Source organism: Dendropsophus ebraccatus, chromosome 3 (assembly GCF_027789765.1).
Source record: "Dendropsophus ebraccatus isolate aDenEbr1 chromosome 3, aDenEbr1.pat, whole genome shotgun sequence".
NCBI lineage: Eukaryota > Metazoa > Chordata > Amphibia > Anura > Hylidae > Dendropsophus > Dendropsophus ebraccatus.
In genome coordinates this window covers 192,249,371-192,319,236 of record NC_091456.1, presented here as the reverse complement: position 1 = coordinate 192,319,236, position 69,866 = coordinate 192,249,371, and the positions used below count along the sequence as shown (strand labels likewise).

Below are 69,866 nucleotides of genomic sequence, written 5' to 3'. Positions count from 1 at the left end.
ATACAGTCACATATATACACACACATACATACATACAGTCACATATATACACACATACATACAGTCACATATATACACACACATACATACAGTCACATATATACACACACACACACATACAGTCACATATATACACACATATATACAGTCACATATATACACACACATACATACAGTCACATATATACACACACACACATACAGTCACATATATACACACATACATACAGTCACATATATATACACACACACACATACATAGTCACATATATACACACATACATACATACAGTCACATATACACACACATACATACATACAGTCACATATATACACACACATACATACAGTCACATATATACACATACATACATACAGTCACATATATACACACACATACATACATACAGTCACATATATACACACACATACATACATACATACATACAGTCACATATATACACACACACATACATAGTCACATATATACACACACATACATACAGTCACATATATACATACATACATACAGTCACATATATACACACACATACATACAGTCACATGTATACACACACATACACATAGTCACATATATACACACACACATACATACAGTCACATATATACGCACACACATACAGTCACATATATATATATACAGTCACATATATACACACATACAGTCACATATATACACACACAGATACATACAGTCACATATATACACACACACATACATACAGTCACATATATATATACACACACACACATACAGTCACATATATACACACACACACACATACAGTCACATGTACACTCACCGGCCACCATGGTACACCATGCTAGTAACGGGTTGGACCCCCTTTTGCCTTCAGAACTGCCTCAATTCTTGGTGGCATAGATACAACAAGGTGCTGGAAGCTTCCTCAGAGATTTTGGTCCATATTGACCTGATGGCATCACACAGTTGCCGCAGATTTGTCGGCTGCACATCCATGATGCGAATCTCCCGTTCCACCACATCCCAAAGATGCTCTATTGGATTGAGATCTGGTGACTGTGGAGGCCATTTGAGTACAGTGAACTCATTGTCATGTTCAAGCAGAAATCGAGACTCATCAGACCAGGCAACGTTTTTCCAATCTTCTACTGTCCAATTTCGATGAGCTTGTGCAAATTGTAGCCTCAGTTTCCTGTTCTTAGCTGAGCGGATCGGCACCCGGTGTGGTCTTCTGCTGCTGTAGCCCATCTCTGTACTGTGCGGTCAGAGATGCTCTTCTGCCTACCTTGGTTGTAACGGTTGGCTATTTGAGTCACTGTTGCCTTTCTATCAGCTCGTACCAGTCTGCCCATTCTCCTCTGACCTCTGGCATCAACAAGGCATTTCCGCGCACAGAACTGCCGCTCACCGGATGTTTTTTCTTTTTCCCACCATTCTCTGTAAACCCTAGAGATGGTTGTGCGTGAAAATCCTAGTAGATCAGCAGTTTCTGAAATACTCAGACCAGCCCTTCTGGCACCAACAACCATGCCACGTTCAAAGGCCTCACATCACCTTTCTTCCCCATACTGATGCTCGGTTTGAACTGCAGGAGATTGTCTTGACCATGTCTACATGCCTAAATGCACTGAGTTGCCGCCATGTGATTGGTTGATTAGAAATTAAGTGGTAACGTGTAGTTGGACAGGTGTACCTAATAAAGTGGCCGGTGAGTGTATACACACACACACACATACAGTCACATATATACACACAGATACATACAGTCACATATATACACACACACACACATACAGTCACATATATACACACACATACATACATACATACATACAGTCACATATATATACACACACATACACGCAGTCACATATATATATATATATATATATATATATATATATATACACACACACACACACACATACAAACGCAGTCACATATATACTCACACACACATACACGCAGTCACATTTATACACACACACATACATACAGTCACATATATACACACACACATACATACAGTCACATATATACACACATACATACAGTCACATATATACACACACATACATACAGTCACATATATACACACACACACATACATACAGTCACATATATACACACACACATACATACAGTCACATATATACACACTAGGGATGGGCGAACTTTTGAAAAGTTCGGTTCAGTTCGATCCGGCGAACTTACGTGAATTTCGGATCGGTCCGAACTAAACCGAAAACGAACCTTGCTCTAACGGCTGAATAATTGCAGCTACAATAGTGGGAGTGTGATAGGGTTTAGTTTCGTTTAGTTGCAGTTGATATTACAATGAAAAAGTAGGGGGAAAAAAGTGCAAAAATAGTGAGAAAAAAAATTAATTATAGAAATAATAATAAAATATAGTAAATAAAAGTGCCAAAATACTGACAAAAAATATTGAAAAAAAAAGCTTACAAGGAGGATGCGGCAGCACGTGATTGCACCCAGGCCAGTATTGTTGAGAAGAGACAAGTTGATCAGCAGGAGGAGGCGGCAGTTGATTGGTTCCAGTCCAGTATTATTGAGGAGAGGCTACTTGAGGAGGAGGCAGCAGTTGATTGATTCCAGTCCAGTATTATGGAGGAGAGGCTAATTGAGGAGGATGAGGCAACAGTTGATCGATTCCAGGCCAGTATTGCGGGGTGATAGACGGGTGTGACGGCAACCAGCAGAGCACAAACGGACAGCTTTTGTGGGGTGCTGACTTAGCGTCACCTAGAACAGCTGATCACAAACAAACTTTTTTTTATTTATTTTTTTGAAGTTTTTTTAAACTTTTTTGCTTGCGGCTATACGCGGTTAACGGCACCCAGCAGAGCAGCAACGTCTAGCGTCTCCTCTCAGTCACGGAACAGTAGCTGGTACAATGCTACGTGTCCTGAGTGACTCTTCTCACTTTTCTCTCCCTATTTCTTTTTTTTATCTCCCTATCTCTCCCTAGATATCACAATTTTTGAGTTAGATGCCTCTCTCTCCCTCTCTCTACCTAACTCTTGATTTCTCAGCCTCTTTCACTATGTATGAGCTTATCAAGCCTTCCCTGGATCTTACGTTTTTTTTTTTAATCTTCCTCTCTCCGGCTTCTCTCACAAACAATATATACTCCTTCTCTATCTCTCCCTGTACTTATCCAGTTGTTTGGATATGTAATCTATGTGTTTTCCCTCTCTGCCTAACGTACACCTCCTCTCTCTCTGCAGTCTAGACACACAATGAGACAGAGCATGGACGCTCAGGCACTTCCTGTTCCTGGAGTGACGTCACACACCTTGATATTCACATAATAACAGGATACAAAGGATTAAAGGAGTAATAATTCCTTATATCCTCTTCCATTCTGGGAAAACAATACAGTTTTGCGACGCCGTTGCGATTTTAACGAACTTCGTAACAAACTTTTTGAAAGTTCGGTTCGGTACCGAACCGAACTTTTTGCAAAGTTCGTAACGAATCTGGTTCGTAACGGTTCGGTTCGCTCATCCCTAATACACACACATACATACAGTCACATATATACACACACACATACAGACATACAGTCACATATATACACACACATACATACAGTCACATATATACATACATACAGTCACATATATACACACACATACAGTCACATATATACACACACACATACAGTCACATATATACACACACATACATACAGTGACATATATATACACACACACACATACAGTCACATATATACACACACATACACGCAGTCACATATATACACACACATACATACAGTCACATAAATACACACACATATATACAGTCACATATATACACACACACACATACAGTCACATATATACACACACATACATACAGTCACATATATATATACACACACACATACATACAGTCACATATATACACACACACACACATACAGTCACACACACACTCACCGGCCACTTTATTAGGTACACCATGCTAGTAACGGGTTGGACCCCCTTTTGCCTTCAGAACTGCCTCAATTCTTTGTGGCATAGATACAACAAGGTGCTGAAAGCTTCCTCAGAGATTTTGGTCCATATTGACCTGATGGCATCACACAGTTGCCGCAGATTTGTCGGCTGCACATCCATAATGCGAATCTCCCGTTCCACCACATCCCAAAGATTCTCTATTGGATTGAGATCTGGTGACTGTGGAGGCCATTTGAGTACAGTGAACTCATTGTCATGTTCAAGCAGAAATCGAGACTCATCAGACCAGGCAACGTTTTTCCAATCTTCTACTGTCCAATTTCGATGAGCTTGTGCAAATTGTAGCCTCAGTTTCCTGTTCTTAGCTGAGCGGATCGGCACCCGGTGTGGTCTTCTGCTGCTGTAGCCCATCTCTGTACTGTGCGGTCAGAGATGCTCTTCTGCCTACCTTGGTTGTAACGGTTGGCTATTTGAGTCACTGTTGCCTTTCTATCAGCTCGTACCAGTCTGCCCATTCTCCTCTGACCTCTGGCATCAACAAGGCATTTCCGCCCACAGAACGGCCGCTCACTGGATGTTTTTTCTTTTTCGGACCATTCTCTGTAAACCCTAGAGATGGTTGTGCGTGAAAATCCCAGTAGATCAGCAGTTTCTGAAATACTCAGACCAGCCCTTCTGGCACCAACAACCATGCCACGTTCAAAGGCCTCACATCACCTTTCTTCCCCATACTGATTCTCGGTTTGAACTGCAGGAGATTGTCTTGACCATGTCTACATGACTAAATGCACTGAGTTGCCGCCATGTGATTGGCTGATTAGAAATTAAGTGGTAACGTGCAGTTGGACAGGTGTACCTAATAAAGTGGCCGGTGAGTGTATACACACACACACATACAGTCACATATATACACACAGATACATACAGTCACATATATACACACACACACACATACAGTCACATATATACACACACATACATACATACAGTCACATATATATATATACACACATACACGCAGTCACATATATATATATATATATATATATATATATATATACACACACACACACACATACACGCAGTCACATATATACACACACACACATACACACAGTCACATTTATACACACACACATACATACAGTCACATATATACACACACACATACATACAGTCACATATATACACACTAGGGATGAGCGAACTTTTGAAAAGTTCAGTTCAGTTCGATCCGGCGAACTTACGTGAATTTCGGATCGGTCCGAACTGAACCGAAAACGAACCTTGCTCTAACGGCTGAATAATTGCAGCTACAATAGTGGGAGTGTGATAGGGTTTAGTTTAGTTTAGTTGCAGTTGATATTACAATGAAAAAATGGGGGGGGGGGAAGTGCAAAAATAATGAGAAAAAAAAAATTAATTATAGAAATAATAATAAAATATAGTAAATAAAAGTGCCAAAATACTGACAAAAAATATTGAAAAAAAAAGCTTACAAGGAGGATGCGGCAGCACGTGATTGCACCCAGGCCAGTATTGTTGAGAAGAGACAAGTTGATCAGCAGGAGGAGGCAGCAGTTGATTGATTCCAGTCCAGTATTATTGAGGAGAGGCTACTTGAGGAGGAGGCAGCAGTTGATTGATTCCAGGCCAGTATTATGGAGGAGAGGCTAATTGAGGAGGATGAGGCAACAGTTGATCGATTCCAGGCCAGTATTGCGGGGTAATAGACGGACTTGACGGCAACCAGCAGAGCACAAACGGACAGCTTTTGTGGGGTGCTGACTTAGCGTCACCTAGAACAGCTGATCACAAACAAACAAACTTTTTTTTATTTATTTTTTTGAAGTTTTTTTAAACTTTTTTGCTTGCGGCTATACGCGGTTAACAGCACCCAGCAGAGCAGCAACGTCTAGCGTCTCTTCTCAGTCACGGAACAGTAGCTGGTACAATGCTACGTGTACTGAGTGACTCTTCTCACTTTTCTCTCCCTATTTCTTTTTTTTATCTCCCTATCTCTCCCTAGATATCACAATTTTTGAGTTAGATGCCTCTCTCTCCCTCTCTCTACCTAACTCTTGATTTCTCAGCCTCTTTCACTATGTATGAGCTTATCAAGCCTTCCCTGGATCTTACGTTTTTTTTTTATCTTCCTCTCTCCTGCTTCTCTCACAAACAATATATACTCCTTCTCTATCTCTCCCTGTACTTATCCAGTTGTTTGGATATGTAACCTATGTGTTTTCCCTCTCTGCCTAACGTACACCTCCTCTCTCTCTGCAGTCTAGACACACAATGAGAAAGAGCATGGACGCTCAGGCACTTCCTGTTCCTGGAGTGACGTCACACACCTTGATATTCAAATAATAACAGGATACAAAGGATTATAGGAGTAATAATTCCTTATATCCTCTTCCATTCTGGGAAAACAATACAGTTTTGCGACGCCGTTGCGATTTTAATGAACTTCGTAACAAACTTTTTGAAAGTTCGGTTCGGTACCGAACCGAACTTTTTGCAAAGTTCGTAACGAATCTGGTTCGTAACGGTTCGGTTCGCTCATCCCTAATACACACACATACATACAGTCACATATATACACACACATACAGACATACAGTCACATATATACACACACATACATACAGTCACATATATACATACATACAGTCACATATATACACACACACATACAGTCACATATATACACACACACATACATACATACATACAGTCACATATACACACACACATACAGTCACATATATACACACACACATACAGTCACATATATACACACACATACATACAGTCACATATATACACAAACACACACATACAGTCACATATATACACACACATACATACAGTCACATATATACACACACACACATACAGACATACAGTCACATATATACACACACACACACATATACAGTCACATATATACACACACACATACATACAGTCACATATATACACACACATACAGACGTAGAGTCACATATATACACACACACGCACACATACAGTCACACATATATATAAATATATATACACACATACATACAGTCAAGAGAGTGTACGGTAAAGCTGTTATATTTTTATATCACTGGGACTCAGTCATCCTTTCCTCTGCACCAGCACCTATACACAATAGCCGCACATCTTGGGTTATTTTTTTCCCCTTTCTGTGGGTGTCGGTACCGATACTCCGGGTGGGTCAATTGCCACTCAAGACTACTGTGACAAGAGCCCAAGGGGCCCACTACAACCCGGCAGGTCACCCACCATTTTGGGGAGTACAGCCAGCCACATAACAAAGCAGGTAGCAACCCCACACCTGTGTGCTGGACTAGCACTGGCGTCACCACTGTCCCATCACTGGCTGAGCTGTACAACAAAGCTGATAACATCCACCAATCACCACATCGGCATCACAGTGATACATGATGCCGGGAACTCTGATCTCGGTTCTGTAGCACATCATCCTTATTTACAGACTGTGCATGGAAGGTGGGAATAAGCCCGGAGTGTTACAGCTTCATTGTTGGGACATGTATAATACTGCGGCCGCCATGTTTGTGTCTCTTACATCTATCTCACTCGGAGGCTTCATCCTCCTTCTCCTCCTATCTACATAGACTTCTATGGAAAGCATGTAACGTGACCCCTAAGTGAGCTTGTCTTGTCTTTTAAGGTATATTTGGCGGTCTATTTCTCCATGGAGGAGTGGGAGTATGTAGAAGGACACAAGGATCAGTACAAGGATGTGATGCTGGAGGATCAGCAGCCCCTCCCATCAGCAGGTAATACCAGGGCGCCCCCCCCCCCCCTTACACACACACACTCACACACACACACACTCAGTTCAGCCCTGGGGAAGGAAGGGGGGCTTTTATCAGGATTCGGGTTATTAGGAAGAAGCAGGGTGTGTATTATGGCATAGATAATAAGAGATAATAAGAGATAATAAGAGATAATAAGAGATAATAAGAGATAATGTTCAACCGAATACAAAATAATCATTCAGTGACTCACAGGTGCTGTTTTCTTTGATCTACGGCACCGTTTTCCTTTTCGTCTCCATGCGGCCCGGACCACCAGGATGATTTCTTGCAGCTACAATTCGTCTCCTCAGAACCTGCCAGACAGACATCTCAGCCTCCGCACTTATCCAGCAACTTCCTTCCCTTTTCCCTCCTATAGGCTCCTAAACTATAGTAATTCTGCTGCTGGGTGCAGTAAAGTCTGCAAGGTGAGACCTCCACTACACTGACATACAGGATGCTGGGAAAGCTGGGTGACCTCCATCACACTGACATACAGGATACTCGGAAAGCTGGGTGACCTCCATCACACTGACATACAGGATACTGGGAAAGCTGGGTGACCTCCATTATACTGACATACAGGATACTGGGAAAGCTGTGTGACCTCCATTACACTGACATACAGGATACTGGGAGAGCTGTGTGACCTCCATTATACATTGACATAAAGGATGCTGGGAGAGCTGTGTGACCTCCATTACACTCTGACATACAGGTTACTGGGAAAGCTGTGTGACCTCCATTACACTGACATACAGGATACTGGGAAAGCTGTGTGACCTCCATTATACTGACATAAAGGATGCTGGAAAAGCTGGGTGACCTCCATTACACTAACATACAGGATGCTGGGAAAGCTGGGTGACCTCCATTACACACTGACATACAGGATACTTTGAAAGCTGGGTGACCTCCATTACACACTGACATACAGGATACTGGAAAAGATGGGTGACCTCCATTACACTGACATACAGGATACTGGGAAAGCTGTGTGACCTTCATTACACTGACATACAGGATACTGGGAGAGCTGTGGGACCTCTACTACACTGACATACAGGATGCTGGGAAAGCTGGGTGACCTCCATTATACTAAGTACCAGATGCTCGGAAAATTGTGTGACCTCCATTATACACTGCTATACAGGATGCTGGGAAAGCTGTGTGACCTCCATTACACTGACATACAGGATACTGGGAAAGCTGGGTGACCTCCATTATACACTGGCATACAGGATGCTGAGAAAGCTGGGTGACCTCCATTACACTGACATACAGGATGCTGGGAAAGCTGTGTGACCTCCACTACACTGACATACAGGATACTGGGAAAGCTGGGTGACCTCCATTATACTGACATACAGGATACTGGGAAAGCTGTGTGACCTCCATTACACTGACATACAGGATACTGGGAGAGCTGTGTGACCTCCATTATACATTGACATAAAGGATGCTGGGAGAGCTGTGTGACCTCCATTACACTGACATACAGGTTACTGGGAAAGCTGTGTGACCTCCATTACACTGACATACAGGATACTGGGAAAGCTGTGTGACCTCCATTACACTGACATACAGGATGCTGGGAAAGCTGTGTGACCTCTATTATACACTGGCATACAGGATACTGGGAAAGTTGTGTGACCTCCATTACACTGACATACAGGATGCTGGGAAAGCTGTGTGACCTCCATTACACTGACATACAGGATACTGGGAAAGCTGTGTGACCTCCATTATACTGACATGCAGGATACTGGGAGAGCTAGGTAACCTCAATTACACTGACATACAGGATACTGGGAAAGCTGTGTGACCTCCACTACACTGACATACAACATGCTGGGAGAGCTGAGTGACCTCCATTACACTGACATACAGGATGCTGGGAAAGCTGGGTGACCTCCATTACACACTGACATACAGGATACTGGGAAAGCTGGGTGACCTCCATTACACACTGACATACAGGATGCTGGGAAAGCTGTGTGACCTCCATTATACTGACATGCAGAATGCTGGGAAAGCTGTGTGACCTCCATTATACGGACATACAGGATGCTGGGAAAGCTGGGTGACCTCCATTTTACTGACATACATGATGCTGGGAAAGCTGGGTATCCCCCCCCCCCCTGTAATCCCCCCTGTGCTGTCCCCATTGCCCCCCCTCCCCCCCAATAGTAATAATCCCCTCTGCTCCCCCTGCATTGCCAAACACACACACACAAAAAAAAAACATTATACTCACCTTATTCTGGCATAGGAGTCCCTCTCTCCTCTTCTTCTCTAGCCTGTGAGGAGCAGGCCGCTGCCGCCCCTGCACACATCTCTCTCCAACAAACGCAGTGAAATGACGTCATTGCGCTGCTGGAGGGAGAAGATGTCTGCAGGTGCAGAGTGCTCGGCTGGGTCGGAGCGGTCCACGGGCGGAGCTACGGGTGGTCCCGGGGCGGAGCTACGAGCGGTCCGGAGGCAGAGGTCAAGGCAGTCCGGGGGCGGAGCTACGGGAGATCCGGGGCGGAGGGCAGTCTTGCCAGGTGATGGGGCGAGCTAGCTAGCAGGCGGGCGGCCGGGGGTGCGCGCAGCTAAGTGGAGTCTGGGGGGTGCCACCAGTGCCCCCTAGCCGTCGGCGCCCCGTGCGGTCACCTGGCCTGTCCTCCTCTAGAAACGGCCCTGGGTAATACACATCACTATATACACACGTGCGGCACTTGATAAGTTCTGTGGACACTTATCTGAGATTAGAGATGAATAAAAAGCCGCTCTTAAGGCCGTATTAGATGGCCGACTCTCACTGTCTCTCGGCTAGATCGGCGATCGCTTACAGAGCCTATTAGATGGATCAGTCGTGTGGGCGGGGCAGAACAGACATTGTTAGTGATGTCCGTGCAGACTTTGCTTTAAAGAAATAAAATAATAAAGATAATACTTACCTCTCCTCGCTCCCCTGGTGTCCTCCTGCCTTGTCTCTGTGTCCCCTACTGACTGCAGCCACAGCTGACACTCCTAAACCCATCTCTGCAATGACAGCTGCTCAGCCAGGGGCGGAGCTAATGTCTCATGGGCCCTGGTGCAAGAGGTCAACTTGCCCCCCCAAGCAATGCCACCACTTCAAACGCCAACGTGCTTGTCATGGCAGCCAGAGGCCTATTGAAGGCTTCCAGGCCTGCTGTGACTGAATCTATGCTGTGTACAGCGCCAGAAGCAGATAGCGCCATTCACTGCATAGTGGCCATGCTGAGTTACTGCAGTGTACATATACCATCATACCGGGGGTAACTATCCTCACTGTACATATACCATCATACCAGGGGGGGGCATCTATCCTCACTGTACATATACCATCATACCGGGGGGTAACTATCCTCACTGTACATATACCGTCATACCGGGGGGGGGGGGGGGGGTAACTATCCTCACTGTACATATACCATCATACCGGGGGTATCTATCCTCACTGTACATATACCATCATACCGGGGGGTAACTATCCTCACTGTACATATACCATCATACCGGGGGTATCTATCCTCACTGTATACAGTATATACCATCATACCGGGGGGAGCTATCCTCACTGTATATATACCATCATACCGGGGGGTATCTATCCTCACTGTACATATACCATCATACCGGGGGCATCTATCCTCACTGTACATATACCATCATACCGGGGGGGCATCTATCCTCACTGTACATATACCATCATACCGGGGGGTAACTATCCTCACTGTACATATACCATCATACCGGGGGGTAACTATCCTCACAGTACATATACCATCATACCGGGGGGCATCTATCCTCACTGTACATATACCATCATACCAGGGGGGTAACTATCCTCACTGTACATATACCATCATACCGGGGGGGAACTATCCTCACTGTACATATACCATCATACCGGGGGGGTAACTATCCTCACTGTACATATACCATCATACCGGGGGTATCTATCCTAACTGTACATATACCATCATACCGGGGGTATCTATCCTAACTGTACATATACCATCATACCGGGGGTAACTATCCTCACTATACATATACCATCATACCAGGGGGCATCTATCCTCACTGTATATATACCATCATACCGGGGAGTAACTATCCTCACTGTACATATACCATCATACCGGGGGGTAACTATCCTCACTGTACATATACCATCATACCGGGGGGGTAACTATCCTCACTGTACATATACCATCATACCGGGGGGGGGGGGGTAACTATCCTCACTGTACATAGACCATCATACGGGGGGTAACTATCCTCACTGTACATGTACCATCATACCGGGGGCATCTATCCTCACTGTACATATACCACCATACCGGGGGGCATCCATCCTCACTGTACATATACCATCATACCGGGGGGGGTAACTATCCTCACTGTACATATACCATCATACCGGGGGGTAACTATCCTCACTGTACATATACCATCATACCGGGGGGCATCTATCCTCACTGTACATATACCATCATACCGGGGAGAGCTATCCTCACTATACATATACCATCATACCGGGGGGTAACTATCCTCACTGTACATATACCATCATACCGGGGGGGGGCTCTCTCCTCACTGTATATATACCATTATACTGGGGGCATCTATCCTCACTGTACATATACCATCATACGGGGGGGGATCTATCCTCACTGTACATATACCATCATACCGGGGGTAACTATCCTCACTGTACATATACCATCATACCGGGGCATCTATCCTCACTGTACATATACCATTATACCGGGGGGCATCTATTCTCACTGTACATATACCATCATACCGGGGGGTAACTATCCTCACTCTACATATACTATCATACCGGGGGCATCTATCCTCACTGTACATATACCATCATAGCGGGGGCATCTATCCTCACTGTACATATACCATCATACCGGGGGGTAACTATCCTCACTGTACATATACCATCATACCGGGGGCATCTATCCTCACTGTACATATACCATCATAACGGGGGGCATCTATCCTCACTGTACATATACCATCATACCGGGGGCATCTATCCTCACTGTACATATACCATCATACTGGGGGGTAACTATCCTCACTGTACATATACCATCATACCGGGGGGCATCTATCCTCACTGTACATATACCATCATACTGGGGGGTAACTATCCTCACTGTACATATACCATCATACCGGGGGCATCTATCCTCACTGTACACATACCATCATACCGGGGGCTTCTATCCTCACTGTACATATACCATCATACCGGGGGGTAACTATCCTCACTGTACATATACCATCATACCGGGGGGGATCTATCCTCACTGTATATATATACACCATCATACCGGGGGGCATCTATCCTAACTGTGCACATACCATCATACCGGGGGCATCTATCCTCACTGTACATATACCATCATACCGGGGGGTAACTATCCTCACTGTACATATACCATCATACCGGGGGGTAACTATCCTCACTGTGCATATACCATCATACCAGGGGGTAACTATCCTCACTGTACATATACCATCATACCGGGGGGGATCTATCCTCACTGTACATATACCATCATACCGGGGGGGATTTATCCTCACTGTACATATACCATCATACCGGGGAGTAACTATCCTAAGTGTACATATACCATCATACCGGGGGCATCTATCCTCACTGTACATATACCATCATACGGGGGGGGGGGGGCATCTATCCTCACTGTGTACAGTATATACCATCATACCGGGGGGCATCTATCCTCACTGTACATATACCATCATACCGGGGGGCATCTATCCTCACTGTAGATATACCATCATACCGGGGGGTAACTATCCTCACTGTACATATACCATCATACCGGGGGGTAACTATCCTCACTGTACATATACCATCATACCGGGGGGGGGTAACTATCCTCACTGTACATGTACCATCATACCGGGGGGTAACTATCCTCACTGTACATATACCATCATACCGGTGGGTAACTATCCTCACTGTACATATACCATCATACCGGGGGCATCTATCCTCACTGTACATATACCATCATACCGGGGGCATCTATCCTCACTGTACATATACCATCATACCGGGGGTATCTATCCTAACTGTACATATACCATCATACCGGGGGCATCTATCCTCACTGTACATATACCATCATACCGGGGGGTATCTATCCTCACTATACATATACCATCATACCGGGGGGTAACTATCCTCACTGTACATATACCATCATACCGGGGGGATCTATCCTCACTATACATATACCATCATACCGGAGGGTTAATATCCTCACTATACATATACCATCATACCGGGGGTATCTATCCTAACTGTACATATACCATCATACCGGGGGCATCTATCCTCACTGTACATATACCATCATACCGGGGGGTATCTATCCTCACTGTACATATACCATCATACCGGGGGGTAACTATCCTCACTGTACATATACCATCATACCGGGGGGATCTATCCTCACTATACATATACCATCATACCGGAGGGTTAATATCCTCACTATACATATACCATCATACCGGAGGGTTAATATCCTCACTGTACATATACCATCATACCGGGGGGAACTATCCTCACTGTACATATATCATCATACCAGGGGGTAACTATCCTCACTGTACATATACCATCATACCGGGGGGATCTATCCTCACTATACATATACCATCATACCGGAGGGTTAATATCCTCACTATACATATACCATCATACCGGAGGGTTAATATCCTCACTGTACATATACCATCATACCGGGGGGAACTATCCTCACTGTACATATATCATCATACCAGGGGGTAACTATCCTCACTCTACATATACCATCATACCGGGAGGGCATTTATCCTCACTGTACATATACAATCATACCGGGGGGCATCTATTCTCACTGTACATATACCATCATACCGGGGGGATCTATCCTCACTGTACATATACCACCATATGGGGGGGCATCTATCCTCACTGTACATATACCATCATACCGGGGGGTAACTATCCTCACTGTACATATACCATCATACCGGGGGGGTAACTATCCTCACTGTACATATACCATCATACTGGGGGGATCTATCCTCACTATACATATACCATCATACCGGGGGGGATCTATCCTCACTGTATATATACCATCATACCGGGGGGTATCTATTCTCACTGTACATATACCATCATACCGGGGGGGCATCTATCCTCACTGTACATATACCATCATACCGGGGGGAGCTATCCTCACTATACATATACCATCATACCGGGGGGTAACTATCCTCACTCTACATATACCATCATACCGGGAGTAACTATCCTCACTGTACATTTACCATCATGCCAGGGGGTAACTATCCTCACTGTACATATACCATCATACCGGGGGGAGCTATCCTCACTGTAAATATACCATCATATCGGGGGGATCTATCCTCACTGTACATATACCATCATACCAGGGGGTAACTATCCTCACTGTACATATACCATCATACCGGGGGGTAACTATCCTCACTGTACATATACCATCATACCAGGGGGTAACTATCCTCACTCTACATATACCATCATACCGGGGGGGAACTATCCTCACTGTACATATACCATCATACCGGGGGCATCTATCCTCACTGTACATATACCATCATACCGGGGGGTAACTATCCTCACTGTACATATACCATCATACCGGGGGGTATCTATCCTCACTGTACATATACCATCATACCGGGGGGTATCTATCCTCACTGTACATATACCATCATACCGGGGGGGGTAACTATCCTCACTGTACATATACCATCATACCGGGGGGTATCTATCCTCACTGTACATATACCATCATACCGGGGGGGGGGTAACTATCCTCACTGTACATATACCATCATACCAGGGGTAACTATCCTCACTGTACATATACCATCATACCAGGGGGCATCTATCCTCACTGTACATATACCATCATACCGGGGGGTAACTATCCTCACTGTACATATACCATCATACCGGGGGTATCTATCCTCACTGTATATATACCATCATACCGGGGGTATCTATCTTCACTGTACATATACCATCCTACTGGGGGGATCTATCCTCACTGTATATATACCATCATACCGGGGGGTAACTATCCTCACTGTACATATACCATCATACCGGGGGGTAACTATCCTCACTGTACATATACCATCATACCGGGGGGATCTATCCTCACTGTACATATACCATCATACCGGGGGGTAACTATCCTCACTGTATATATACCATCATACCGGGGTATCTATCCTCACTGTACATATACCATCATACCGGGGGGTAACTATCCTCACTGTACATATACCATCATACCGGGGGGTAACTATCCTCACTGTACATATACCATCATACCGGGGGCATCTATCCTCACTGTACATATAGCATCATACCGGGGGCATCTATCCTCACTGTACATATACCATCATACCGGAGGTAACTATCCTTACTGTACATATACCATCATACCGGGGGGTAACTATCCTCACTGTACATATACCATCATACCGGGGGGTAACTATCCTCACTGTACATATACCATCATACCGGGGGGAGCTATCCTCACTGTACATATACCATCATACCGGGGGCATCTATCCTCACTGTACATATACCATCATACCGGGGGTAACTATCCTCACTGTACATATACCATCATACCGGGGGGTAACTATCCTCACTGTACATATACTATCATACCGGGGGTAACTATCCTCACTGTACATATACCATCATACCGGGGGTAACTATCCTCACTGTATATATACCATCATACCAGTACACTCACCTGCTGTCACTGATGACTCTCCGGCTTCAGAAGAAATGCTCAGCCTGCGCCCCCTGGAGGCCGGGAGGAACCATCTGCGTCAAAGCTCTCACTTCCCTCATGTGTGGAGCCAGGGACACACACAACCCCCTACTGCATAACTGTACGGCCTGGGGGAGGGGCCTGGGCCCTGCAGAGCATCCTGGGAGAGGGGAGATCAGTACACAGAGCGGGCAGGAACTGGGTGACTGCAGCATAGGAATAGTGAGGAGGTAAGGGGGGAATCACCACCTAGGGGGGCCACTCTGGCCATGGCGACCACGGTAGCTACGCCACTGTGCTCAGCCAATCACTGACCAAGACAGGACAGCACCAAGGCCAATGATTGGCTGAGCAGCTGTGACTGCAGAGACAGGTTCAGAAGTGTCAGCAGCGGCTGCAGTCAGGGGGAGACACAGAGACAAGGCAGGAGGACACCGGGGGGGAGCGTGGAGAGGTAAGTATCATCTTTATTCCCCTGGCAGCATAACATATGGGGTACCCCCTCCCCTTATAAAGCTCCCAAGACGAAAGGAATATTTTAATTTAAACCAATAAAGTTTAGAACTCCTCCCCTAGAAGGTATATAACAGAGACTATGATCTGGGCCCAACAAACATTACTAACATTATCTTATTAAATAATAATAACCCATCTTTCTTCTTGGCAGCTGAGTGTCCCCGGAGATCAGAGGGACATCAGATATCTCCAGATATTACAGCAGATGGTCAGATCACACAAGATACATATGAAGAACCTTCTATTCCCCCAGATATACCCCCAGCCCCTCACAGCAAAGATCTGCCATCTCATCCTTCTATACACGTCCTGGCTACTGATTCACCAGAGATTAAGCAGAATAAGAAGAAGAGATTTTCATGTTCAGAATGTGGGAAATGCTTTGCTCGCAAATCAGATCTTGTCAAACATAAAAAATTTCACCCAGCGAAGAAGCCATTTTCATGCCAAGAATGTGAAAGATGTTTTATACTTAAATCACAACTCATGCAACATCAAAAAACGCACAAAAAAAAAGAACCCATTTTCATGCTCAGAGTGTGGGAAATATTTTACCAAGAAATCATGTCTCACTATACATGAAAGAATTCACACAGGGGAGAAGCCATTTTCATGTTCAGAATGTGGGAAATGTTTTCCTTTTAAATCAGCGCTCACTATACATGAAAGAACTCACACAAGAAAGAACCCATTTTCATGCTCAGAGTGTGGAAAACATTGTACTACGAAATCACAGCTGACTATACATGAAAGAATTCACACAGGGGAGAAGCCATTTTCATGTTCAGAATGTGGCAAATGTTTTGCTCAGAAACACCATCTCACCGTACATGAAAGGACTCATACAGGAGAAAAGCCATTTTCATGTTCAGAATGTAAAGAATGTTTTGCTGTGAAAGCAACGCTCACTATACATGAAAGAACTCATACGGGAGAGAAGCCATTTTCATGTTCAGAATGTGGAAAATGTTTTGCTGTTAAATCAGAGCTCACTTTACATGAAAGAACTCACACAAGAAAGAACCCATTTTCATGCTCAGAGTGTGGAAAACATTGTACTACGAAATCACAGCTGACTATACATGAAAGAATTCACACAGGGGAGAAGCCATTTTCATGTTCAGAATGTGGCAAATGTTTTGCTCAGAAAAACCATCTCACCGTACATGAAAGGACTCATACAGGAGAAAAGCCATTTTCATGTTCAGAATGTAAAAAATGTTTTGCTGTGAAAGCAACGCTCACTGTACATGAAAGAACTCATACGGGAGAGAAGCCATTTTCATGTTCAGAATGTGGAAAATGTTTTGCTTTTAAATCACAGCTCACTTTACATAAAATAATTCACACTAGAAAGAACCCATTTTCATGCTCAGAGTGTGGGAAACATTGTACTACGAAATCACAGCTGACTATGCATGAAAGAATTCACACAGGGGAGAAGCCATTTTCATGTTCAGAATGTGGTAAATGTTTTGCTCGGAAACACCATCTCACCGTACATGAAAGGACTCATACAGGAGAAAAGCCCTTTTCATGTTCAGAATGTGGAGAATGTTTTGCTTTGAAAGCAACGCTCACATTACATGAAAGAACTCATACGGGAGAGAAGCCATTTTCATGTTCAGAATGTGGAAAATGTTTTGCTTCGAAACCAATGCTCACATTACATGAAAGAACTCATACGGGAGAGAAGCCATTTTCATGTTCAGAATGTGGAAAACGTTTTTCTACTAAATCAAATGTTTATAGCCATCAAAGAATTCACACAGGGGAGAAGCCATTTTCATGTTCAGAATGTGAGAAATGTTTTGCTTTTAAATCAATGCTCACTATACATGGAAGAACTCATTCGAGAGAGAAGCCATTTTCATGTTCAGAATGTGGAAAATATTTTGCTTTTAAATCAATGCTCACTATACATGGAAGAACTCATACGAGAGAGAAGCCATTTTCATGTTCAGAATGTGGAAAATATTTTGCTTTTAAATCATTGCTCACTTCACATGAAAGAACTCATACAGGAGAGAAGCCATTTTCATGTTCAGAATGTGGAAAGCGTTTTGCTTTGAAATCAATGCTCACTTCACATGAAAGAACTCATACAGGAGAGAAGCCATTTTCATGTTCAGAATGTGGAAAGCGTTTTGCTTTGAAATCAACGCTCACTTCACATGAAAGAACTCATACTGGAGAGAAGCCATTTTCATGTTCGGAATGTGGAAAAAGTTTCCTTTTTAAATCAGCGCTCACGTTACATTACAGAACCCATACAGGAGAGAAGCCATTTTCATGTTCACAATGTGGGAAATGTTTTCCTTTTAAATCAGCGCTCACTATACATGAAAGAACTCACACGGGAGAGAAGCCATTTTCATGTTCAGAATGTGGAAAATGTTTTGCTGTTAAATCACAGCTCACTTTACATGAAAGAACTCACACAGGACGTAACCCATTTTCATGCTCAGAGTGTGGGAAACATTGTACTAAGAAATCACAGCTGACTATACATGAAAGAATTCACACAGGGGAGAAGCCATTTTCATGTTCAGAATGTGGCAAATGTTTTGCTCAAAAAAACCAACTCACCGTACATGTAAGGACTCATACAGGAGAAAAGCCATTTTCATGTTCAGAATGTGGAGAATGTTTTGCTTTGAAAGCAAAGCTCACTGTACATGAAAGAACTCATACAGGAGAGAACCCATTTTCATGTTCAGAATGTGAAAAATGTTTTGCTTTGAAACCAATGCTCACATTACATAAAAGAACTCATACGGGAGAGAAGCCATTTTCATGTTCAGAATGTGGAAAACGTTTTTCTAATAAATCAAATGTTTATAGCCATCAAAGAATTCACACAGAGGAGAAGCCATTTTCATGTTCAGAATGTGGGAAATGTTTTGCTTTAAAATCAGGGCTCACTATACACGAAATAACTCATACGGGAGAGAAGCCATTTTCATGTTCAGAATGTGGAAAAATGTATTCTTTTAAATCAGCACTCACTTTACATGAAAGAACTCATACAGGAGAGAAGCCATTTTCATGTTCAGAATGTGGAAAAAAATTTTCTTTTAAATCAGCGCTCACTTTACATGAAAGAACTCATACAGGAGAGAAGCCATTTTCATGTTCAGAATGTGGAAAGCGTTTTGCTTTGAAATCAATGCTCACTTTACATGAAGTAACTCATACAGGAGAGAAGCCATTTTCATGTTCAGAATGTGGAAAGCATTTTGCTTTGAAATCAACGCTCACTTCACATGAAAGAACTCATAAAGCAGAGAAGCCATTTTCATGTTCAGAATGTGGAAAATGTTTCCTTTTTAAATCAATGCTTTCTGTACATGAAAGAACTCATACGGGAGAGAAGCCATTTTCATGTTCAGAATGTGGAAAATGTTTTACTAAGAAATGTAATCTTATTACTCATAAAAAGATTCACTCCAGGGAGAAGCCAGTTCATAGCGCTCAATGATCACTCACACGTCTGTTATCCAAAGAGCAAATCTAATCCAGATACCACAGCTATGTATTCCCCATGTGTATAGGAGATCTGGCGGTAATACAGATGTCATATACCACAGCTCCAAACTTATATACGAGTAGTCACAGTGCAGCCAGGAGGTCACGGATGAGGAGGTGACTTTATGATACGACGGTTCAGCAGGTATTATCTCCTTTATCGAGCAGAAGTGAATGACGCACAATGCTGGCTTATATATATATATACAGAGATACAAAATCATTGGTGCGGACAGAGCTGATCCTAGTATACAGATCACTGCATATACCTCCCAGAAGACACCAGTGATACAGCAGCTCTCCGCACCCAGCTACATCTGTTACTACAGCAACTCAATGCCGGCTTATGTTAAAGGGGTACTCCGACAAAAATCCTTTTCTTTCAAGTGTTGTTGTTTCAGAAAACTTTTGACATATCATAGAGACGTCAGAGAGATATGTCAGAAGTTTTGATCGGTCCGGGTCCGAGTGTTTATACCGATCGGGTGATAGAGTGGGGAGAAGACCGCGCTAAGCGTAATCCTCTCGCGGCTCTGTCACGTGATCAGTCGGAATGATAATGGAGCTCTATGGAGCCTGACTGATCACACTGACAGAGCGGGGAGAGGACGTGCTGCAGCGTGGTCCTCTCCCCGCTCCTTCTGCCAGTCGGTACAGGTATGAACATATCTCTATGACGTCTCTATGTCGTGTCATAAGTTTTCTGAAACGATAGTGAAACTTTCAAATCAACCGGTTTCAGAAAGTTCTATAGATTTGTAATTTACTTCTATCTAAAAATCTCCAGTCTTCAGGTACTTATCAGCTGCTGTATGTCCTGCAAGAAGCGGTGTATTCTTTCCAGTCTGGTACAGTGCTCTCTGCCGCCACCTCTGTCCATGTCAGGAACTGCTCACAGTACAGTTAAAGGCTGGGTTCACACACAGTATATTTCCGGCTGTATTTGGTCCTCATGTCAGGTCCTCATAGCAACCAAAACCAGGAGTGGATTGAAAACACAGAAAGGCTCTGTCCACACAATGGTGAAATTGAATGGATGGCCTTCATATAACGGTAAATAACGGCCATTATTTCAATACAGAAGCCATTGTATTAAGATAACAGAAAATATTTGCCATTAAATGGCGGCCATCCACTTGATTACAACATTGTGTGAACAGAGCCTTTCTGTGTTTTCAATCCACTCCTGGTTTTGGTTGCTATACAGCCTCAAATATACAGCCTGAAATATACTGTGTGTGAACCCAGCTTAAAGGGGTACTCCAGCGAGAAGATTCCCGTACTAGAAACACATTACAAATTGTTTGTGATCGGCGAATACGAACAATAAGCATCACGTTCATACAAACATACGAAGATTTCCCAACATGGCCGCTCACCACTAGTAAGGGCGGCCGTATGATGGCAGATGCTTGGTCATGCTTCAGTATATCCCAATGTTTGTTTACAATGAATTTAATTGACTTGTGGTCTGAAGAAAAGGTGGCGATGACATTTAACCCTTAGTTGGTCATATCTTCCTTCTTCTTACCAGATTGGATTCCTTGTTTTTGACTCTTATTCCCGAGTGAAATGGGGTAATTCTCGGAAATGACTCTTTTTTTTTGAGAACTTTGCTTTGTTTCCTAAAGTCCTTCATGGTGGAGGAATCGCGGCGGATACGTCTGAACTGTCCAAACGTAATATTATTGATGGATTTTCCATTTTCTGTGGTGAGAACTTTCATAGTGTAAATAGCTATTTCCGTCAACAGGTTTTAAATATGGGGGGGGGCGGGAAGGTATAATATATGGGGGGAGGTATAATATATGGAGGTGGGGGGGCGGGAAGGTATAATATATGGGGGGGGCGGGAAGGTATAATATATGGGGGGGGGCGGGAAGGTATAATATATGGGGGCAGGTGGCGGGAAGGTATAATATATGGAGGTGGGGCGCGGGAAGGTGTAATATATGGAGGTGGGGCGCGGGAAGGTATAATATATGGAGGTGGGGGCGGGAAGGTATAATATATGGGGGTGGGGGGGAGGTATAATATATGGGGGTGGGGGACGGTATAATATATGGGGGCAGGGGGCGGGAAGGTATATATGGGGGTGGGGGAAGGTATAATATATGGGGGCAGGGGGCGGGAAGGTATCATATATGGGGGTGGGGGAAGGTATAATATATGGGGGTGGGGGTGAAGGTATAATATATGGGAGTGGGGGGGGCGGGAAGGTATAATATATGGGGGTGGGGGAAGGTATAATATATGGGGGTGGGGGAAGGTATAATATATGGGGGTGGGGGAAGGTATAATATATGGGAGTGGGGGAAGGTATAATATATGGGAGTGGGGGAAGGTATAATATATGGGGGTGGGGGAAGGTATAATATATGGGGGTGGAGGAAGGTATAATATATGGGGGTGGGGGAAGGTATAATATATGGGGGTGGGGGAAAGTATAATATAATAGAGGAATTAAAAAAAAACAAAAACAAAAAAAAGTATTGTATTTCTATTAAAGGAGAAGTCCATCTATGCAATAAGTTTTTGAAAAAGGGGGGGGGGGGGGGGGAGGGTTGTAATGACATGGTGACCACCAATACTCACCTGTCCCCATGCCTGTCCAGCACCAGATCGCCACTCTGTGACACCTGCCAGGCTCAAGCATCTTCTCAGCCAACGTCATGGCCCGGTTGATTGGCAGCTCGCTCGGCAGGCTGCCAGTCAGCTGGGTAAGGCATTTTCTCCAGAGTCAGGAGTTGGGCAGCTGGTGGGGCGGCGCTTCACGGGCATGGGGTAAGGTGAGTGGTGCTTGGTTGTTATGTTCCTTCCTGCCCCTGCCGGCAGTTTTTTTAAATCGCTGGACTTCCCCTTTAAATATATTATTATATTTTGCGGAAGTGGCACGTGGTCCCTTTTTTTTCGGTTTCATTGCATTTGTCTTTGCAAATTCTTATTCTGCAAATGGGAGGCTAAAGAGAGGAAGCAATGTAAATATGTGTCATTGTGTCCATTTGGGAAGTCTGTACGTAAAGCCTCGTTCCACCCCATGTTTCAGCGCAGATCGTGTATTGTACAGCGCTTTCTACCTGCTGCTTAATTAATTATCCTACTGTTATTTTAACCCGGAGACTTAGTAACAATAGGTGCCCTGAATAAAGGCGGCATTCACGCTGGAAACACGTTGGGGGGTGCTGATCTTGTGAATGTTACATGCGTATTATCTCAGAAATAAAGTGAACCAAGAAAGTTAAAAAAAAAAAAAAAACAGGTTTGAAATATGTTTTTTTCATAATCGGGTCACCTTAATGAAAGACAATGATGTCCAAAAACTCAGTGTTATTGTAAAAGATGTTATGAGTGAACTCAGGGCCCCAGGATTTCTCGTTGATGTCATTAACAAAATCGCCAAGTTCAGTTTCGGACCCGTCCCAAATGATGAAAATATCATTGATGTAACTCTGATATAGAACACATTTGTGGAAAAGAGGATGCACGTAGCTGGATTCCTTCTGAAACAGGCCCACAAACAGGTTACAGAAACTTGGGGTAAATTTACACCCCATAGCGGTCCCCAATTCCTGTTCAAAAATACAGTCATCAAACTGGAAGACGTTGTGTTTGAGAATAAACCCAATGCAGTTTAGAATGAACTCGGCTTGAACTGAGGGAACGGATGAATCTTGTTCAAGAGAATGTGAAATGGTTTAATCCCCAGATGGTGATCAGTAACTGTATATAAAGAGGATGGGTCCATTGTAAAAATAATAGATAATTTCAATAAAGTGTGATGTATCCCGAGTATAAGAGGTGACTGGTCTGACATGATTTTGAGGAGGAGTGTCCACATATTGTCAGAGGTTACCGGTAAGAGAGTTGATTCCGGAAATGATGGGTTTGCCTGGAGGTTGTAGAGGATTGTTATGAACCTTGGGAAGGTAATAGAACAGTGAGAGGTTGCTTTTTTTAAATGACCTTTTATGTATAAAATTTTTTTATAAAAAGCCATCAATACGTTTGATCTAGAAAAATTTTTTACTAATAAAAACTAGATATCATGACGCAAAAAAATGCCGCCACATGCGACTCCGTAGGTGAATAAATAAATGCGCTATGGGAGTCACAATGGGACCATTTTAAATACGCCTATTTGCAAAAAAAAAAAAGTTTTACTGCTAATAAAAATAGTAAAACGTAAGAAAACCTGGTAAACCTGCATATGGCCGTGTTCAGACCGACCTATAGAATAAAGGAAAAATGCCAATTTTACTGTTAAGTGCATTATGTAAACATGGAAACCACCAAAAATTTACGGAATCGCATTTACCCCTTTACCAGTGACTCCCAGAGCGCCCCTTTAGCAGTGACTTCCAGAGCGCCCCTTTACCTGTGACTCCCAGAGCGCCCCTTTACCAGTGACTTCCAGAGCGCCCCTTTACCAGTGACTTCCAGAGCGCCCCTTTACCAGTGACTTCCAGAGCGCCCCTTTACCAGTGACTTCCAGAGCGCCCCTTTACCTGTGACTTCCAGAGCGCCCCTTTACCAGTCACTTCCCTTTAAGCGAAACTTTAACCTGGGTCCTGTCCCGCATCGATGTCGCTCTTAAAGGCACCGATTTCCTTCTTAAAGGGACCCAGGTCACTCTTAAAGGCACCGATATTGCTCTTAAAGGGACCCAAGTCGCTCTAGTGAAATGTGGTCCCTTTAAGAGCGACATAGGTCCCTTTAAGAGCAACATGGGTCCAGTACCTTTTGGAGCGACTTGGGTCCCTTTAAGAGCACCATCCGTCCCTTTAAGAGCACCTTGAGTCCCGTCCCTTTAAGTGCCACTTGGATCTGGTGCCTTTATGAGTGACCTGGGTCCCTTTAAGAGCGACTTGGGTCCCTTTAAGAGAGACTTGGGTCCCTTTAAGAGCGATCTGGGTACTTATAATGGTAAAGATCAGTGCTCGGTTACCATGACAATCTTACTCATGTCAGGGAGACAAAATTGTTAAAGACCTTCCATATATTACATCTTCTATTGGCCAATAGTGGACATGTGACTGTGGATGTTGTGATACATGCCTGACGAGACCTTAGAGTTCCTATTGGCTGCTATATTTCAGCTATTTGCATATGTGCTGTGATTGGCTGTTAGCGGTTAGAGTGCGGCCATTATTGGCATTACAGTCCTTGGCATTACAGTCCTCAGGCATTACAGTCCTCAGGCATTACAGTCCTCAGCCATTACAGTCCTTGGCATTACAGTCCTCAGGCATTACAGTCCTCGGGCATTACAGTCCTCGGGCATTACAGTCCTCGGCATTACAGTCCTCGGCATTACAGTCCTCGGCATTACAGTCCTCAGGCATTACAGTCCTCAGGCATTACAGTCCTCAGGCATTACAGTCCTCAGGCATTACAGTATTCAGGCATTACAGTTCTCAGGCATTACAGTCCTCAGGCATTACAGTCCTCGGCATTACAGTTCTCAGGCATTACAGTCCTCAGGCATTACAGTCCTCGGCATTACAGTCCTCGGCATTACAGTTCTCAGGCATTACAGTTCTCAGGCATTACAGTCCTCGGGCATTACAGTCCTCGGGCATTACAGTCCTTGGCATTACAGTCCTCAGGCATTACAGTCCTCGGGCATTACAGTCCTCGGGCATTACAGTCCTTGGCATTACAGTCCTCGGGCATTACAGTCCTCGGGCATTACAGTCCTCGGGCATTACAGTCCTCAGGCATTACAGTCCTCAGGCATTACAGTTCTCAGGCATTACAGTCCTCAGGCATTACAGTCCTCAGGCATTACAGTTCTCAGGCATTACAGTCCTCGGCATTACAGTTCTCAGGCATTACAGTTCTCGGGCATTACAGTCCTCGGGCATTACAGTCCTCGGGCATTACAGTCCTTGGCATTACAGTCCTCAGGCATTACAGTCCTCAGGCATTACAGTCCTCGGCATTACAGTCCTTGGCATTACAGTCCTCAGGCATTACAGTCCTCAGGCATTACAGTCCTCAGGCATTACAGTCCTCAGGCATTACAGTCCTCGGGCATTACAGTCCTCAGGTATTACAGTCCTCAGGCATTACAGTTCTCAGGCATTACAGTCCTCAGGCATTACAGTCCTTGGCATTACAGTCCTCAGGCATTACAGTCCTCAGGCATTACAGTCCTCAGGCATTACAGTCCTCAGGCATTACAGTCCTCAGGCTCATTAGGAGTACTCACAGCGAGAGGCCCCTGTCAGCACCCGGAGGCAGCTCCTGATGCCAACGCTGGTGCGGGGTGTTAGCGGGACACATGGGAACTGTCCCGCCGGATCCTGGACAGTTGGGAGGTCTGTGTATAGTCCCAGGAGCCTCCGCTCCATCCCAGTGCTGGGAATCTTCCTGCAGGACGGAGGATTCTAGAGACCAGAACTCACCCCGATACCGATCCTGCAGGAGGGACAAGGAGGCCGGGAGCAGAGGAGGCCGGGAGCAGAGGAGGCCGACGTCTTATCTCATATACAGCACATTATATACTATGGGGGATACCTGTGGATTCCATAAAGCTTAATGTCACCGCGAAGGAGGAACAATATAATATACATCACATATACAGCTCAACTACATGTACATTACACATATACAGCTCAGCTACATGTACATTAAACATATACAGCTCAGCTACATGTACATTACACATATACAGCTCAGCTACATGTACATTACACATATACAGCTCAGCTACATGTACATTACACACATATACAGCTCAGCTACATGTACATTACACACATACAGCTCACCTCATGTACATTACACACATACAGCTCAGCTACATGTACATTACACATATACAGCTCAGCTACATGTACATTACACATATACAGCTCAGCTACATGTACATTACAAACATATATACAGCTCAGCTACATGTACATTACACACATATACAGCTCAGCTACATGTACATTACACACATACAGCTCAGCTACATGTACATTACACATACAGCCCAGCTACATGTACATTACAAACATATACAGCTCAGCTACATGTACATTACACATATACAGCTCAGCTACATGTACATTACAAACATATACAGCTCAGCTACATGTACATTACACACATATACAGCTCAGCTACATGTACATTACACATATACAGCTCAGCTACATGTACATTACACATATACAGCTCAGCTACATGTACATTACACACATATACAGCTCAGCTACATGTGCATTACACATACAGCTCAGCTACATGTACATTACACATATACAGCTCAGCTACATGTACATTACACATATACAGCTCAGCTACATGTACATTACACAGATATACAGCTCAGCTACATGTACATTACACATATATACAGCTCAGCTACATGTACATTACATATATACAGCTCAGCTACATGTACATTACACATATACAGCTCAGCTACATGTACATTACACATATACAGCTCAGCTACATGTACATTACAGATATACAGCTCAGCTACATGTACATTACAAACATACAGCTCAGCTACATGTACATTACACACATACAGCTCAGCTACATGTACATTACACACATACAGCTCAGCTACATGTACATTACACATATACAGCTCAGCTACATGTTCATTACACACATATATACAGCTCAGCTACATGTACATTACACACATACAGCTCAGCTACATGTACATTACACATATACAGCTCAGCTACATGTACATTACACACATATACAGCTCAGCTACATGTACATTACAGATATACAGCTCAGCTGCATGTACATTACACACATACAGCTCAGCTACATGTACATTACACATATACAGCTCAGCTACATGTACATTACACATATACAGCTCAGCTACATGTACATTACACACATACAGCTCAGCACAAGTGGTGTGGGGGGGGGGGATTAAGTGGGCTGGCACAGAATAGGAATAGTTAGGGGAAGCGGGGGGATGGGGATGTAGCAGCTGTGACTTCCAGTCAGATAGAAGTTACTGTGTATAGCTCAGTGTTCGGGCGACATCAGTGCGGCACAGACCTGCTTTCCTTGCTGGGTGAATTATCCCCTGATGATTGCTGGTAAAGCGGGAAACACGTAGGGACATTGTACAAGAAGAGAGCAGATTGCTGAAGAGTCCTGAGCGCCCAGCTGAGTGGTGAGAAATACAGAGGAAGAAGGGAACACGTTTCGGATCTGACACTGTGCTCTGTGAGTAATAGCTTTATATATCCTACCCAGCGGTCTGTTTCTCGTTTTTCAGCCTTCCTTCCTTCCTTTGGCCTCAGTTTATGGGCCGTTATTTTGCGCCATTTTTTTCACTTCACGCTTCTTGTGACGCTGTTGGTTATTTTCCATGAAACACTTGATTGATCGGTGATCAGGCTTCATCTGACAGGGGCGCATACTGGTTAGCACCGCAAGATCTTTGATTAAAGAGTGCTGCACTACATACTACTTGGGTATATACTGTATATATATATATATATATATATGCGGCCATAGTTCCTTAGCGTGCACTCGTCGGTGAGGCACCAACCCCCTCCACAGACACTTGACAGCTGTTGCGACTGTCAGTCAAAGCTGGTAAGTGAGGTGAGAAGCAGCTGTCCGGCGCCTGTGGAGGGGGTTGGCACGAGGAGTGCGCGCTAATGGACTATGGCTGCATGAAAGTTGTAGAAGAAGAAAGAAGTCAGGAAACGGGTGAGTGTCCTCCTCTGTCTCCTCTATGAAGAGGTTTTGTATATTACTAGACCGCACTGTCACCCCCCCCCCCCCCGCCGGATCAAAGACTAAATGTTCCCTTGTATGCGACCAAACCCTATTTACAGCAGCATGGGCTGGGGGGGGGGGGGGGGAAGAGGCCTTACAGACATATATATATATATATATATATATATATATATTTATAACCACACACACACACACACACATATACAGTCACATATATACAGACACACATACATACAGTCACATATATACACACACATACATACAGTCACATATATACACACATACATACAGTCACATATATACACACACATACATACAGTCACATATATATACACACACACACACACACACATACATACAGTCACATATATACACACACATACATACATACATACATACAGTCACATATATACACACACATACATACAGTCACATATATACACACATACATACAGTCACATATATACACACACATACATACAGTCACATATATATACACACACACACATACATAGTCACATATATACACACATACATACATACAGTCACATATACACACACATACATACATACAGTCACATATATACACACACATACATACAGTCACATATATACACATACATACATACAGTCACATATATACACACACATACATACATACATACATACAGTCACATATATACACACACATACATACATACATACAGTCACATATATACACACACACATACATAGTCACATATATACACACACATACATACAGTCACATATATACATACATACATAGTCACATATATACACACACATACATACAGTCACATGTATACACACACATACACATAGTCACATATATACACACACACATACATACAGTCACATATATACGCACACACATACAGTCACATATATATATATATACAGTCACATATATACACACATACAGTCACATATATACACACACAGATACATACAGTCACATATATACACACACACATACATACAGTCACATATATATATACACACACATACATACAGTCACATATATACACACACATACATACAGTCACACACACACTCACCGGCCACTTTATTAGGTACACCATGCTAGTAACGGGTTGGACCCCCTTTTGCCTTCAGAACTGCCTCAATTCTTAGTGGCCTAGATACAACAAGGTGCTGGAAGCTTCCTCAGAGATTTTTGTCCATATTGACCTGATGACATCACACAGTTGCCGCAGATTTGTCGGCTGCACATCCATGATGCGAATCTCCCGTTCCACCACATCCCAAAGATGCTCTATTGGATTGAGATCTGGTGACTGTGGAGGCCATTGGAGTACAGTGAACTCATTGTCATGTTCAAGCAGAAATCGAGACTCATCAGACCAGGCAACGTTTTTCCAATCTTCTACTGTCCAATTTCGATGAGCTTGTGCAAATTGTAGCCTCAGTTTCCTGTTCTTAGCTGAGCGGATCGGCACCCGGTGTGGTCTTCTGCTGCTGTAGCCCATCTCTGTACTGTGCGGTCAGAGATGCTCTTCTGCCTACCTTGGTTGTAACGGTTGGCTATTTGAGTCACTGTTGCCTTTCTATCAGCTCGTACCAGTCTGCCCATTCTCCTCTGACCTCTGGCATCAACAAGGCATTTCCGCGCACAGAACTGCCGCTCACCGGATGTTTTTTCTTTTTCCCACCATTCTCTGTAAACCCTAGAGATGGTTGTGCGTGAAAATCCTAGTAGATCAGCAGTTTCTGAAATACTCAGACCAGCCCTTCTGGCACCAACAACCATGCCACGTTCAAAGGCCTCACATCACCTTTCTTCCCCATACTGATGCTCGGTTTGAACTGCAGGAGATTGTCTTGACCATGTCTACATGCCTAAATGCACTGAGTTGCCGCCATGTGATTGGTTGATTAGAAATTAAGTGGTAACGTGTAGTTGGACAGGTGTACCTAATAAAGTGGCCGGTGAGTGTATACACACACACACATACAGTCACATATATACACACAGATACATACAGTCACATATATACACACACACACACATACAGTCACATATATACACACACATACATACATACAGTCACATATATATACACACACATACACGCAGTCACATATATATATATATATATATACACACACACACACACACACATACAAACGCAGTCACATATATACTCACACACACATACACGCAGTCACATTTATACACACACACATACATACAGTCACATATATACACACACACATACATACAGTCACATATATACACACATACATACAGTCACATATATACAAACACATACATACAGTCACATATATACACACACACACATACATACAGTCACATATATACACACACACATACATACAGTCACATATATACACACTAGGGATGAGCGAACTTTTGAAAAGTTCGGTTCAGTTCGATCCGGCGAACTTACGTGAATTTCGGATCGGTCCGAACTAAACCGAAAACGAACCTTGCTCTAACGGCTGAATAATTGCAGCTACAATAGTGGGAGTGTGATAGGGTTTAGTTTCGTTTAGTTGCAGTTGATATTACAATGAAAAAGTAGGGGGAAAAAAGTGCAAAAATAGTGAGAAAAAAAATTAATGATAGAAATAATAATAAAATATAGTAAATAAAAGTGCCAAAATACTGACAAAAAATATTGAAAAAAAAAGCTTACAAGGAGGATGCGGCAGCACGTGATTGCACCCAGGCCAGTATTGTTGAGAAGAGACAAGTTGATCAGCAGGAGGAGGCGGCAGTTGATTGGTTCCAGTCCAGTATTATTGAGGAGAGGCTACTTGAGGAGGAGGCAGCAGTTGATTGATTCCAGTCCAGTATTATGGAGGAGAGGCTAATTGAGGAGGATGAGGCAACAGTTGATCGATTCCAGGCCAGTATTGCGGGGTGATAGACGGGTGTGACGGCAACCAGCAGAGCACAAACGGACAGCTTTTGTGGGGCGCTGACTTAGCGTCACCTAGAACAGCTGATCACAAACAAACTTTTTTTTATTTATTTTTTTGAAGTTTTTTTAAACTTTTTTGCTTGCGGCTATACGCGGTTAACGGCACCCAGCAGAGCAGCAACGTCTAGCGTCTCCTCTCAGTCACGGAACAGTAGCTGGTACAATGCTACGTGTCCTGAGTGACTCTTCTCACTTTTCTCTCCCTATTTCTTTTTTTTATCTCCCTATCTCTCCCTAGATATCACAATTTTTGAGTTAGATGCCTCTCTCTTCCTCTCTCTACCTAACTCTTGATTTCTCAGCCTCTTTCACTATGTATGAGCTTATCAAGCCTTCCCTGGATCTTACGTTTTTTTTTTTAATCTTCCTCTCTCCGGCTTCTCTCACAAACAATATATACTCCTTCTCTATCTCTCCCTGTACTTATCCAGTTGTTTGGATATGTAATCTATGTGTTTTCCCTCTCTGCCTAACGTACACCTCCTCTCTCTCTGCAGTCTAGACACACAATGAGAAAGAGCATGGACGCTCAGGCACTTCCTGTTCCTGGAGTGACGTCACACACCTTGATATTCACATAATAACAGGATACAAAGGATTATAGGAGTAATAATTCCTTATATCCTCTTCCATTCTGGGAAAACAATACAGTTTTGCGACGCCGTTGCGATTTTAACGAACTTCGTAACAAACTTTTTGAAAGTTCGGTTCGGTACCGAACCGAACTTTTTGCAAAGTTCGTAACGAATCTGGTTCGTAACGGTTCGGTTCGCTCATCCCTAATACACACACATACATACAGTCACATATATACACACACACATACAGACATACAGTCACATATATACACACACATACATACAGTCACATATATACATACATACAGTCACATATATACACACACACATACAGTCACATATATACACACACATACATACAGTCACATATATACACACACATACATACAGTGACATATATATACACACACACACATACAGTCACATATATACACACACATACACGCAGTCACATATATACACACACATACATACAGTCACATAAATACACACACATATATACAGTCACATATATACACACACACACATACAGTCACATATATGCACACATACATACAGTCACATATATATATACACACACACATACATACAGTCACATATATACACACACACACACATACAGTCACACACACACTCACCGGCCACTTTATTAGGTACACCATGCTAGTAACGGGTTGGACCCCCTTTTGCCTTCAGAACTGCCTCAATTCTTGGTGGCATAGATACAACAAGGTGCTGGAAGCTTCCTCAGAGATTTTGGTCCATATTGACCTGATGGCATCACACAGTTGCCGCAGATTTGTCGGCTGCACATCCATGATGCGAATCTCCCGTTCCACCACATCCCAAAGATTCTCTATTGGATTGAGATCTGGTGACTGTGGAGGCCATTTGAGTACAGTGAACTCATTGTCATGTTCAAGCAGAAATCGAGACTCATCAGACCAGGCAACGTTTTTCCAATCTTCTGCTGTCCAATTTCGATGAGCTTGTGCAAATTGTAGCCTCAGTTTCCTGTTCTTAGCTGAGCGGATCGGCACCCGGTGTGGTCTTCTGCTGCTGTAGCCCATCTCTGTACTGTGCGTTCAGAGATGCTCTTCTGCGTACCTTGGTTGTAACGGTTGGCTATTTGAGTCACTGTTGCCTTTCTATCAGCTCGTACCAGTCTGCCCATTCTCCTCTGACCTCTGGCATCAACAAGGCATTTCCGCCCACAGAACGGCCGCTCACTGGATGTTTTTTCTTTTTCGGACCATTCTCTGTAAACCCTAGAGATGGTTGTGCGTGAAAATCCCAGTAGATCAGCAGTTTCTGAAATACTCAGACCAGCCCTTCTGGCACCAACAACCATGCCACGTTCAAAGGCCTCACATCACCTTTCTTCCCCATACTGATTCTCGGTTTGAACTGCAGGAGATTGTCTTGACCATGTCTACATGACTAAATGCACTGAGTTGCCGCCATGTGATTGGCTGATTAGAAATTAAGTGGTAACGTGCAGTTGGACAGGTGTACCTAATAAAGTGGCCGGTGAGTGTATACACACACACACATACAGTCACATATATACACACAGATACATACAGTCACATATATACACACACACACACATACAGTCACATATATACACACACATACATACATACAGTCACATATATATATATACACACATACACGCAGTCACATATATATATATATATATATATATATACACACACACATACACGCAGTCACATATATACACACACACACATACATACAGTCACATATATACACACACACATACATACAGTCACATATATACACACTAGGGATGAGCGAACTTTTGAAAAGTTCAGTTCAGTTCGATCCGGCGAACTTACGTGAATTTCGGATCGGTCCGAACTGAACCGAAAACGAACCTTGCTCTAACGGCTGAATAATTGCAGCTACAATAGTGGGAGTGTGATAGGGTTTAGTTTCGTTTAGTTGCAGTTGATATTACAATGAAAAAATGGGGGGGGGGGAAGTGCAAAAATAATGAGAAAAAAAAAATTAATTATAGAAATAATAATAAAATATAGTAAATAAAAGTGCCAAAATACTGACAAAAAATATTGAAAAAAAAAGCTTACAAGGAGGATGCGGCAGCACGTGATTGCACCCAGGCCAGTATTGTTGAGAAGAGACAAGTTGATCAGCAGGAGGAGGCAGCAGTTGATTGATTCCAGGCCAGTATTATGGAGGAGAGGCTACTTGAGGAGGATGAGGCAACAGTTGATCGATTCCAGGCCAGTATTGCGGGGTAATAGACGGACTTGACGGCAACCAGCAGAGCACAAACGGACAGCTTTTGTGGGGTGCTGACTTAGCGTCACCTAGAACAGCTGATCACAAACAAACAAACTTTTTTTTATTTATTTTTTTGAAGTTTTTTTAAACTTTTTTGCTTGCGGCTATACGCGGTTAACAGCACCCAGCAGAGCAGCAACGTCTAGCGTCTCTTCTTAGTCACGGAACAGTAGCTGGTACAATGCTACGTGTACTGAGTGACTCTTCTCACTTTTCTCTCCCTATTTCTTTTTTTTATCTCCCTATCTCTCCCTAGATATCACAATTTTTGAGTTAGATGCCTCTCTCTCCCTCTCTCTACCTAACTCTTGATTTCTCAGCCTCTTTCACTATGTATGAGCTTATCAAGCCTTCCCTGGATCTTACGTTTTTTTTTTTATCTTCCTCTCTCCTGCTTCTCTCACAAACAATATATACTCCTTCTCTATCTCTCCCTGTACTTATCCAGTTGTTTGGATATGTAATCTATGTGTTTTCCCTCTCTGCCTAACATACACCTCCTCTCTCTCTGCAGTCTAGACACACAATGAGAAAGAGCATGGACGCTCAGGCACTTCCTGTTCCTGGAGTGACGTCACACACCTTGATATTCACATAATAACAGGATACAAAGGATTATAGGAGTAATAATTCCTTATATCCTCTTCCATTCTGGGAAAACAATACAGTTTTGCGACGCCGTTGCGATTTTAACGAACTTCGTAACAAACTTTTTGAAAGTTCGGTTCGGTACCGAACCGAACTTTTTGCAAAGTTCGTAACGAATCTGGTTCGTAACGGTTCGGTTCGCTCATCCCTAATACACACACATACATACAGTCACATATATACACACACACATACATACATACAGTCACATATATACACACACATACATACAGTCACATATATACACACACACATACATACATACATACAGTCACATATACACACACACATACAGTCACATATATACACACACACATACAGTCACATATATACACACACATACATACAGTCACATATATACACACACACACACATACAGTCACATATATACACACACATACATACAGTCACATATATACACACACACACATACAGACATACAGTCACATATATACACACACACACACATTTACAGTCACATATATACACACACACATACATACAGTCACATATATACACACACATACAGACGTAGAGTCACATATATACACACACACGCACACATACAGTCACACATATATATAAATATATATACACACATACATACAGTCAAGAGAGTGTACGGTAAAGCTGTTATATTTTTATATCACTGGGACTCAGTCATCCTTTCCTCCTCACCAGCACCTATACACAATAGCCGCACATCTTGGGTTATTTTTCCCCTTTCTGTGGGTGTCGGTACCGATACTCCGGGTGGGTCAATTGCCAATCAAGACTACTGTGACAAGAGCCCAAGGGGCCCACTACAACCCGGCAGGTCACCCACCATTTTGGGGAGTACAGCCAGCCACATAACAAAGCAGGTACCAACCCCACACCTGTGTGCTGGACTAGCACTGGCGTCACCACTGTCCCATCACTGGCTGAGCTGTACAACAAAGCTGATAACATCCACCAATCACCACATCGGCATCACAGTGATAGATGATGCCGGGAACTCTGATCTCGGTTCTGTAGCACATCCTCCTTATTTACAGACTGTGCATGGAAGGTGGGAATAAGCCCGGAGTGTTACAGCTTCATTGTTGGGACATGTATAATACTGCGGCCGCCATGTTTGTGTCTCTTACATCTATCTCACTCGGAAGCTTCATCCTCCTCCTCCCCCTCCTATATACATAGACTTCTATGGATAGCATGTAACGTGACCCCTAAGTGAGCTTGTCTTGTCTTTTAAGGTATATTTGGCGGTCTATTTCTCCATGGAGGAGTGGGAGTATGTAGAAGGATACAAGGATCAGTACAAGGATGTGATGCTGGAGGATCAGCAGCCCCTCCCATCAGCAGGTAATACCAGGGCGCCCCCCCCCCCCTTACACACACACTCACACACAGTTCAGCCCTGGGGAAGGAAGGGGGGCTTTTATCAGGATTCGGGTTATTAGGAAGAAGCAGAGTGTGTATTATGGCATAGATAATAAAAGATAATAAGAGATAATGTTCAAACGAATACAAAATAATCATTCAGTGACTCACAGGTGCTGTTTTCTTTGATCTACGGCACCGTTTTCCTTTTCGTCTCCATGCGGCCCGGACCACCAGGATGATTTCTTGCAGCTACAATTCGTCTCCTCAGAACCTGCCAGACAGACATCTCAGGCTCCGCACTTATCCAGCAACTTCCTTCCCTTTTCCCTCCTATAGGCTCCTAAACTATAGTAATTCTGCTGCTGGGTGCAGTAAAGTCTGCAAGGTGAGACCTCCACTACACTGACATACAGGATGCTGGGAAAGCTGGGTGACCTCCATCACACTGACATACAGGATACTGGGAAAGCTGGGTGACCTCCATCACACTGACATACAGGATACTGGGAAAGCTGGGTGACCTCCATCACACTGACATACAGGATACTGGGAAAGCTGGGTCACCTCCATCACACTGATATACAGGATACTTGGAAAGCTGTGTGACCTCCATTACACTGACATACTGGATGCTGGGAAAGCTGTGTGACCTCCATTACACTGACATACAGGATACTGGGAAAGCTGGGTAACCTCTATTACACTGACATACAGGATACTGGGAGAGCTGGGTGACCTCCATTATACACTGACATAAAGGATGCTGGGAGAGCTGGGTGACCTCCATTACACTGATATACAGGATACTGGGAGAGCTGTGGGACATCTACTACACTGACATACAGGATGCTGGGAAAGCTGGGTGACTTCCATTATACTAAGTACCAGATGCTCAGAAAATTGTGTGACCTCCATTATACACTGCTATACAGGATGCTAGGAAAGCTGTATGACCTCCATTACACTGACATACAGGATACTGGGAAAGCTGGGTGACCTCCGTTACAATGACATACAGGATACTGGGAAAGCTGTGTGGCCTCCATTAGACTGACATACAGTATGCTGGGAAAGCTGTGTGACCTCCATTACACTAACATATAGGATACTGGGAAAGCTGTGTGACCTCCATTACACTGACATACAGGATACTGGGAAAGCTGGGTGACCTCCACTACACTGACATACAGGATACTAGGAGAACTGGATGACCTCCTTTACACTGACATACAGGATACTGGGAAAGATGTGTGACTTCCATCACACTGACATACAGGATACTGGGAAAGCTGTGTGACCTCCATTACACTGACATACAGGATGCTGGGAAAGCTGGGTGACCTCCACTACACTTACATACTGGATACTGGGAAAGCTGTGTGACCTCCATCACACTGACATACAGGATACTGGGAAAGATGTGTGACCTCCATTACACTGACATGCAGGATACTGGGAGAGCTGAGTGACCTCCATTACACTGACATACAGTATGCTGGGAGAGCTGTGTGACCTCCATTACAATGACATACAGGATGCTGTGAAAGCTGGGTGACCTCCATTACACACTGACATACAGGATACTGGGAAAGCTGGGTGACCTCCATTACACTGACATACAGGATGCTGGGAAAGCTGTGTGACCTCCATTACACTGACATACAGGATGCTGGGAAAGCTGTGTGACTTCCATTATACTGACATGCAGGATGCTGGAAAAGCTGTGTGACCTCCATTATACTGACATACAGGATGCTGGGAAAGCTGGGTGACCTCCATTTTACTGACATACAGGATGCTGGGAAAGCTGGGTTACCACCCCCTGTAATCCCCCCTGTGCTGTCCCCATTGCCCCCCCCAATAGTAATAATCCCTTCTGCTCCCCCTGCATTGCCAAACACACACACACAAAAAAAAAACATTATACTCACCTTATTCTGGCATAGGAGTCCCTCTCTCCTCTTCTTCTCTAGCCTGTGAGGAGCAGGCCGCTGCCGCCCCTGCACACATCTCTCTCCAGCAAACGCAGTGAAATGATGTCATTGCGCTGCTGGAGGGAGAAGATGTCTGCAGTGCAGGTCCAGGCGGTCCGGGGGCGGAGCTACGGGAGGTCCGGGGCGGAGGGCAGTATTGCCAGGTGATGGGGCAGAGGGGCAGGTGATGGGGCGAGCTAGCTAGCAGGCGGCCGGCCGGGGGTGCGCGCAGCTAAGTGGAGTCTGGGGGGTGCCATCAGCGCCCCCTAGCCGTCGGCGGTCACCTGGCCTGCCCTCCTCTAGAAACGGCCCTGGGTAATACACTTCACTATATACACACGTGCGGCACTTGATAAGTTCAGTGGACACTTATCTGAGATTAGAGATGAATAAAAAGCCGCTCTTATGGCCGTATTAGATGGCCGACTCTCACTGTCTCTCTGCTAGATCGCCGATCGCTTACAGAGCCTATTAGATGGATCAGTCGTGTGGGCGGGGCAGAACGGACATCGTTAGTGATGTCCATGCAGGCTTTGCTTTAAAGAAGTAAAATAATAAAGATAATACTTACCTCTCCTTGCTCCCCTGGTGTCCTCCTGCCTTGTCTCTGTGTCCCCCGCTGACTCCAGCCGCCAGTGACACTTCTGAATCCGTCTCTGCAGTCACAGCTGCTCAGCCAGGGGCGGAGCTAATGTCTCATGGGCCCTGGTGCAAGAGGTCAACTTGCCCCCCCAAGCAATGCCACCACTTCAAACGCCAACGTGCTTGTCATGGCAGCCAGAGGCCTATTGAAGGCTTCCAGACCTGCCACAATTTTGCGACAAAGGTTCTGCAGGGCTGCTGTGACTGAATCTATGCTGTGTACAGCGCCAGAAGCAGATAGCGCCATTCACTTCATAGTGGCCGTGCTGAGTTACTGCAGCTCAGCTCCTGATACAATGTTTTGAAGCTGCAGTAACTCAGCCTAGCCGCTACATAGGGGGGGAAGCCAGTTACTTTGTTCCCCATTCATGGTGCAGAACAGCTGATCAGTGGGGTTTTGGGACCATGATCACATATTGATATCCTATCCTGAGGACCAGCCATCAATATGTGGAATTGGAACTTCTGTAGCTGGGTAATAGGGAAGTTTCAATAAGTTTGTATATGTAACAATATGTGCCACTTACCCCTACTGGCCTGACTGTCCCCAATACCCCAGATGGCTGATATGCATACAGTGACTGCAGTCTGCACCCTAAGTACACGGACACAGCGATGCTGGAGAACTATACAGGGAACAAATATTGTCACTGTACATATACCATCATACCGGGGGGTAACTATCCTCACTGTACATATACCATCATACCGGAGGGTATCTATCCTCACTGTACATATACCATCATACCGGGGGGTATCTATCCTCACTGTACATATACCATCATGCCGGGGGGGTATCTATCCTCACTGTACATATACCATCATACCGGGGGGGATCTATCCTCACTGTACATATACCATCATACCGGGGGGTATCTATCCTCACTGTACATATACCATCATACCGGGGGGGATCTATCCTCACTGTACATATACCATCATACCGGGGGGTAACTATCCTCACTGTACATATACCATCATACCGGGGGGTAACTATCCTCACTGTACATATACCATCATACCGGGGGGTAACTATCCTCACTGTACATATACCATCATACCGGGGGGTAACTATCCTCACTGTACATATACCATCATACCGGGGAATAACTATCCTCACTGTACATATACCATCATACCGGGGGGTAACTATCCTCACTGTACATATACCATCATACCGGGGGGTAACTAGCCTCACTGTACATATATCATCATACCGGGGGAGGGTAACTATCCTCACTGTACATATACCATCATACCGGGGGGTAACTATCCTCACTGTACATATACCATCATACCGGGGGGTAACTATCCTCACTGTACATATACCATCATACCGGGGGGTATCTATCCTCACTGTACATACATATACCATCATACCGGGGGGTAACTATCCTCACTGTACATATACCATCATACCGGGGGGTAACTAGCCTCACTGTACATATACCATCATACCGGGGGGAGGGTAACTATCCTCACTGTACATATACCATCATACCCGGGGGAGCTATCCTCACTGTACATATACCATCATACCGGGGGGGGGGGGGGTAACTATCCTCACTGTACATATACCATCATACGGGGGGTATCTATCCTCACTGTATATATACCATCATACTGGGGGATAACTATCCTCACTGTACATATACCATCATACCGGGGGGTAACTATCCTCACTGTACATATAACATCATACCGGGGGTAACTATCCTCACTGTACATATACCATCATACCAGGGGCATCTATCCTCACTGTACATATACCATCATACCAGGGGCATCTATCCTCACTGTACATATACCATCATACCGGGGGGGGGGGGGTAACTATCCTCACTGTACATATACCATCATACCAGGGGCATCTATCCTCACTGTACATATACCATCATACCGGGGGCATCTATCCTCACTGTACATATACCATCATACCGGGGGGTAACTATCCTCACTGTACATATACCATCATACCGGGGGTATCTATCCTCACTGTACATATACCATCATACCGGGGGGGGTAACTATCCTCACTGTACATATACCATCATACCGGGGGGTAACTATCCTCACTGTACATATACCATCATACCGGGGGTAACTATCCTCACTGTACATATACCATCATACCGGGGGGGTAACTATCCTCACTGTACATATACCATCATACCAGGGGGCATCTATCCTCACTGTACATATACCATCATACCGGGGGCATCTATCCTCACTGTACATATACCATCATACCGGGGGCATCTATCCTCACTGTATATATACCATCATACCGGGGGGTAACTATCCTCACTGTACATATACCATCATACCGGGGGGTAACTATCCTCACTGTACATATACCATCATACCGGGGGTATCTATCCTCACTATACATATACCATCATACCAGGGGGCATCTATCCTCACTGTTCATATACCATCATACGGGGGGTAACTATCCTCACTGTACATATATCATCATACCGGGGGCATCTATCCTCACTGTACATATACCATCATACCGGGGGGCATCTATCCTCACTGTACATATACCATCATACCGGGGGGTAACTATCCTCACTGTACATATACCATCATACCGGGGGGTAACTATCCTCACTGTACATATACCATTATACCGGGGGGCATCTATCCTCACTGTACATAAACCATCATACCGGGGGGGTAACTATCCTCACTGTACATATACCATCATACCGGGGGGGATCTATCCTCACTGTACATATACCATCATACCGAGGGGGATCTATCCTCAATGTACATATACCATCATACCGGGGGGGATCTATCCTCACTGTACATATACCATCATACCGGGGATAACTATCCTCACTGTACATATACCATCATACCGGGGGCATCTATCCTCACTGTACATATACCATCATACCGGGGGGTATCTATCCTCACTGTACATGTACCATCATACCGGGGGGTATCTATCCTCACTGTACATATACCATCATACCGGGGGCATCTATCCTCACTGTACATATACCATCATACTAGGGGGCATCTATCCTCACTGTACATATACCATCATACCGGGGGGTATCTATCCTCACTGTACATATACCATCATACCGGGGGGTATCTATCCTCACTGTACATATACCATCATACCGGGGGGGAACTATCCTCACTGTACATATACCATCATACCGAGGGTATCTATCCTCACTGTACATATACCATCATACCGGGGGGGTAACTATCCTCACTGTACATATACCATCATACCGGGGGGTAACTATCCTCACTGTACATGTACCATCATACCGGGGGCATCTATCCTCACTGTACATATACCATCATACCGGGGGGCATCTATCCTCACTGTACATATACCATCATACCGGGGGGGTAACTATCCTCACTGTACATATACCATCATACCGGGGGGTAACTATCCTCACTGTACATATACCATTATACCGGGGGGCATCTATCCTCACTGTACATATACCATCATACCGGGGGGTAACTATCCTCACTGTACATATACCATTATACCGGGGGGCATCTATCCTCACTGTACATATACCATCATACCGGGGGTACCTATCCTCACTGTACATATACCATCATACCGAGGGGAATCTATCCTCACTGTACATATACCATCATACCGGGGGGGTAACTATCCTCACTGTACATATACCATCATACCGGGGGCATCTATCCTCACTGTACATATACCATCATACCGGGGGGGATCTATCCTCACTGTACATATACCATCATACCGAGGGGAATCTATCCTCACTGTACATATACCATCATACCGGGGGGGATCTATCCTCACTGTACATATACCATCATACCGGGGGCATCTATCCTCACTGTACATATACCATCATACTAGGGGGCATCTATCCTCACTGTACATATACCATCATACCGGGGGGTATCTATTCTCACTGTACATATACCATCATACCGGGGGGCATCTATCCTCACTGTACATATACCATCATACCGGAGTAACTATCCTCACTGTACATATACCATCATACCGGGGGGTATCTATCCTCACTGTACATATACCATCATACCGGGGGCATCTATCCTCACTGTACATATACCATCATACCGGGGGGGTAACTATCCTCACTGTACATATACCATCATACCGGGGGGTAACTATCCTCACTGTACATATACCATCATACCGGGGGTTACTATCCTCACTGTACATATACCATCATACCGGGGGGGGATCTATCCTCACTGTACATATACCATCATACCGGGGGGTAATTATCCTCACTGTACATATACCATCATACCGGGGGGGATCTATCCTCACTGTACATATACCATCATACCGGGGGTATCTATCCTCACTGTACATATACCATCATACCGGGGGGGTAACTATCCTCACTGTACATATACCATCATACCGGGGGGTAACTATCCTCACTGTACATATACCATCATACCGGGGGGCATCTATCCTCACTGTACATATACCATCATACCGGGGGGGTAACTATCCTCACTGTACATGTACCATCATACCGGGGACATCTATCCTCACTGTACATATACCATCATACGGGGGGGCATCTATCCTCACTGTACATATACCATCATACCGGGGGGGTAACTATCCTCACTGTACATATACCATCATACCGGGGGGTAACTATCCTCACTGTACATATACCATCATACCGGGGGGTAACTATCCTCACTGTACATATACCATCATACCGGGGGTAACTATCCTCACTGTATATATACCATCATACCGGGGGGTATCTATCCTCACTGTACATATACCATCACACCGGGGGGGTAACTATCCTCACTGTACATATACCATCATACCGGGGGGTAACTATCCTCACTGTACATATACTATCATACCGGGGGTAACTATCCTCACTGTACATATACCATCATACCGGGGGGTAACTATCCTCACTGTACATATACCATCATACCAGTACACTCACCTGCTGTCTCTCCGGCTTCAGAAGAAATGCTCAGCCTGCGCCCCCTGCAGGCCGGGAGGAACAATCTGCGGCAAAGCTCTCACTTCCCTTATGTGTGGAGCCAGGGACACACACAACCCCCTACTGCATAACTGTACGGCCTGGGGGAGGGGCCTGGGCCCTGCAGAGCATCCTGGGAGAGGGGAGATCAGTACACAGAGCGGGCGGGAACTGGGCGACCGCAGCATAAGAATAGTGAGGAGGTAAGGGGGGAATCACCACCTAGGGGGGCCACTCTGGCTGCCGGGCCCAGTCACCATGGCGACCACGGTAGCTACACCACTGGGCTCAGCCAATCACTGACCAAGACAGGACAGCACCAAGGCCAATGATTGGCTGAGCAGCTGTGACTGCAGAGACAGGTTCAGAAGTGTCAGCAGCGGCTGCAGTCAGGGGGGGGGGCACAGAGACAAGGCAGGAGGACACCGGGGGGGAGCGTGGAGAAGTAAGTATCATCTTTATTCCACTGGCAGCATAACATATGGGGTACCCCCCCCCCCCCAGGACGAAAGGAATATTTTAATTTAACCCAATAAAGTTTAGAACTCCTCCCCTAGAAGGTATATAACAGAGACTATGATCTGGGCCCAACAAACATTACTAACATTATCTTATTAAATAATAATAACCCATCTTTCTTCTTGGCAGCTGAGTGTCCCCGGAGATCAGAGGGACATCAGATATCTCCAGATATTACAGCAGATGGTCAGATCACACAAGATACATATGAAGAACCTTCTATTCCCCCAGATATACCCCCAGCCCCTCACAGCAAAGATCTGCCATCTCATCCTTCTATACAAGTCCTGGCTACTGATTCATCACAGATTAACCACAATAAGGAGAAGCCATTTTCATGTTCAGAATGTGGGAAATGCTTTGCTCGCAAATCAGATCTTGTCAAACATAAAAAATTTCACACAGTGAAGAAGCCATTTTCATGCCAAGAATGTGAAAGATGTTTTATACTAAAATCACAACTCATGCAACATCAAAAAACGCACAAAAAAAAGAACCCATTTTCATGCTCAGAGTGTGGGAAACATTTTACTAAGAAATCACGTCTCACTATACATGAAAGAATTCACACAAGGGAGAAGCCATTTTCATGTTCAGAATGTGGGAAATGTTTTCCTTTTAAATCAGCGCTCACTTCACATGAAAGAACTCATACGGGAGAGAAGCCATTTTCATGCTCAGAGTGTGGGAAACATTGTACTACGAAATCACAGCTGACTATACATGAAAGAATTCACACAGGAGAGAAGCCATTTTCATGTTCAGAATGTGGCAAATGTTTTGCATTGAAACTAACGCTCACACTTCATGAAAGAACTCATACAGGAGAGAAGCCATTTTCATGCTCAGAGTGTGGGAAACATTGTACTACGAAATCACAGCTGACTATACATGAAAGAATTCACACAGGAGAGAAGCCATTTTCATGTTCAGAATGTGGCAAATGTTTTGCATTGAAACTAACGCTCACACTTCATGAAAGAACTCATACAGGAGAGAAGCCATTTTCATGTTCAGAATGTGGTAAATGTTTTGCTCTTAAATCAAGGCTCACTATACATGAAAGAACTCATACGGGAGAGAAGCCATTTTCATGTTCGGAATGTGGAAAATGTTTTACTCAAACAGGTAATTTTTTAAAACATCAAACAATTCACACAGGGAAGAAGCCATTTTCATGTTCAGAATGTGGCAAATGTTTTGCTCAAAAAACCCAACTCACCATACATGAAAGGACTCATACAGGAGAAAAGCCATTTTCATGTTCAGAATGTGGAGAATGTTTTGCTTTGAAATCAAGGCTCACTATACATGAAAGAACTCATACAGGAGAAAAGCCATTTTCATGTTCAGAATGTGGAAAGCGTTTTGCTTTGAAATCAACGCTCACTTCACATGAAAGAACTCATACTGGAGAGAAGCCATTTTCATGTTCCGAATGTGGAAAATGTTTTGCTGTTAAATCAGAGCTCACTTTACATGAAAGAACTCACACAAGAAATAACCCATTTTCATGCTCAGAGTGTGGGAAACATTGTACTACGAAATCACAGCTGACTATACATAAAAGAATTCACACAGAGGAGAAGCCATTTTCATGTTCAGAATGTGGCAAATGTTTTGCTCGAAAACACCATCTCACCGTACATGAAAGGACTCATACAGGAGAAAAGCCATTTTCATGTTCAGAATGTGGAGAATGTTTTGCTTTGAAAGCAACGCTCACTGTACATGAAAGAACTCATACGGGAGAGAAGCCATTTTCATGTTCAGAATGTGAAAAATATTTTGCTTTTAAATCAACGCTCACATTACATGAAAGAACTCATACAGGAGAGAAGCCATTTTCATGTTCAGAATGTGGAAAGCATTTTGCTTTGAAATCAACGCTCACTTTACATGAAAGAACTCATACAGGAGAGAAGCCATTTTCATGTTCAGAATGTGGAAAATGTTTTGCTTTGAAATCAAAGCTCACATTACATGAAAGAACTCATACAGGAGAGAAGCCATTTTCATGTTCAGAATGTGAAAAATATTTTGCTTTTAAATCAACGCTCACATTACATGAAAGAACTCATACAGGAGAGAAGCCATTTTCATGTTCAGAATGTGGAAAGCATTTTGCTTTGAAATCAACGCTCACTTTACATGAAAGAACTCATACAGGAGAGAAGCCATTTTCATGTTCAGAATGTGGAAAATGTTTTGCTTTGAAATCAAAGCTCACATTACATGAAAGAACTCATACAGGAGAGAAGCCATTTTTATGTTCAGAATGTGGAAAATGTTTTACTCAAAAAGGAAATTTTTTTAATCATCAAAGAATTCACACAGGGGAGAAGCCATTTTCATGTTTGGAATGTGGAAAATTTTTTTCTTATAAATCAGCGCTCACTTCACATGAAAGAACTCATACGGGTGAGAAGCCATTTTCATGTTCAGAATGTGGAAAATGTTTTGCACAGATATCTCATCTTATTACTCATAAAAAGATTCACTCCAGGGAGAAGCCAGTTCAGAGCGCTCAATGATCACTCACACGTCTGTTATCCAAAGAGCAAATCTAATCCAGATACCACAGCTATGTATTCCCCATGTGTATAGGAGATCTGGCGGTAATACAGATATCATATACCGCATCTCCAAACTTATATACGAGTAGTCACAGTGCAGCCAGGAGGTCACGGATGAGGAGGTGACTTTATAATATGACGGTTCAGCAGGTATTATCGCCTTTATCGAGCAGAAGTGAATGATGCACAATGTCGGCTTATATATATATATATATATATATATATATATATACAGAGATACAAAATCATTGGTGCGGACAGAGCTGATCCTAGTATACAGATCACTGCATATACCTCCCAGAAGACACCAGTGATACAGCAGCTCTCCGCACCCAGCTACATCTGTTACTACAGCAACTCAATGCCGGCTTATGTTAAAGGGGTACTCCGACAAAAATCCTTTTCTTTCAAGTGTTGTTGTTTCAGAAAACTTTTGACATATCATAGAGACGTCAGAGAGATATGTCAGAAGTTTTGATCGGTCCGGGTCCGAGTGTTTATACCGATCGGGTGATAGAGTGGGGAGAAGACCGCGCTAAGCGTAATCCTCTCGCGGCTCTGTCACGTGATCAGTCGGGATGATAATGGAGCTCTATGGAGCCTGACTGATCACACTGACAGAGCGGGGAGAGGACGTGCTGCAGCGTGGTCCTCTCCCCGCTCCTTCTGCCAGTCGGTACAGGTATGAACACATCTCTATGACGTCTCTATGACGTGTCATAAGTTTTCTGAAACGATAGTGAAACTTTCAAATCAACCGGTTTCAGAAAGTTCTATAGATTTGTAATTTACTTCTATCTAAAAATCTCCAGTCTTCAGGTACTTATCAGCTGCTGTATGTCCTGCAAGAAGCTGTGTATTCTTTCCAGTCTGGTACAGTGCTCTCTGCCGCCACCTCTGTCCATGTCAGGAACTGCTCACAGTACAGTTTAAGGCTCGGTTCACACGTTGTAAGAGTGCGGCTGTATGTGCGGCTGTAATTGTGCGGCGGTATTTTTGGTGGTTCGTGTGTATGCTGGGAAGTATAGGATATGCGGCTGCACAGTGCACACTATGTCTGAATCTACGGCCCTATCGTAAACGGACCCGTAAAAAATGAACAAGACCATTGTTTGCGGCTGGACATGCGGCCGAGGATTGACAGGCGGTCCGTACGGAGTACTTCAAAAATAGCCGGCAATGATGCCGAATGCCGATGCCTCTAATAGTTAATATATTAAATTAATCAAAGACATTTTATTTGTAATCAAGACACTTTCGTTGATCAATAATTTATTTCTAACGAATCCATCATTTTGCAATTAAATATACTGTTCAAAAAAATAGATATATAAATAAATGTATATTTATCTATATATTTATTTTTTGACAGTATATTGAATTGCACAATGATGGATTCGTTAGAATTAAATTATTGACAAACGAAACTGAATTTATTTCCAAGAAAATGTGTTTTATTCATTAAATATTAATTAGTACAGGAAGCTCCATAAGCCGGTAATTCATATGCCGGTAATAGAGCTTTCTGTACTAATCATCACTTTACTTTAATGAAAACATCAAATGTTTCTTCTAATTATGTTATGACAATAACATTATTAGAAGAAACATTTAGAATTATATGTGCGTTCAGCTGATTGGCTGATCGGCTGAGCGCACATATAATGAGCCGGTCCGCAGTACAGTCACTTCATTGTGCTGCGGACCAGCGAAGAGGACACATCGGGGTGAGTATAGAGCTCTCCCCACCCCCTCCCCGGCACTGCACCCCTCCCAGCAAGGAAGGGGGGGTCAGTTAACCCCTTCCTTGCTGGGATGGGTGCAGTCTGACATCAGTCTGGCCCCCAAGGGGTTAAGGAGGCTGCAATACATCCTCCCTTAACCCCTTGGGGGTCAGACTGTAAGCAGCGATCTGTAAAGATACTGCATACTGTAAGGAGCACAACACCGCTCACAATGATGGGTGTTGTGCTCCTGTTTGTGTGTTTTTTGTGTGTTTCTCCCTTTTTGTTTTTCAGATATCGGTATCCTGGGGATTACGTCGGATTCCATGGACTACGTCGATGGCCAGCGGTTGTTCTTTGAATTTTTAAAATAAAATGGTCAATGAGGGGTGTGGGGGTGTTTTTATTTGAATAAAAAAATTTGTAAACTTGTGTCTTGTCTTTATTTCTTTACTTTTTAGACTTAGTAGTGGAAGCCGTCTAATAGACGGAATCCATTACTAAGTCGGGGCCTAGTGTTAGCCGGTATAAAATGGCTAACACTAACCCCCTATTATTACCCCAGTACCCAATGCCACCAGGGGTACTGGGAAGAGCCGGGTGCCAGTGGTCCCGGAGCGTCAAAATTGGCGCTCCTGGACCGGGCGGCAGCAGGCTGGTAAGATTTAGGCTGGTAAGGGCCTAAACCAATGGCTCTTCCCACCCTGGTGTTACCAGGCTGCTGTCGTTTGGTTTTTAACCCGGCTGGTTATAAAAATAGGGGGGACCCTATGCGTTTTTTTAAATTATTTATTTATTTAAAAAAAAAACCCGCATAGGGTCCCCCCTATTTTTATAACCAGCCGGGTTAAAAACCAAACGACAGCAGCCTGGTAACACCAGGGTGGGAAGAGCCATTGGTTTAGGCCCTCCCCAGCCTAAATCTTACCAGCCTGCTGCCGCCCGGTCCAGGAGCGCCAATATTGACGCTCCGGGACCACTGGCACCCGGCTCTTCCCAGTACCCCTGGTGGCATTGGGTACTGGGGTAATAATAGGGGGTTAGTGTTAGCCATTTTATACCGGCTAACACTAGGCCCCAACTTAGTAATGGATTCCGTCTATTAGACGGCTTCCACTACTAAGTCTATAAAGTAAAGAAATAAAGACAAGACACAAGTTTACAAATTTTTTTATTCAAATAAAAACACCCCCACACCCCTCATTGACCATTTTATTAAAAAAAATTCAAAGAACAACCGCTGGTCATCGACGTAGTCCATGGAATCCGACGTAATCCCCAGGATACCGATATCTGAAAAACAAAAAGGGAGAAACACACAAAAAACACACAAACAGGAGCACAACACCCATCATTGTGAGCGGTGTTGTGCTCCTTACAGTATGCAGCATCTTTACAGATCGCTGCTTACAGTCTGACCCCCAAGGGGTTAAGGGAGGATGTATTGCATCCCCCTTAACCCCCGGGGGGCCAGACTGATGTCAGACTGCACCCATCCCAGCAAGGAAGGGGTTAAGTGACCCCCCTTCCTTGCTGGGAGGGGTGCAGTGCCGGGGAGGGGGTGGGGAGAGCTCTATACTCACCCCGATGTGTCCTCTTCGCTGGTCCGCAGCACAATGAAGTGACTGTACTGCGGACCGGCTCTTTATATGTGCGCTCAGCCGAACAGCCAATCAGCTGAGCGCACATATAATTCTAAATGTTTCTTCTAATAATGCTATTGTCATAACATAATTAGAAGAAACATTTGATGTTTTCATTAAAGTAAAGTGATGATTAGTACAGAATGCTCTATTGCCGGCATATGAATTACCGGCTTATGGAGCTTCCTGTACTAATTAATATTTAATGAATAAAACACATTTTTGTTTAAATAAATACAGTTTCTTTGTTCAATAATTTAATTCTAACGAATCCATCAATGTGCAATTAAATATACTGTCAAAAAATAAATATATATATAAATATCCATTTATTTATATATATATTTATTTTAACAGTATATTTAATTGCAAAATGATGGAATCGTTTACATTTAATTATTGAACAATAAAAGGGACTTTATTACAAAGAAAATGTGTTTTATTAATTCAATAGATTAACCATGAGAGACATCGGCTATAGTGCAGAGGATCGCAAACCCCGGTAATAGCGATTCATGTAAACTGTTTCCCTGCTTTCCCAGATGCATCCAGAGGTGTTTCCATCACTTTCTTAACATTTTATTTGTTATTTTTAGTTGAACCAGATTTCCAAGTAAATGACCGTATGTTTTCAGCCGCATGTCTATTTTTTCCCACGGCCGGAGTTTCACCCGCACATTTACAGCCGCATAAAAAATACAGCCGCACAGTTACAGCGTGTGAACCCAGCCTAAAGGGGTACTCCAGCGAGAAGATTCCCGTACTAGAAACACATTACAAATTGTTTGTGATCGGCGAATACGAACAATAAGCGTCACGTTCATACAAACATACGAAGATTTCCCAACATGGCCGCTCACCACTAGTAAGGGCGGCCGTATGATGGCAGATGCTTGGTCATGCTTCAGTATATCCCAATGTTTGTTTACAATGAATTTAATTGACTTGTGGTCTGAAGAAAAGGTGGCGATGACATTTAACCCTTAGTTGGTCATATCTTCCTTCTTCTTACCAGATTGGATTCCTTGTTTTTGACTCTTATTCTCGAGTGAAATGGGGTAATTCTCGGAAATGACTCTTTTTTTTGAGAACTTTGCTTTGTTTCCTAAAGTCCTTCATGGTGGAGGAATTGCGACGGAAACGTCTGAACTGTCCAAACGTAATATTATTGATGGATTTTCCATTTTCTGTGGTGAGAACTTTCATAGTGTAAATAACTATTTCCGTCAACGGGTTTTAAATATGGGGGGGGGGGGCGGGAAGGTATAATATATAGGGGTGGGTGCGGTAAGGTATAATATATGGGGGCAGGGGGCAGGAAGGTATAATATATGGGGGGGAAGGTATAATATATGGGGTTGGGGGGGGGGGGGGGGGGGGAGGTAAAATATATGGGGGCAGGGGGCGGGAAGGTATAATATATGGGGGTGGGGGAGGTATAATATATGGGGGTGGGGGGGAGGAAGGTATAATATATGGGAGTGGGGGAGGGTATAATATATGGGTTGGGGGGCGGGAAGGTATAATATATGGGGGCAGGGGGCGGGAAGGTATAATATATGGGGGTGGGGGAGGTATAATATATGGGGGTGGGGGGCAGGAAGGTATAATATATGGAGGTGGGGGGCAGGAAGGTATAATATATGGGGCAGGGGGCGGGAAGGTATAATATATGGGGGTGGGGGAAGGTATAATATATGGGGGTGGGGGAAGGTATAATATATGGGAGTGGGGAAAGGTATAATATATGGGGGTGGGGGAAGGTATAATATATGGGAGTGGGGGAAGGTATAATATATGGGGGCGGGAAGGTATAATATATGGGGGTGGGGGAAGGTATAATATATGGGGGCGGGAAGGTATATATGGGGGTGGGGCAAGGTATAATATATGGGGGCAGGGGGCGGGAAGGTATAATATATGGGAGTGGGGGAAGGTATAGTATATGGGGGCAGGGGGCGGGAGGGTATAATATATGGGGGCAGGGGGCGGGAAGGTATAATATATGGGGGTGGGGGTGAAGGTATAATATATGGGGGCAGGGGGCGGGAAGGTATAATATATGGGGCAGGGGGCGGGAAGGTATAATATATGGGGGTGGGGAAGGTATAATATATGGGGGTGGGGAAGGTATAATATATGGGGATGGGGGAAGGTATAATATATGGGGGTGGGGGAAGGTATAATATACGGGGGTGGGGGGGCGGGAAGGTATAATATATGGGGGTGGGGGAAGGTATAATATATGGGGGCAGGGGGCGGGAAGGTATAATATATGGGGGTGGGGGAAGTATAATATATGGGGGTGGGGGGGAAGGTATAATATATGGGGGTGGGGGAAGGTATAATATATGGGGGCAGGGGGCGGGAAGGTATATATGGGGGTGGGGGAAGGTATAATATATGGGGGTGGGGGAAGGTATAATATATGGGAGTGGGGGAAGGTATAATATATGGGGGTGGGGGAAGGTATAATATATGGGGGTGGGGGAAGGTATAATATATGGGAGTGGGGGAAGGTATAATATATGCGGGTGGGGGAAGGTATAATATATGGGGGTGGGGGAAGGTATAATATAATAGAGGAATTAAAAAAAAAAAGTATTGTATTTCTATTAAAGGAGAAGTCCGTCTATGCAATAGGTTTTTGAAAAAACGGGGGGGGGTGTAACGACATGGTGACCACCAATACTCACCTGTCCCCATGCCTGTCCAGCACCAGATCGCCGCTCTGTGACCCCCGCCAGGCTTAAGCTTCTTCTCAGCCAACGTCATGGCCCGGTTGATTGGCAGCTCGCTCGGCAGGCTGCCAGTCAGCTGGGTAAGGCATTTTCTCCAGAGTCAGGAGTTGGGCAGCTGGTGGGGCGGCGCTTCACGGGCATGGGGTAAGGTGAGTGGTGCTTGGTTGTTATGTTCCTTCCTGCCCCTGCCGGCAGTTTTTTTAAAATCGCTGGACTTCCCCTTTAAATATATTATTATATTTTGCGGAAGTGGCACGTGGTCCCTTTTTTTCGGTTTCATTGCATTTGTCTTTGCAAATTCTTATTCTGCAAATGGGAGGCTAAAGAGAGGAAGCGATGTAAATATGTTTCATTGTGTCCATTTGGGAAGTCTGTACGTAAAGCCTCGTTCCACCCCATGTTTCAGCGCAGATCGTGTATTCTACAGCGCTTTCTACCTGCTGCTTAATTAATTATCCTACTGTTATTTTAACCCGGAGACTTAGTAACAATAGGTGCCCTGATTAAAGGCGGCATTCACGCTGGAAACACGTTGGGGGGTGCTGATCTTGTGAATGTTACATGCGTATTATCTCAGAAATAAAGTGAACCAAGAAAGTTTAAAAAAAAAAAAAAACAGGTTTGAAATGTTTTTTTCATAATCAGGTCACCTTAATGAAAGACAATGATGTCCAAAAACTCAGTGTTATTTTAAAAGATTTTATGAGTGAACTCAGGACCCCAGGATTTCTCGTTGATGTCATTAACAAAGTCGCCAAGTTTAGTTTCGGACCCGTCCCAAATGATGAAAATATCATTGATGTAACTCTGATATAGAACACATTTGTGGAAAAGAGGATGCACGTAGCTGGATTTCTTCTGAAACAGGCCCACAAACAGGTTACAGAAACTTGGGGTAAATTTACACCCCATAGCGGTCCCCAATTCCTGTTCAAAAATACAGTCATCAAACTGGAAGACGTTGTGTTTGAGAATAAACCCAATGCAGTTTTGAATGAACTCGGCTTGAACTGAGGGAACGGATGAATCTTGTTCAAGAGAATGTGAAATGGTTTAATCCCCAGATGGTGATCAGTAACTGTATATAAAGAGGATGGGTCCATTGTAAAAATAATAGATAATTTCAATAAAGTGTGATGTATCCCGAGTATAAGAGGTGACTGGTCTGACATGATTTTGAGGAGGAGTGTCCACATATTGTCAGAGGTTACCGGTAAGAGAGTTGATTCCGGAAATGATGGGTTTGCCTGGAGGTTGTAGAGGATTGTTATGAACCTTGGGAAGGTAATAGAACAGTGAGACATCATAGTCACCTGGAGGTTACAGAGCTCCCCCTGGTGGTGGTCCAGGAAATGTTTCATAAGGCCCGACATGGATCTGCGAGGGACCAATCTAAATTTGTACATTGTACATCTGCGATCGTCTCCATGAGTCTAACCTTAAGTTTACGCTTTTTGCTCCCCACATACTATAATTTACAGACTGACCACTGGGTAAGTGATATTTACAATTCATAAATGATGTAATACTCTAAGCATGTCCAGTAGTTATTGATAAAAAAAAAATTACGCCCATATTGGCAAACAGTACATCTGGATCCTGCACATATGTGTATGACCCTGGACAGTAAGGCCTTATTCACACATCCTGTGATCTACGGATCCGTATTTCCATAGAGTTAGGCTATGTTCACATCTTGTTTTTGGCCCCACATTGGGCTACACATCAGGAATCAATGAAAAAATGGATGCTGACATACAGCCCGGCGACTAAGTTCTGCTTATTTGCCAGACGTATACTGCTTTTGTGCAGGACTGAGTACAGTCATGGCGAAATGTTTTGAGAATGATACAAATATTAATGTTTACAAATTCTACTGCTTCAGTTTTTAAAATGGCAATTTGCATATACTCCAGAATGTTATACAGAGTGATCAGCTTAACAGCAATTACTTGCAAAGTCAATATTTGCCTAGAAAATGAACTTTATCCATCAAAACACATTTCAACATCATTGCAGCCCTGCCTTAAAAGGACCAGCTAACATTGTTTCAGTGATTGCTCCATTAACACAGGTGTGGGTGTTGATGAGGACAGGACTGGAGATCAATCTGTCATGATTAAGTAAGAATGACACCACTGGACACTTTAAAAGGAGGCTGGTGCTTGGCATCATTGTTTCTCTTCTGTTAACCATGGTTATCTCTAAAGAAACACATGCAGTCATCATTGCACTGCAGAAAAATGGCCTAACAGGGAAGAGTATAGGAGCTAGAAAGATTGCACCACAGTCAACAATCTATCGCATCATCAAGAACTTCAAGGAGAGAGGTTCCATTGTTGCCAAAAAGGCTCCAGGGCGCCCAAGAAAGACCAGCAAGCGCCAGGACCGTCTCCTAAAAGTGTTTCAGCTGCGGGATGGGGCTACCAGCAGTGCAGAGCTTGCTCAGGAATGGCAGCAGGCAGGTGTGAGGGCATCTGCACTGTGCACTGTGAGACTGCGGAGACTCTTGGAGCAAGGCCTGGTCTCAAGGAGGGCAGCAAAGAAGCCACATCAGGGACAGACTGATATTCTGCAAAAGGTGCAGGGAGTGGACTGCTGAGGACTGGGGGAAAGGTCCAGGGAGTGGACTGCTGAGGACTGGGGGAAAGGTACAGGGAGTGGACTGCTGAGGACTGGGGGAAAGGTACAGGGAGCGGACTGCTGAGGACTGGGGGAAAGTCATTTTCTCTGAAGAATCCCCTTTCCGATTATTGGGAGAAGACGAGGTGAGCCCTACCACCAGTCTTGTCTCATGCCAACTGTAAAGCATCCTGAAACCATTCATGTGTGGGGTTGCTTCTCAGCCAAGGGAATCGGCTCTCTCACAGTCTTGCCTAAAAACAGCCATGAATAAAGAATGGGACCAGAATGTCCTCTAAGAGCAACTTCTCCCAACCATCCAAGAGCAGTTTGGCCATCAACAATGCCTTTTCCAGCATGATGGAGCACCTTGCCATAAAGCAAAGGTGATAACTAAATGGCTGAGGGAACAAAACATAGAGATTTTGGGTCCATGGCCTGGAAACTCCCCATATCTTAATCCCATTGAGAACTTGTGGTCAAGCATCAAGAGACGGGTGGACAAACAAAAACCAACAAATTCTGACAAAATGCAAGCATTGATTGTGCAAGAATGGACGGCTATCAGTCAGGATTTGGCCCAGAAGATGATTGAGAGCAGCCGGGGAGAATTGCAGAGGTCCTGAAGAAGAAGGGACAACACTGCAAATATTGACTTGCTGCAGCAACTCATCTACCTGTCAGTATAAGCTTCTGTTACTCATAATATGATTGCAATTATATTTCTGTATGTGATAAAAACATCCGACAAACACACATAAAAACCAGAGGGCAGCAGATCATGGGAAAATATAAGATTTGTGTCATTCTCAAAACTATTGGCCATGACTGTATATGTCCCAAAAAGAATACCGTCTCTGCGGAAACAGTCCTCTCTGAGGTCTCATGTTTCCCTGTAATTTTGGCACAAATTAAACAAAAATTTGCATAGTTAGAAAATTCCTAGGTTGTAACCCTCTGGATATAATGGCTACCATCTTTCCTGTTGACACATGGTGTTTCCCATCGGCCAATATTACAACATACCTTATACTTATTGTCAGTGGAGACATATAAACCGTCCCGTATAGTTTCCACTTTCCTTTAAGCCAGACACAAAGAAATCTCCCTACACAACTGTACTCTGTTTTTTCAAAATAGTTATCGCACCCAAAATATTCATCAGAACTCCAAGTATTTATAACTTACCCTATAGAATAATAACCACTAATATACCTTGCTGTACGCATCATGTTTCCCAGGGACACCGACCTTTATGCAAAACAAATATACTCCCACTGTCTCTACCATTATTAGCATCTAAAAGACTAAACCCCCATTGTAATTCCTTTACCCCCAAGCATTCGGGCAGTGTGACTGGGGAAACCTCCCATCAGTGCCCCAGCTTACAGCATACTACCAATCCTTACTAGAGGCTATTCCCCCATGAGGCAATATCTATACCATCTCAGGATCATCAGCTAAGGACACTGGTGGCTTCTGTGTCAATCATCCAATCTCCCGTGATTAAAGTAATAGTAACATAAGTCAATAAAAAAGACACCGGAGAATGAGCAGATAACCCAAAAATTTTTTTTTAAAAAAATGTGTTCGCTGAACTGCTGAAGAATCTCTAAAAGTTCATTAGAAAATGTTATTGTCGCTTTTCATGTAATTCCACATTTACTGTTCACAAAAGTGTATAATAATAATAATAATCATAATAATAATCATCATCATCATAATAATCATAATAATCACAATAATAATAATAATAATGATGATAATATTCTTTATTTAGTGCAGAGATTGTTTATAATCTCTCTATCTTCCCAATGAATATAGCAGGGGCGTAACCAGAAATGGCTGGGCCCCACAGCAAACTTTTGATTGGGGCCCCCCCTTCTCGACCAACCACTATGCCATCAACACACCCAGCTCTACACAGGTTCTATACACCATATAAATTACACTGCAGTTATATTAAGTGACTCACAGGGGACGCCTTCTCTCATTAGAGTTGTTTCCTTTTCATTTTCTTCTCCATCTGTCCTGGGCCATTATAAGAACTCCGAGCCACGAATCCACAGAATCTGCCAGACAGACAAATTAGGCTCTGTGTAGACAGCTTATAGATTGCCCCTTGTTCAGTCCTCCATATAGATGGCCCCATGTGCATCTACTATAGTAGAGATCCCCCTCTGTGTAATCCATTTATAGTAGATGACACCCTCTGTGCATCACCTATATCAGAGGTAGGGAATCTCTGCTCTCCAGCTTCTGCAAAACTACAACTCCCATCATGTATGGACAGTCAAAAATAAAGCTGTAGTTTTGCAATAGCTGGAGAGCCAAGGTTCCCTATCCCTGCCCTACAGTATATGGTCCCCTCTGTGTAGTCCTCTTAGATGACCCCTCTGTGTCAACCCCCCCAGTGTAGTTCCCCTTATAGATGCCCCCTAGTCCCCTTCATAAATGGCCCCTCTGTGTAGTTCCCCTTTTAGATGGCCCACATTCCCCATAAAAGTAGCCCCCAGTGTTGTCCATCCCCGTCCCGCATATAGGTAGCCCCCAGTGTTGTCCATCCCCGTCCCGCATATAGGTAGCCCCCAGTGTTGTCCATCCCCGTCCCGCATATAGGTAGCCCCCAGTGTTGTGCATTCCCATCCCCCATATAGCCCCCAGTATTGTGCATCCCCCCATATAGCCCCCAGTATTGTGCATCCCCCATATAGCCCCCAGTATTGTGCATCCCCCATATAGCCCCCAGTATTGTGCATCCCCCATATAGCCCCCAGTATTGTGCATCCCCCATGTAGCCCCCAGTGTTGTCCATCCTTAGCCCCCAGTATTGTGCATCCCCTTCCCCACATAGCCCCCAGTATTGTGCATCCCCTCCCCCACATAGCCCCCAGTATTGTGCATCCCCTTCCCCACATAGCCACCAGTATTGTGCATCCCCATCCCCACATAGCCCCCAGTATTGTGCATCCCCTTCCCCACATAGCCCCCAGTATTGTGCATCCCCAGCCCCCACATAGCCCCCAGTATTGTGCATCCCCTTCCCCACATAGCCCCCAGTATTGTGCATCCCCTTCCCCACATAGCCCCCAGTATTGTGCATCCCCTTCCCCACATAGCCCCCAGTATTGTGCATCCCCATCCCCACATAGCCCCCAGTATTGTGCATCCCCTTCCCCACATAGCCCCCAGTATTGTGCATCCCCTTCCCCACATAGCCCCCAGTATTGTGCATCCCCTTCCCCACATAGCCCCCAGTATTGTGCATCCCCTCCCCCACATAGCCCCCAGTATTGTGCATCCCCTTCCCCACATAGCCCCCAGTATTGTGCATCCCCATCCCCACATAGCCCCCAGTATTGTGCATCCCCTTCCCCACATAGCCCCCAGTATTGTGCATCCCCTTCCCCACATAGCCCGCAGTATTGTGCATCCCCTTCCCCACATAGCCCGCAGTATTGTGCATCCCCTTCCCCACATAGCCCCCAGTATTGTGCATCCCCTTCCCCACATAGCCCCCAGTATTGTGCATCCCCTTCCCCACATAGCCCCCAGTATTGTGCATCCCCAGCCCCCACATAGCCCCCAGTATTGTGCATCCCCTTCCCCACATAGCCCCCAGTATTGTGCATCCCCTTCCCCACATAGCCCCCAGTATTGTGCATCCCCTTCCCCACATAGCCCCCAGTATTGTGCATCCCCTTCCCCACATAGCCCCCAGTATTGTGCATCCCCTTCCCCACATAGCCCGCAGTGTTGTGCATCCCCTTCCCCACATAACCCGCAGTGTTGTGCATCCCCTTCCCCACATAGCCCGCAGTGTTGCCCCTCTGATTAAAAAAACAAACACATAACTCACCTAACCCCACGCTCCCCCGTCGGTCGCCGGTCTCCTCTTCTCTCTGCCTCCGCCCGATGAGCAGCCCTCTGGTGAAGTCCCGGCAGCGTCATCGCTGAGCGCTCAGTGTGCGGCGCGGCGGCTGGGACTTCCGGTTTGTGTTCTTAGTACCGGAAGTCCCAGCCGCGGCGGCGCACACTGAGTGCTCAGCGATGACGCTGCCGGGACTTCACCAAAGAGCTGCTCATTGGGTGGGACACTCTTGTGATCGCAAGCAGAATGCTTGCTTGCGGTCACAATAATGATTGACAGGGCGGGAAGCCTATGGCTTCTCGCGCTGTCAGTCAGAACACTGAACACCCGGGAGGCCCGCTCGGCCGCCGGGTGTTGTAAGCGGTCATCTTCGGGGGACAAGGCCACGGGCCCCCTGATGTTAGGGGCCCCGTAGCAGCCGCTACGGCTGCTACGGCGGTAGTTCCGCCCCTGGAATATAGCGGTATTACCCATAGTCTACATCATCTTCCCGTATATGTGCTGCACACGTACAGCTCACTATCTCGCCTCGGTAGCTGAATTGTATCTAATATCTGTAAAATGGGGTTTTGGTGGTTTAGTTCCTTTTCGGAAAAGGTAACCGAGCTCCCATTCTTCTACTATCGGCCAAACACACATAATATAGAGAATACACGTGGACTATTAGAGTAACTGGTATAACTTTCTCTACAGCAGACCGTGCTCTTACCCCCGTACGCCTCCCTCATCAAGGAGTTTTCTTTTATGGAGTAAATTATATCTCAGGTATCTCACAGTTATCTGTCATTATTGTATTTCTGCTTTGTTCATCTTGTGGCGATATCATTTACTGTTCTCTATTACCTACTGTAATGGTTAGACAATACTGCGACAGATTAGTCTGAACACAAAGAATTATTGGTAACTTTTAGACTCGGGTTGATGATAACCTCATTTCATTTCCCCATAACGTTTGTCTAACATTTTCATTATTCTCTATCCCTTTTACAGAACGCTCATTAACCCTTAGGCGATCCTGTACGTCCAGGGCCGCCTCCATGTGTTCAGAGCGGGGCCGCGCGGCCGCTGCGCTCTGAACCACCGCAGTCCCGGGTGCCACGTGTAGCCCACAGCCACGGCTGTTAGCAGGCGCAGTCCGATCGCCGTGCCCGCTAATACAGTAATCGGACGCAGCTGTCAAAGTTGACAGCTGCATCCGATTACTTGATGCAGCCGTTCCCTGGTGTCTAGTGGGGAGGATCGCTGCTCCGGGACGTTGTCCTGGAGGAACGATCCACACATCCTGCTGCAGCCGGAAGCAATCAAAGTGCCTATCTCATTGATCTATGCTGCATATCTATGCAGCATAGATCTCAATGAGAGATCATAGTACTTATACTAGAAGTCCCCCAGGGGGAATAACCCTAACCCCAGGGGGGAATAACCCTAACCCCAGGGGGAATAACCCTAACCCCAGGGGGGAATGATCCTAACCCCAGGGGGGAATGATCCTAACCCCAGGGGGGAATGATCCTAACCCCAGGGGGGAATAACCCTAACCCCAGGGGGAATAACCCTAACCCCAGGGGGGAATAACCCTAACCCCAGGGGGAATAACCCTAACCCCAGGGGGGAATAACCCTAACCCCAGGGGGAATAACCCTAACCCCAGGGGGGAATAACCCTAACCCCAGGGGGGGAATAACCCTAACCCCAGGGGGGGAATAACCCTAACCCCAGGGGGGGAATAACCCTAACCCCAGGGGGGGAATAACCCTAACCCCAGGGGGGGAATAACCCTAACCCCAGGGGGGAATGATCCTAACCCCAGGGGGAATAACCCTAACCTCAGGGGGGAATAACCCTAACCCCAGGGGGGAATAACCCTAACCCCAGGGGGAATAATCCTAACCCCAGGGGGGAATGATCCTAACCCCAGGGGGAATAACCCTAACCCCAGGGGGGAATAACCCTAACCTCAGGGGGAATAACCCTAACCCCAGGGGGAATAACCCTAACCTCAGGGGGGAATAACCCTAACCCCAGGGGGGAATAACCCTAACCTCAGGGGGGAATAACCCTAACCCCAAGGGGAATAACCCTAACCCCAGGGGGAATAACCCTAACCTCAGGGGGGAATAACCCTAACCCCAGGGGGAATAACCCTAACCTCAGAGGGGAATAACCCTAACCCCAGGGGGAATAACCCTAACCCCAGGGGGGAATAACCCTAACCTCAGGGGGGAATAACCCTAACCCCAGGGGGGGAATAACCCTAACCCCAGGGGGGGGATAACCCTAACCCCAGGGGGAATAACCCTAACCCCAGGGGGGAATGATCCTAACCCCAGGGGGAATAACCCTAACCTCAGGGGGAATAACCCTAACCCCAGGGGGGAATAACCCTAACCCCAGGGGGGAATAACCCTAACCCCAGGGGGAATAACCCTAACCCCAGGGGGGGAATAACCCTAACCCCAGGGGGAATAACCCTAACCCCAGGGGGAATAACCCTAACCCCAGGGGGGGAATAACACTAACCCCAGGGGGGAATAACCCTAACCCCAGGGGGAATAATCCTAACCCCAGGGGGAATAACCCTAACCCCAGGGGGGGAATAACCCTAACCCCAGGGGGGGAATAACCCTAACCCCAGGGGGGCTTCTAGTATATGTGTAAAAGTAAAAATAAAAGTGTTGTTAGTAATAAAAAGCCCCCTCCCCTAATAAAAGTCTGAATCACCCCCCTTTTCCCAGGTTATAAATAAAAATAATTAAATAAATAAACATGTTTGCTATCGCCGCGTGCGTAATCGCCCGAACTATTAATCACATTCCTGGTAAACGGCGTCAGCGCAAAAAATTCCAAAGTGCAAAATTTTGAATTTTTGGTCGCATCAAATCCAGAAAAATTGTAATAAAAAGGGATCAAAAAGTGGTATATGCGCAATCAAGGTACCGATAGAAAGATCACATCATGGTGCAAAAAATGCGCCATAGACCAAAGGATAAAAACGCTATAAGCCTGGGAATGGAGCGATTTTAAGGAATGTATATTTGTTAACAATGGTTTGAATTTTTTACAGGCCATCAGATACAATATAAGTTATACATGTGGGTTTCTAGGTGGAAAAATGCAAGTGCTATGGCCTTTTAAGCACAAGGAGGAAAAAACGAAAACGCAAAAATCGAAATTGGCCCGGTCCTCTAAGGGTTAAAAGGTCATCATTCTAATCTTTACAAGTTGTTTCGTTCTGATACTTCTACTTGGGGACTTCTCCTTTTTATATTATAACCGTCTCTATATATTAGAACAATGGTAATCAAACATATTAGCAATAAAAAGAAGCGCGCTGGCAGAAGCAATGAATACAAGTCTCTACAATAAATAATATTTTTCATTGAATTCTAATTCATCTCATGACATTTTCTTCTAGGTCTTAATTTAAGTTTTAAAGTGGTCTAGATCTTTCTCGTCTCACAAATCCTGACTTATTATCTATAAATGTCTTCTCTAACTTAGCCGGGAATCAGCCAAACTATTTTTCCTTCTTGGTTTTGGGCATCCTCCCACCCAGTGACTTGCCCTCCCACAGCACCTACAGGTCTCTCTATCTCTTCCTTCCGTCTCCCTCTCCCTCTGCTTTGGCCATTTTCTCCAATACCAGACCAATGTTACCTCCAGGGTATTTACAATAGATCAGGGGGAGACCAAGTCCAACCTTATGAATCCCTGTGCTCATCAGGACTGTAGGATATAAGAGTGTGCGGATAATGACAATTGTGAAAGCTTCAGTACAGTAACTATCAACCCTCCTATACAAGGTTTACAGATGGTGGATGCTGGAGTTCTTCTCCTTACCTCCGTGCAGTCAGGTCTTCTATCTTCTGATTCAGTCTGCCACAGGCCACAGACCACAGGACACAGGCCGCAGACCACAGCCCACAGGCCACAGACCACAGCCCACAGACCACAGGCCACAGGACACAGGCCGCAGACCACAGACCACAGGCCACAGACCACAGGCCACAGACCACAGGCCACAGGCCACAGGCAGGCTGAATCAGAAGATCACAGATAACATTGATCCAAAAAAAAAAAAAGTTTTACTGCTAATAATAATAGTAAAACGTAAGAAAACCTGGTAAACCTGCATATGGCCGTGTTCAGACCGACCTATAGAATAAAGGAAAAACGCCAGTTTTATTGTTAAGTGCATTATGTAAACATGGAAACCACCAAAAATTTGCGGAATCACATTCTTTGACCCATTTTACCCCATAAATGATATTTTGGGGGTTCCGTTATTCATTTTATGGCAAATTGAAAGACGCCATTACAAAGTTCAGCTGCTCCTAAAAAAAAAACAAGCCTCACGTGAAAAAATGAAAGAGTTATGGGTCTTAGAAGGCGAGGAGGAAAAACGAAAACGCTAAAGTGACAATTGGCCCGGTCCTTAAGGGGTTAAGCTTCAAAATACATATACATATATACACTAATATATAAACCAGTTCATTCGGATTACCTGGGTCACTTACTTTGTATATCTTAGGCCTTGGAGAATGACAGAGAACAGGAAGAAACAGGAACAGACAAAATATAGTGATAAGGAAACACACAATACGGGACAACGAGACCCTCACAACCACTCACGTCTGTCCACTTAGGAGACGATTGACAAAAAGAGGAAGGATTCATACAATTAGGGATGTAGAAACTGACTCCCAGAGCGCCCCTTTACCAGTGACTTCCAGAGCGCCCCTTTACCAGTGACTTCCAGAGCGCCCCTTTACCAGTGACTCCCAGAGCGCCCCTTTACCAGTGACTTCCAGAGCGCCCCTTTACCAGTGACTCCCAGAGCGCCCCTTTACCAGTGACTCCCAGAGCGCCCCTTTACCAGTGACTTCCAGAGCGCCCCTTTACCAGTGACTCCCAGAGCGCCCCTTTACCAGTGACTTCCAGAGCGCCCCTTTACCAGTGACTTCCAGAGCGCCCCTTTACCAGTGACTCCCAGAGCGCCCCTTTACCAGTGACTCCCAGAGCGCCCCTTTACCAGTAACTTCCAGAGCGCCCCTTTACCAGTGACTTCCAGAGCGCCCCTTTACCAGTGACTTCCAGAGCGCCCCTTTACCAGTGACTCCCAGAGCACCCCTTCACCAGTGACTCCCAGAGCGCCCCTTTACCAGTGACTTCCAGAGCGCCCCTTTACTATAGACTTCCAGAGCGCCCCTTTACCAGTGACTCCCAGAGCGCCCCTTTACCAGTGACTTCCAGAGCGCCCCTTTACTATAGACTTCCAGAGCGCCCCTTTACCAGTGACTCCCAGAGCGCCCCTTTACCAGTGACTTCCAGAGCGCCCCTTTACCAGTGACTCCCAGAGCGCCCCTTTACTAGAGACTTCCAGAGCTCCCCTTTACTAGTGACTTCCAGAGCGCCCCTTTACCAGTGACTCCCAGAGCGCCCCTTTACCAGTGACTTCCAGAGCGCCCCTTTACCAGTGACTTCCAGAGCGCCCCTTTACCAGTGACTCCCAGAGCGCCCCTTTACTAGAGACTTCCAGAGCTCCCCTTTACCAGTGACTCCCAGAGCGCCCCTTTACCAGTGACTTCTCTTTAAGAGAAACTTTAACCTGGGTCCCGTCCCGCACCGATTTCGCTCTTAAAGAGACCTAGGTCGCTCTTGAAGGCTCTTGAAGGGCCATTATTTTCTATAGAAAAATCCGGGGTCTTTAAAATTAAATTTCTTAAAAACGAAAAATCCAATTGCAACGAAAAATAGATAGCATACCTCACACCGCCGAGGGCTTCGAAACGTACTTAGAATGGAGTCTGTGTGCAAAGCGGTTCGGGCTGTATTATGCACAGAAAAATGGCTGGAAGAAGAAGAAGCAGAAGAAGAAGAAGAAGAAGAAGAAGAAGAAGAAGAATACGGATTACAATATAGGGATTTTTCAAGCACTATAATAATCCTGGCATGTATCTGACTGTGTGACTTCTATTCCTCACAATGTTGTCTCGGCCTCAGTAGACCAAAACCAGACCGAACGGGCTCCCTCATACACCCAGGATTTTATGATTTAATCCTTATTGTCACTCATACACAGAAATCATTCAGAGAGACTTATGTGTTTTACATAACTAATTATTGGTCTTTTTTCCACAAAATTCCAGAAACAACAAATGACAACACACTAACACACAACACAGTAACACACAACACAGTAACACAGTAACACACAACACAGTAACACACAACACAGTAACACACAACACAGTAACACACAATACAGTAACACAGTAACACACAACACAGTAACACACAACACAGTAACACACAACACAGTAACACAGTAACACACAACACAGTAACACACAACACAGTAACACACAATACAGTAACACAGTAACACACAACACAGTAACACACAACACAGTAACACACAACACAGTAACACAGTAACACACAACACAGTAACACACAACACAGTAACACACAACACATGACAAGACAGTAACACACAACACAGTAACACACAACACATGACAAGACAGTAACACACAACACAGTAACACACAACACAAAAGGGCCCAAAATAAGTTAGCGTTCCAGATCCTCCTCGTGGAGCCCATCGGGCAGTTCTTGGGGTTTGCTGGAGGGGAATTGTTTATAATTCCGGATTACTTTGAGGACACAAAATTACTGTCCTGATTTTTCTTTGGAGTTTACATTTTCTCAATTTTAGGATATAAAACTAAGCAGCAAATAATGACTCTGACGGAGCACCATGGGCCCTACAGGTCAACGTTTATCCATTTCCTTTTGCTATCGGTGCACTTTCCGGAATAGTAGGACAAATTGCGGCCGGCTGTCGGAGTTCTCTTTTAGGTGACATCTGCTTATGTGATATTATGGATGTTATACAGTAGGGACGTGTCAGCTGCAGAATTCTTTTGCAATCAATTTTGGAGGAACGATTTCAGAGCTCAGCGCTTATCTGTAACGTGCTGCATGGCGAGCGCTTCAGTCCTCAGGCATTACAGTCCTCGGCATTACAGTCCTCAGGCATTACAGTCCTCGGGCATTACAGTCCTCGGGCATTACAGTCCTCGGGCATTACAGTCCTCGGGCATTACAGTCCTCGGGCATTACAGTCCTCGGGCATTACAGTCCTCGGGCATTACAGTCCTTGGCATTACAGTCCTTGGCATTACAGTCCTCAGGCATTACAGTCCTCAGGCATTACAGTCCTCAGGTATTACAGTCCTCAGGCATTACAGTCCTCAGGTATTACAGTCCTCGGGCATTACAGTCCTTGGGCATTACAGTCCTTGGGCATTACAGTCCTTGGCATTACAGTCCTTGGCATTACAGTCCTCAGGTATTACAGTCCTCAGGCATTACAGTCCTCAGGCATTAGAGTCCTTGGCATTACAGTCCTCGGCATTACAGTCCTCGGGCATTACAGTCCTCAGGCATTACAGTCCTCGGGCATTACAGTCCTCGGGCATTACAGTCCTCGGGCATTACAGTCCTCGGGCATTACAGTCCTCGGCATTACAGTCCTCGGGCATTACAGTCCTCAGGCATTACAGTCCTCAGGCATTACAGTCCTCGGGCATTACAGTCCTCGGGCATTACAGTCCTCGGGCATTACAGTCCTTGGCATTACAGTCCTTGGCATTACAGTCCTCAGGCATTACAGTCCTCAGGCATTACAGTCCTCAGGCATTACAGTCCTCAGGTATTACAGTCCTCAGGCATTACAGTCCTCAGGTATTACAGTCCTCAGGCATTACAGTCCTTGGGCATTACAGTCCTTGGGCATTACAGTCCTTGGCATTACAGTCCTTGGCATTACAGTCCTCAGGTATTACAGTCCTCAGGCATTACAGTCCTCAGGCATTAGAGTCCTTGGCATTACAGTCCTCAGGTATTACAGTCCTCAGGCATTACAGTCCTCAGGCATTAGAGTCCTTGGCATTACAGTCCTCGGCATTACAGTCCTTGGCATTACAGTCCTTGGCATTACAGTCCTCAGGCATTACAGTCCTTGGCATTACAGTCCTCAGGCATTACAGTCCTCGGGCATTACAGTCCTCAGGCATTACAGTCCTCGGGCATTACAGTCCTCAGGCATTACAGTCCTTGGCATTACAGTCCTCAGGCATTACAGTCCTCGGCATTACAGTCCTCGGGCATTACAGTCCTCGGGCATTACAGTCCTCAGGCATTACAGTCCTCAGGCATTACAGTCCTCAGGCATTACAGTCCTCGGGCATTACAGTCCTCAGGCATTACAGTCCTTGGCATTACAATCCTCAGGCATTACAGTCCTTGGCATTACAGTCCTCAGGCATTACAGTCCTCAGGCATTACAGTCCTTGGCATTACAGTCCTCAGGCATTACAGTCCTCAGGCATTACAGTCCTCAGGCATTACAGTCCTCAGGCATTACAGTCCTTGGCATTACAGTCCTCAGGCATTACAGTCCTCATGCATTACAGTCCTCGGCCATTACAGTCCTCAGGCATTACAGTCCTCGGGCATTACAGTCCTTGGCATTACAGTCCTTGGTATTACAGTCCTTGGCATTACAGTCCTCAGGCATTACAGTCCTCAGGCATTACAGTCCTTGGCATTACAGTCCTCAGGCATTACAGTCCTTGGCATTACAGTCCTCAGGCATTACAGTCCTTGGCATTACAGTCCTTGGCATTACAGTCCTCAGGCATTACAGTCCTCAGGCATTACAGTCCTCGGGCATTACAGTCCTTGGCATTACAGTCCTCAGGCATTACAGTCCTCAGGCATTACAGTGCTCAGGCATTACAGTCCTTGGCATTACAGTCCTCAGGCATTACAGTCCTCGGGCATTACAGTCCTCGGGCATTACAGTCCTCGGGCATTACAGTCCTCGGGCATTACAGTCCTCGGGCATTACAGTCCTCGGGCATTACAGTCCTTGGGCATTACAGTCCTTGGCATTACAGTCCTTGGCATTACAGTCCTCAGGCATTACAGTCCTCAGGCATTACAGTCCTCAGGTATTACAGTCCTCAGGCATTACAGTCCTCAGGTATTACAGTCCTCAGGCATTACAGTCCTTGGGCATTACAGTCCTTGGCATTACAGTCCTTGGCATTACAGTCCTCAGGTAT

The 69,866-nt window shown here is 44.8% G+C and overlaps 1 protein-coding gene and 1 pseudogene across 1 annotated transcript; both read left to right on the top strand.

Moving 5' to 3' along the window:
* Positions 1–16,708: 16,708 nt before the first annotated feature.
* LOC138786633 (zinc finger protein 585A pseudogene) lies at positions 16,709–20,714 on the top strand (annotated as a pseudogene).
* Positions 20,715–29,400: 8,686 nt separating this feature from the next.
* LOC138786632 (zinc finger protein 268-like) lies at positions 29,401–48,086 on the top strand. The gene is made up of 4 exons (XM_069963614.1): positions 29,401–29,452; positions 45,784–46,575; positions 46,714–47,841; positions 47,890–48,086. Exons 1-4 carry the CDS (start codon positions 29,401–29,403, stop codon positions 48,084–48,086), a joined length of 2,169 nt encoding a protein of 722 aa, XP_069819715.1.
* Positions 48,087–69,866: the final 21,780 nt, after the last annotated feature.

Bases quoted from the DNA above. Each gene is read 5' to 3' on its own strand.
- LOC138786632 (XM_069963614.1), top strand. From the start codon at position 29,401: ATGGACTATGGCTGCATGAAAGTTGTAGAAGAAGAAAGAAGTCAGGAA. The intron at 46,576-46,713 runs GTAAATGTTTTG...CAATTCACACAG, and splicing joins ATTTTCATGTTCAGAATGTG to GGAAGAAGCCATTTTCATGT. The intron at 47,842-47,889 runs GTTTTACTCAAA...GAATTCACACAG, and splicing joins ATGTTCAGAATGTGGAAAAT to GGGAGAAGCCATTTTCATGT.